Source organism: Pan paniscus, chromosome 19 (assembly GCF_029289425.2).
Source record: "Pan paniscus chromosome 19, NHGRI_mPanPan1-v2.0_pri, whole genome shotgun sequence".
Classification (NCBI taxonomy): domain Eukaryota; kingdom Metazoa; phylum Chordata; class Mammalia; order Primates; family Hominidae; genus Pan; species Pan paniscus.
The window spans coordinates 51,898,432-51,969,817 of NC_073268.2; the positions used below are offsets into that span (position 1 = coordinate 51,898,432).

General features: G+C 49.2%; 1 protein-coding gene and 1 pseudogene across 1 annotated transcript; one reads left to right on the top strand and one right to left on the bottom strand.

Annotated features, from left to right (window-relative positions):
• Positions 1-1,091: 1,091 nt before the first annotated feature.
• LOC100970497 (large ribosomal subunit protein eL13-like) lies at positions 1,092-1,839 on the bottom strand (annotated as a pseudogene).
• Positions 1,840-9,984: 8,145 nt separating this feature from the next.
• On the top strand, positions 9,985-41,694 carry LOC103784488 (E3 ubiquitin-protein ligase LNX). The gene is given in 7 exon segments (XM_063598609.1): positions 9,985-10,036; positions 11,878-12,051; positions 12,406-12,477; positions 17,844-17,940; positions 18,136-18,211; positions 40,100-40,181; positions 40,875-41,694. Coding segments are annotated over 7 exon segments (1,275 nt in total). The 3' UTR covers positions 41,597-41,694.
• Positions 41,695-71,386: the final 29,692 nt, after the last annotated feature.

A 71,386-nucleotide genomic window follows, 5' to 3' on the forward strand; every position in this document is an offset into this window, starting at 1 on the left:
CTGAGCTTTAGTTCTTCCTCTGTAAACTGAGAACAATGAGATCAGCCAGTTTACAGTTGTTAGGGGGAATTCCCCAAGAGGAAGGCTGTAGAAGCCCTGGCCAGAACTTGGTCTGCAGTGGATCATGGCTAACATGAGCCCCTCTCCCTACCTATTTGTCTTGCAAGGTCCAAGGTCTGATGTCGTCTCAGTGAAGCTTTTCCTGAAAATCTAGTTAAAAATGAAAAGTGCCAACACTCACAGGAGACTTTCCATGAACCGGCATGTCTCTGAGTGCTCTGCAAGTATTAGCTCATTTAATTCTTTCAACAAGCCCCCAAAATAGCTTTATTATCATCATATCTATTTTGTAGGCACAGAGAGATTCAATGATTTGCCTAAAGTCACACAGCAAGTTAAGTGATGAAGCTTGGTATGGCTGATCTCTGTGGATTTGCCTTTCCTGGACTTTTTTTTTTTTTTCTTTTTTTGAGACAGAGTCTTGCTCTGTTGCCCAGGCTGGAGTGCAGCAGCTCGATCTTGGCTCACTGCAGCATCTGCCTCCAAGGTTCAAGCAATTCTCATGCCTCAGCCTCCCAAGTAGCTGGGATTACAGGCACACACCATCATGCCTGGCTAATTTTGGTATTTTTAGTAGAGACAGGGTTTCACCATGTTACAGGCCAGGCTGGTCTCAAACTCCTGACCTCAAGTGATCCACCCGCCTCAGCCTCCCAAAGTGCTGGCATTACACGTGTGAGCCACCGTGCCCGGCCCCTTTTCCTGGACATTTTCTATCAATGGAATCTACCGACTTTTTTCACCATGCATTGTGTTTCCCAGATCCATCCATATGGTGCCCATGTTGTAGCATGTACCAGAACTTCCTTTTTTTGATTAATTAATGTTCCGTTGCCTAGATACACACCATTGTGTTTATCCCTTCGTCTTTTGATGGACATTGGGTTATTTCCACCTTTTAGTGAATGTGATTAATGCTGCTATGGACATCTGTGTGCAAGTTTTGGTTTGAATACCTGTCTTTAATTCTTCTGGGCATGTACTCAGAAGTAGGGCTGTTGGGCTAGACGGAAAGCTGTATGTAACCTCTTTTTTTTTTTTTTTTTTTTTTTTAATTCCAAGTCCCCAGGAGGGCTTTATTTTTTCTTTTCAACATCCTGTTCTGCGGCTTCCTTGGCTCTTTTTGCCCGTATGCCGAAGAGCCAGGCGTTGGCACGGGCCATACGGAGACTAGCGAAGGCTTTGAAATTCTTCTCTTCCTCAGTGATCACTCGAGCTTTCTCCTTCTTATAGACATTCCGGATGGGCATGACCGGTCCGGTCAGCTGGGTGGCCAGTTTCAGTTTTCAGCAGAACTGTCTCCCTTCTTGGGGGCCGAGGGCTTCCTGGGGAAGAGGATGAGTTTGGAGCGGTACTCCTTCAGCCGCTGCACGTCGGCCTGCAGGGACTCCGTGGACTTGTTCCGCCTCCTAGGATCCACAGAAATGCCGATGGTCCGGGCCACCTTCTTGTGAATGCCGGCCACCCTGAGCTCCTCCAGGCTGAAGCCGCGGCCGGCGCGCTCCTTCGTGTGGTACCGAACCGTGGGGGAGCGCACGATGGGCCGGATGGGCCCCGACGCGGGGCGCGGGGCGATGCGGCGCGCCTTGGCTTGCCGGGCCTTACGTCTGCGGATCTTCCGGGCCGGCTGGTTGAACCACGTGGCCACGCGCCGCTGCCAGTCCTTGTGGAAGTGGGGCTTCAAGACCATGCCATTCCGGCTGGGCGCCATGGCTGCCTACGGCCCTGCGGCTCCTGCGCAGGAAAACAGCCGAGCGGAAAGGCCTGTAACCTCTTGAGGAACTGCCACACTGTGGGTTGTTTTCGAGCACTCTTGGGGTTGTAGCTGAAGACATGGATGATTGAGTGGAAGATGGTTTTGCAACGCCCGTGGGTGTCTTAGAGAAACTAGAACAAGATAAAACCAGCGTCACTAAACTTTCACAGTCGCTCCCCTGCCAAGCCAAGCCTCCCTCCCACACCTGGTCATCTTCTTGGGGCTACCTGGGCTCTTTACTGAGCTTCCTTCTCCTTCATCCCTGACCTCCTGGGGCACCTTCCTCCAGCAGGGCAGTCCTCTGAGGTTGACCCTGCACGGTCCCTTCTGGGGACCGGGTTCCAGCACTCCTCCTGGCTGAATCCCACATGCAGCCAGGCTAGAGGGCTTTGCAAGTGGCAGGGGAACACCTCGATGCCCAGTTCTCGGGACCCTGCCTTACCTCCCATGCTAAGGGCATCAGGAGCCCGGGCAGCATCCATACCCCACCTCACCTCCCTCCCATGGTCCATGGGGTCACCAGGAAGGCCAGGCCTGGGAGCACCAGTGGGGAGGCACCCCTCGCAGTGAACCTGAAAGTTTATTATCCAGTCCACACACACCCAACCTTTGCTGTGGGCAAGGTACTGTTCACAGGCTGGGGACACAGTACTTGTCCTCATTGAGAAGGTCCCCAAGGCCCAGCTACATAATTTCCAGGGCCTGGTGCAGAATGACACTGTAGGGCCCCTTGTTCAAAAATGTAAAAGATTTTGAAGGTAGGGATAGCAGGGGTCCTTCTACCTGCACAGGTCCCAGCCCACGAAGCTGTGTGTGGGCACATTCTAGAACAGCACTAATGCCCTGTACATGGGGAGTGGGTCATTAGGCCTGAGCCACCCATGGGCCCTGGGTGAACTCAGGTGCAAGAAGTGACTTTGGAAAACATCCGTCCATTTCCCACTTTAGCACTGGAAACACCAGTGCCGAGAGAGGGGCTCTCAGCCTGCTCAGGGCTCAGGCAGGGCAGCGACCAGCACCCGCAACCTGCATCGGAGCCTGAGCGTTGCACTGTATCCCCTCCTCACCCTCCCTGCTTTGGAGAGGGTGCAGGCTGTGCAGGAGTGGAGGTCTGGATGAACTCAGGTGTGGACGTGTGTTGGGAAGACACTGCGAGGCCTGGCCCTGCCAGCAAGGTAAGGAAGAGAGGATGATGTGTGTCCCCACCCTGGGCCAGGAGGAGCCCCTGACAGTTAGCCTCACACATGGCTGAAAACCATTTAGAGAATTGACACTCTGACCTCAGCATCCTCTCAGTCCACAAAGATTGATTCCTGGGGACCATGCCGTTCTGTCTCTGGCTGGATTTTTCTTTTTTGAATTGAGGTAAAATACACGCCACATGAAATGTATCGTTTTAACCATCCCCCCTCTGCAGCCCCTGGCAACCGTCAATCTGCTTTTTGTCCCCACGGATTTGTCTATTCTGGACATTGCATCCAAATGGACTCCTATAGCATCTGGCTGGGTTTCAAATGATCCTGGCTTCCATTTGTTGAACGCTGATAATCCCTGTGTCAGCATATGCTGGGCGCTTCTATCTGCATTATCTCAGCTCATCCGCACAACAGCCTAACAGCTGGCACATCTCACAGAGGGGACAACTGCTCTCAGAGAAGCCATTCACACAGCAACTGGCAGTCCCCAAGCCCTCTGACCTCAAGGACCTCAAAGACTCTGGCGTGGCAGAGTCGAGCCGGCCGTGTCAGGGAAAGAGCCGGACTCATCTTTGTGTCCAAAATAATATGAGCAGTCACAGGGGAGCTCTGAGGGGCTCAACACCCTCATGTTCAGATGCGGAGAGGCCAAATGGTGGCAATGCCTAAGGCCTCGCCAGGAGGCAGTAGCAGAGCTGGGCAAGTAGGCGAAGAGTCTGGGGGGCTCCAGTCCCCCTCCAGCAGTCAGCCCCCAGTCTCTATCTCAGCACCCCCTGGGGAAGGCCCAGGGTAGAGCTGACTCTCCACCCACAGCCAAGGGAGGAGCCTGGCACCTCCTTCATTTCCTCTCCTTATTTAAAGAATTACCACCCCTGAGGGGTGTTTGCTTTTTGAGAGAGAGAGAGAGAGAGAGAGAGAGAGAAGAAAGAAGAGAGATTCATCTGCACAGCTTGCGTATCCCATGGATGGCAGGAGTTAATAAGAGAGTCTTCTCCGCAATTAATACCCTTGTTTGGTCACAGGATGGGAGCATCGCCGTCCTCTGTTGATCTGCCTGGAAGACCAAACTCACCACCCAAAGCGGAACTCCCCTGGGGACTTTTTGTTCCCAGCATTCCATGGCAGCTGCAGAAACGGAACACAGCTTGCTCCTCCAGGGACCCGGCCAAGTGCCTTGGGTGGACAGGCCCAGGGATGCGGCAGGACAGCCAGGCCTGGGGGTCTGTGCAGGGAGGGGCAGCAGCTGAGCCCAAGATGGTGCCATTCAGGGCCCAATAACAGGTAAAGTATTATTAGTGAGGGTGCCAGGAATGAGAGCACTCATTGTGGGTGGCATCGCAAAGTCAGAAAAGGATAAACCAGATGAATTCTCAGGTGCTCACTTGGCGTGGGAGGCCTGGGTTGAACTCACACACATAGGTGGATACAAAAACACATGTGTGGGTAGGTGGCTCTGCTCGCTGAGAGGGCCACAAGCAGCGTCCCCCCAGCAGCCATGAGCACAGTGTCCACCCAGATCTTGGCCTCTCATGCTGTCCTCCACCAGGCTCCTTGGAGGAAGCGTCTGGAATCCTGTGTTGCACCATGAAATCAGGTGGCCTCAAAGAAGGGTTGGGACGTGTCACAGATATCCAGAAGCCACCCTGAACTGGCAAAATTGGGATGCTGTGAGCATCAACATAAACAATCGTAATAACAGACTGTAATCCAAAGAAGGAATAGGAAAGCATAAGTCCTTGCAGATATAAGCAAATGAATGAATCAATTGAACATGTGGTGAGCAATGGAATAATGGCATAATCTCAAAAATACTTATTCATGACAAAGGGGAAAATAGTACCTTTGCACTGGAGAAGCCTGATAGACATCATCTAATCGAGTAAGCCCTCCCCTGGGTGCCATTTCCCTGGCAACACCTGTGCTCTCCCGCGCTGGGGCTTTGCTCACCTGTGCGTCACCTGACATGCCCTCCTCTCTGCTCTCGGCTATTAAAATCCTACCTATGATTCACACCTGGCTCCAAGGCCACACCCTCCCCAGCGCCTTCTCTGACCACTCCCACCAAAAGTGACTTTAGATCCTATTTCATTCATTCACTCAATGCTATTATGCTCCTACTGCATACTGAATGAGAGGATGCCACTGGGGATACAGCAAACACTGATCAGGGAGCTCCCCGGTCTGCAAGGGACAGTAGGCAGGTGACCCTCTCATGAAAGGGGCATCTTGTGTTTTATGGCTGGGCTGGAGCTAAGGCAAGGTGGGAGTGGGGATGTTTCAGGTAAAGGTGTTGCAAGACAGTGGGTATGAGTCATCCTCAAGTCCTGAGCTCAGCATGACTGGTCGGGTGGCAAGATGGAGAGGAGAGGAGAGTGGCACTGCTAGGAAGCCCCCTGTCAGGGAGTCAGAATTCCATCCAGGACTTACGTGTCACTAGCATTTTGCTACAAACCAAATGGTCCTTGGTTGGCGGGAAGCCCAGTCTGGACCCTGGGCCACTGTGTGGGTTTGGGAAACCCCCTAACCTCTCTGAGTTTCCAGTTCTTCGTCTGTGATATCAGGGGCTGGGTTGAACAGTGTGTGGGTAAGCTGGAATCCAAGAATTCTACCTCTGGAAGGCAGTGCAGCAGGGCGAATGGGGTTCATGGGTCTCAAGGTCAAAGGGCCAGCTGAGGGAGAGCTGGACTGTGCATGCTTGGACCGGCTGGCTCTGGGCTCCAGAAGAGACTGCCGTGTGAGAATGTGAGTTCCCTGGGAGGAAGTTGTTGCCCAAGCCCCGCTGGAAAGACAGACTGCCCTGCTCTCTGGGGGATTCTGGTGGGAGAGGGACCAGGCCCCTTGAGCTCCTGCTTGGCCTTAGCTGCTGTGTGTGAGCAGAGAGCAGCTCCAGGAGCAGGCTTGAGGCCTCTGGCTCTCGGCCTCCTTCGCAGCTGTCATTCAGACTCCGCAGCTTTCCTGTCTTGCTAGGAGCCTGCACTGCCTCTTCCCACTTGCGGGCTCCCTCCTGGCTGCGCACAGGCCTGGCACCCGCAGGTGTTCACCTGAAGGGTGAGCCCCTAGTGGCTGGCTGACGTCTGCGGGGATTGGCATGGTGACTTCTGCCCAATGGCCTTGGTACCTTATCCAGACATCCTCCACACCTCAGACTGGCCGGGCAGAGGCTGTCAGGGGAGCCCAGCAGTGTGTGTGGCCTCGGGACATGCGCACTCTTGGCCCTGGCTGCCCCCCTGCGCTTTCAGAGCACCTCCTTTGGACTGGAAGGTTTCGGGGCTTCTGGAATCCTCTGAGACCTGGCTGTACCTCAAGGCCTTTCACACCAGCCCCTTGGAACCGACATCAAGACCCTAAGGCCTCGGGGATTTAGGGGAGATGGCCAACGGAGTGGGGGCCATGAGACCCACAGGGGTATGGAAGGGCTGGAAGAAATCACAGCCTTAGGGGAGACAATGGCTTCCTGTGCTTCTTGGATTCTAACGGGGATCCTGGAGCCTTGCAGCCCACCCCCTGCCTGGTCTCTCCCGTCCCTCTCCTTCCTCCTCTGGCCTCGCTCCAGGGTCTGACAGCTGCAGGCTTGACTCCCAGCCCCACCACTCACTGTGTGCTCTCAGGGAAGTCACTTAACCTCCCAGAACCTCAGTTTCCTCATCTGTAGAATGGGTAGGAGAATAGCACATTTGAACCACAGAGATGTGAGTGGTTAAGGATGCCTTCCCGTGTCAGGCATGTCCCGTGGTGCCTGGCACGTGGTAAGTGGTCAGGTGAGTTCCACTCCTCCTGACGTTGCTGTGGTCACCCCGTCCTCCCCTGACGGCAGGCGCTGGGGAAGCAGCTGTGGGCCGCAGAGGCTCAGGCCCTGCTGATGGCCGCAGCCTTGTCTCAGCTCCAGCCAAGTGCTGCAGGAATGTGGCTTGCCATACCACAAACTGCTCTCTCGGGTGACCATGGGGATTCGGACTTCTCCTGTGAAAACTCCTGAATGTTAAGTGGAGGTAGTGCAGCATTGGCAGTCACTGCCCTGCCTGTGTCCCCACCACGAGGATTGCCAGATGAAATGCAGATCAAGTGAGCCATGATCCCACCACTGCACTCCAGCCTGGGCAACACAGCAAGACCCCAGCTAAAAAATACAGATTGTACAGGTTGCCAGTGAACTCTGATTAGGGATATTTATTAATTTACTTTCATAGATCACTGTAACCTCGTGCTCTTGGGCTCATGAGATCCTCTTGCACTGATCTCCCAAAGCACTGGGATTACAGGTGTGAGCCACGGCACCCAGCCTAAATTTGGATTTTTTTTAGTATAAATACATACTAAATATTGCATGGGACATGCTTATCTGAAAATTTTATTTATTGTTTATTCAATATTGAAATTTAATAATAAAATTAATAAATTATTAATTTATGAAGGCCCTGTGTGCCTGTGCGTGTGTGTGTGTGTGTTTATTTTCTCTCTTTATCTCTGGCAACCCTACCTGTGACTCTTCCCATTTCTGAGCATGCAAGCTCAGCTCCAACCGTATCTGCACTTTTTGGCCCACAGACCTGCTCTGACCACTGGCACCCACAGCCAGGAAGGGCTGGGGAATACTCTCCTGAAACAGTGACATGCCTGGCGTATTCCACACAGGGACAGATCATTTTTTAACACTTCCCTTCTCTACATGACAAAATTACATTCAATACTAATCATGAAACAAAAGGAATAATATTAATAACTAAAAAAGGAATGCAAGACCAGGTGCAGTGGCTCACGCCTGTAATCCAAGCACTTTGGGAGGCCAAGGCAGGTGGATCACTTGAGGTGAGGAGTTCAAGACCAGCCTGGACAACATGGTGAAACCCCGTGTCTACTAAAATTACAAAAATTAGCTGAGTGTGGTGGCGGGCGCCTGTAATCCCAGCTACTTGGGAGGCTGAGGCAGGAGAATTGCTTGAACGCAGGAGGCAGAGGTTGTAGTAGGCTGAGAGTGCGCCACTGCATTGCAGCCTGGGCAACAAGAGCAAAACTCTGTCTCCAAAAAAAAAAAGGAAATGCAGATGAGAATTTGCTTGCAATGACCTTTCTGTATGAAATCATGATGAGGAAAAATGGCATCAGAAAAGTGATAAAAACTTTCCTTCATGTTGATCAGTCACGATAATGGATAATGACATTATGGTTTCTATTTTCAGCTTTCTTTTCTGCAGTTGTGTCAAGTGATTTTGTCAACATTGGTCTTCCTCATGGACTTGTGTTGAATAGCCAGGCTTCAACACAGTGGGCTGAATAGTCAGCTCATATTCTCTCCTAGGGAATGGATGAGCATTGTTTATTAACTTCAATTTTGTAAAGTTTCTTTTTGATGAAGCAATGGGTACAAAATGTTAGAAAACGTCTTCAATGTAGGTATAACTTTAGTAGAGTTCTTTCTTTTTTCGAGACGGAGTTTCGCTCTTGTTGCCCAGGCTGGGGTACAGTGGTGCAATCTTGGTTCACCGCAACCTCTGCCTCCCGGGTTCAAGCGATTCTCCTGCCTCAGCCTCCCGAGTAGCTGGGATTACAAGCATGTACCACCACGCCTGGCTAATTTTGTATTTTTAGTAGAGACTAGGTTTCTCCATGTTGCTCAGGCTGGTCTCGAACTCTTGACCTCATGATCAGCCAGCCTCCGCCTCCCAAAGTGCTGGGATTACAGGCATGAGCCACTGCACCCGGCCTCACAGAGATTTTTAAAAATCCCATTTCACAGTACATTCCAGAATGGGCAACACTGTCGAGGTCTTTATTTCTCTGGGATCAGTTCTAGCAGTTTTTGATTGCCTTCACTGTAGAGAAATATTGAGTGAAAATGGAAACTCCAAGTGAAAACGAAAACTCTAAGTGCTGATGAAAGTAACTCAAGCTCTGTCTTTTCGCCCTCACAGCCTCTGGGCTGTAGCTGCTTATTCTGAGTATCCTGCTGGGACCTAAGAACATGAGACCCAGAGGTTTAGAGACGGAAACTGCACCTGAATGAGCTGGAGAGGTCCTGGAGCATTAGGAATTCACTCTCGAAACAGACGCTTGTAGCTAAATATGCATGTCAGGGCTGAACCGGGTGGGAGTTTGCAGAACTAACTTCTACATGTACAATATAAAGTTTATTAAAAAATGAATAATAAAAAGTGTGAACTTGGAGCTTCACATATATCATTAAAACTCAACAGTTAACTCTGGAAATATTCTGGAACTTGAATGAACAAAAGATCTAGGAACCTGGAAAATATCTCTGATGATGTTTAGAATTGTCTGTGCATGGTAATAATAAAAACACTCATTTATAGTTGGTCATATTGAGAGATGAAGCCGGTTGGGCTTCTGGGTGGAGTGGGGACTTGGAGAACTTTTCTGTCTAGCTAAAGGATTGTAAATGCACCAATCTGCGCTCTGTGTCTGGCTAAAGGTTTGTAAACACACTGATTAGCACTGTGTAAAATGGACCAATCAGCACTGTGTAAAATGGACCAATCAGCACCCTGTAAAATGGACCAATCAGCAGTATGTGGGCAGGGCCAAATAAGGGACTAAAAGCTGGCCACCATGTGCCGCCAGTGGCAACCTGTTCAGTATGCTTCTGTGTGATGCTTGTTTTTTTTATTTATTTATTTATTTTTTTTTTGCTCTTTGCAATCTTGTTGCTGTTGGCTGTTTGGGTCTGCCCTGATTGTAAGACACCCATGGCAAAGGTCTGCAGCTTCACACCTGGATGAAGTCAGCGAGACCATGAGTCCACCAGGAGGAGCGAACAACTCTGGACCCGCCACCTTTATAGAGCTGTAACACTCATCGCGGAGCTCTGCAGCTTCACTCCTGAAGCCAACGAAACCACGAACCCACCAGGAGGAACGAACAGGTCTGGACGTGCCATTTTTAAGAGCTATAATGCTCACTGTGAGGGTCTGCAGCTTCACTTCTGAAACCAGCGAGACCACGAACCCACCAGGAGGAATGAGCAACTTTGGTTGCGCTACCTTTAAGAGCCGGAACACTGACTGCGAAGGTTTGTGGCTTCACTCCTGAAGTCAGCGAGACCACGAACCCACCACAAGGAAGAAACTCCGAACACATCTGAACATCTGAAGGAACAAATTCCGGACACGCCATCTTTAGGAACCGTAACACTCACCGCGAGGGTCCGTGGCTTCATTCTGGAAGGTAGCGAGACCAAGAACCCACTGGAAGGAGCCAATTCCAGACCCAATATTGTTGTAGAATTCTCTCCAGGGTGTGGGTGTGGTGGCTCAGGCCTGTAATCTCAGAGCACTTTGGGAAGTCAAGTTGGAAGGATTGTTTAAGGCCAGGAGTTTGAGTCCAGTCTGGGCAACATAGTGAGACCCTGTCTCTGCAAAAAATTAAAAAATCCAGATGTGGTAATGTGTGCCTGTGTCCCAGCTTTTTTGGAGGCTGAGGTGGGAAAATGGCTTGAGACCAGGAGTTAAAAGCTATGAAGAGCTGTGATCATGTCATTGCACTCCATGCTAGGCAAGAGTGACGACCCCCAACTTTTAAAATATATATTGTTGAGGCAGAGTTTCACACTGTCCCCCAGGCTGGAATGCAGTGGCATGATCTTGGCTCACTGCAACCTCTTCCATCAGGTTCAAGCAATTCTCCTGCCCCAGCTTCCTGAGTAGCTGGGGTTACAGGCGCCTGGCTAATTTTTGTATTTTTAGTAGAGAAGTTTTCACCATGCTGACCAGGCTGGTCTCGAACTCCTGACCTCAGGTGATTCACCCACCTCGGCCTCCCAAAGTGCTGGGATTACAGGTGTGAGCCTGGCATAAATAAAATTTTTTAAAAGAATGAAACAATTATCTACAGACAACTTGTCCCTTCATGGCCTGCATAGGCAGGGCCCTGCCTTTGGCGTCGTCTGTCTGGGGCCAGCTATTCTTTGACGTGAGTTGGTGTAAGTGTGCCAGCTCCCTCGCTCCAGCACAGAGGGACTGATCTGAGCCCTGGCTTTCCTGGGCAGATGGAGCTCCAGCTGCCCCAGAGGTGTCTATGTCAGTAACTTGCCCCTCCTTGGTTGCTCCTCCCATCTCCCTTCCTCCCATACCAGTGTTTCCTGGACCACCTTATGAATCAAGTGCTTGCACTTACATCCTGTCTCAAGATCAGTTTTTGGGAGAATCCCAGTCAGGACAGTAGCTCATTCAAAAAATAAAAAATAAAAAAAAATTCAAAAAACACACAACAGGCCGGGCGCAGTGGCTCATGCCTGTAATCCAGCACTTTGGGAGGCTGAGGCAGGCAGATCAAGAGATCGAGACCAGCCCAGCCAACAGGGTGAAACCGTGTCTCTGCTAAAAATACAAAAATTAGCTGGGTGTGGTGACATGCGCCTGTAGTCCCACCTACTCAGGAGGCTGAGGCAGGAGAATTGCTTGAACCCAGGAGGTGGAGGTTGCAGTGAGCCGAGATCATGCCATTGGACTCCCGCCTAGCGATAAAGTGAGACTCCGTCTCAAAACAAAAAACAAATGAAAACAACAGTGACAACAAAACACACAAAAGACAAGCCAACAGAATAACATCACTGGTCCTCAGACAGGTGGATGATTGGATAGGCAGGTGATAGGGAGGTAGGTAAGCAGGGCTTACCTGAAGCTCATGGAGCGGAAGTTCAATGTCTTACTTTTCTAATTTTCCTCTTCTCTGAGTTCATGTCTCCTTCCAACTCTCCCTCCCCGCCAGCCTCCACAAAGGGAAAACGAAGCCCCCAGATCTTGTCTTTTAAGCCCTCAACCTGACGTCGGGGAAAGAACCCTGACCTGTCTTTCCTCCCTCTTTCTGGCGTGAGAGGGCCACACTTGGTAGGGGGTATCCTCCTTTTCACAGCTAATAACACAGAAACGAGCTCCTTGTGCCCGTTGGGCAAGGGCCACAGGGATGGGCCTCAGCCCCCGGCAGAAAAGGCTCCCCAGCTCCTGAGGGAAGTTTGGGAGCAGCCCGGGAGCTCCCATGGGCAGGCAGTAGGCGTGACGGAAAGAGAAAAATCACAGCTCACACCAAGTAAGGCCTGTTGCTGGGTGCGCTGAACCTTTGGACAAAACTTTGTTTCATTTAGCAAACCTCCATAACAATGCTTTGAGGAAGCGATTCCCACTTTCAGACAAGGAAACTGAGGCTCAGAAGGCAAAGTCACCTGCCTAAGTTTCATAGGGCTTCGGGGGTGGAGCACTTACCAGTAGGAATGCTGGCCAGAGCCCCTTCTCTGCTCAAACTCTGCCTGTGGCTCCCACGTCACTCCAGGTAGAAGCTGAAATCCTTTCCATGGCTCACATGGCTCTGCTTAATCAGTCCCCCACCCTCACCCGATTCCCCCTAAGCCTACCCCCAACCACACTGTCTCTTCTTGTTCCTCAGATAGCCCTGGATCCTCCCGCGTTGGGGCCGCCATCCCTGTATCTGACTGGAGCTGGCTTCCCATGGAAGTAGGTGACCCGCAGCCACCTCCCTGCAGCCACCAGGTCTCTCCCCACAGGCAGCTTTTCCTTTCGGCCTTCCCTGGCCTTCCTGTTGGAGATCGCAGCCCTCCCACCCACTGACCTCCTGCGGCCAGGACTCCCTGACGTATTCTCCATATATCTTACATGTTTATGTATTGGATATCTGCCTCTTTCCAGCAAAACATTGGCTCTGAAAGGGCAGAGACTTTTGCATGGTTTGTCCACTGTCATTTCCCCGGTGGCCAGAACATCACCTGGCACATAGTAGGTGCCCAATATGTGTTTAGTGGATGAATGAGTTGGGACCTGCACCCGGGTAGTTTGAACTAAAGTGAACTAACTAAAATGTACCCTGACAGAAACCAAACTTCACTGAATTGTAAATCAGACTTCAGTATTTAAAAAATTTATTTTTACTTTTTATCATGGAAATTTTGAATAAACACAAAGTAGCAAGAATAGTATAACATGTCACCCAGTTGCAACAATTGTCAACCCACGGGCAATCTTGCGTCATGTGCACCTTCTCCCACTTCCACCCTTCCTGTGTTATTTAGTTTAAAAAGTACCCCAACTTTTAGCATCTTAGTAGTTTAGCAAAATAACAGTTCCTGTGGATCAAGAATCTGGGCCCGTCTCATCTGATGGCTCAGCTGAGGGCAGAGCTGCTCCTGAGCTCATTCAGGCGGTTGTCAGTAGGACTCAGCTCCTCCCAGGCAGGGGGCCAGAGGCCTCCCTCAGTCCTTTGCCAGGTGGGTCTCTCCAGAGGGCAGCTTACAACACGGCAGTGGCTTTGCCAGAGTAAGTAAGGCGGTGCTGGGTGGGGGGAGTCCAACTGAGAGGGGAGTCACAATCATTTGTGAGCTAACCTCAGAAATGACATCCCAGCCCAGGGCAGTGGCTCAAGCCTATAATTCCAGCCCGTTTGGAAGCTGAGGCCAGAAGATTCTTAAGGCCAAGAGTTTGAGATCAGCCTGGGCAACTTAGCCAGACCCCATCTCTACCAAAAAAAAAAAAAGAAAAAAATTAGGGGGGTGTGGGTGCACATGCCTATAGTCCCAGCTACTCAGAAGGTTAAGGCAAAAGGATCACTTGATCCTGGGGGGTTGAGGCTGCAGTGAGCTGAGATTGCACACTGCACACCCGGCCTAAGCAACAGAGTGAGACTGTCTCAAAAAAAAAAAAAAAAGAAAAATGAAAAAAAAAGAGAAGACATCCCATGGCTTTTGTGGTATTCAGTTCATTTGAATCAAGTCCCTAGGTTTGGCCTACACACAAGGTGAGAGATTGCACAAGGGTGTGAATGCCAGGAGGGGCCCTAGCCCATGCCTCCTAGAGAAATGTGGGCTCCCGGACGCAGGGCCCTGTGCGCGAACGCTCACCACAGCATTGCCACAAGGCAGAGGCTTTGTGCACCACGGCGCATCCCCCCAGCCCTCCTGGCCCAGCAGTGCTGTGCTGCGGCACTGCCTCCACCCTGCCTGTGCTGTCCTCTGCTCTTCTGCCTCTGGACTTGCTCAGCCCCTGCAGGTACAGGCTGGGTTTGTGAGGGAGCTGATGTTCTTAGGGGCAATCTTGAACCGATGGGAATGTGAGTCTGTAGATGAGTCTCTGACCTCCATCCTATGCATTCTACGTAGTGCTTCATACAATCCTTGGTGGGGTCAAGCTGCCAGTGCCAACAGCAGTGAACACCTTTGCTGGGCACCCTGCGTTGTTTCTGGACTCTTCCCCTGTTGTGGCCAGCTTCTGAGATGACCTCTGATGAGCCTTACCTCCAGTCTTCATGCCCTGTGACGTCTGTGGTCTGTTTACCTACTGGAGTAAGGTGGAGGTGATGGTGTGTGACTCCCAAGGCCGGGTCACTGAAGGCATTGCAGTGCCCTCCTGCATCTTTTGGATTCTCGCCCTGGAGAATGCCAGCCAACGTGTTGTGAGGACATTCAAGCACCCTGTTGAGAGGAACTGAACCTCCAACTAACAGCCATGCAGATGAGCTTGGAGACAGATCTTCCAGCCCCAGGCGAACCTTCAGATGATGGCAGCCCTGGACAATGACTGACAGCAAACTCACAAAGAAAGCTGAGCTGGAACCACCCAGCCAAGACCCACAGAAGCTACAAGGGATAAATAAAAGATAACTGTTGCTTTAAGCCATCTGCTCGTGGGGTAATTTGGTGCATGGTAGTAGATAATAGTGAGACTTTTATTCTCCTACTTCCTCCGTCTTGCTTCCTGAGAGCACCTCCCAGACCAACTGCCTGCACCCAAGCCTTTGTCTCAGCTCTGCTTTCAGGGGAATTCAAACCAACACAGTCACAGTGAAAACTTAGGGTCAAGATAACGTCTATCCACAAGACACTTGATAAACTGTGGTATTGTTATTCGACTGACCCCAAACAGCAGTGAACATGAGTGACCAAGAACTACCTCAATCAGCTAGGGGAGGTCCCTAGCACCTAATGTGAAATGAAAAAAATCAAGAAGCAAGAAAAAAGAAGAATACCCACAGTGAAACTCTCAATAAAAAGTTTCCAAACACATAGTTCCATTATTCGCACTAATGCTTATGGGCACATATGTATGTAGTGGTAAAAGCACAAAAGCGTTTGTGAGATGAGCAAATGCCAGAATCAGAGTAATGGCCACTTCCGGGGATACAAAGAGAGGAGAGACTGGCTGGGAAAGGGACCCAGGAGCACCATGTATTGGAATCCTTGGTGGAGAATTGAAGCAGATCTGAAGATGAAGCTTGTTGGTGAGTGCAAAGCTGTGTGTTATATAATTTTCTATGCCTGGTTGCATATTCATTGTTGCATTTAATTTTTTTTTTTTTAGATGGATTCTTGCTCTGTCACCAGGCTGGAGTGCAGTGGTGCAATCTTGGCTCACTGCAATCTCTACCTCCCGGGTTCAAGAAATTCTCCTGCCTCAGCCACCCAAATAGTTGGGATTACAGGCATGTGCCACCACACCCAGCTAATTTTTGTATTTTTAGTAGAGACGGGGTTTCACCATGTTGACCAAGATGGTCTCGATCTCTTGACCTCGTGATCTGCCTGCCTCGGCCTCCCAAAGTGCTGGGATTACAGGCGTGAGCCACCACGCCTGGCCACATTTAATATTTTTTAAAATGAGGGATGAAACATACAAAGGGAACTTGGAGGTCTGATTCCATTTCAGCCGCTGGTTCCGTGGCCTTCCAGAGCACTTCCCAAAAGGTACCACTCATGGTCCTGCCTCAATGACTTTGCATTGGCTGTTCCATCCCCAGCGATACTTTTCCACCAGAGAGATGCCTGACCTCATTCTTGCCCTTGTGTTCAGAACCACAAAACACTGTATATTGTAAAAATGTCCCGTTTGCTTATGCCTGAGTGAATGGGTTTCTGCTGCTAACCCCCTGACCAGGCACAGAGCAGTGGTCTTTGCAAGGATGGGCCTGGGGCCTTTCGGTCATTCCTCCTGAGAAATGCTGCTCAGGCCTTTGACCAAGACACAGGAAAAAGGGAGCAGAGATGCAAACACAGATATGCAGCAACCACTCTGCCCAGATTCACCTCGGCTTCCCCCTTGGCACTTGCTATTTTCACAGCTCTCCAAGGCCATTAGTGACAACTGTGCCCTAAGTAGGTCACAGCGATTATCCCCCTTTTAGGGGCAATCATCATCATCATTGTGAGGCCGCAGGTTGGTGTTTAGTGTCCTGCTGTTCCACGAACTACTTGGACACTTGACAGGCCCCATCAGCACAAAGCCCTTCAGAGAGGCCAGGGGCAGCAATCTGCTCTTTCCTTTTTCCAGAAGGAACAGAGGTTGAGAGAGGGTAAATGAACCCCCTGCCCTGCCAAGAAGAGTGTCAAGTGGGCTTTGGGGAGGGGATGAGTCCCCCTCAGACACTGTGAAAGGATGGTGTCCTCTGTGCCCAGGATCTGGTGTTGGCACCACTGACCACCCCCTTCCTTCAGAGAACGTCTCCTCTGTCCCTCCATGTGGTCCTGGGGAGGCTGCCAGGCCAGCTCACTGCCACCCTCCCTGCAGTGGGGAGCAGCCGGTCCAAATGGGATCATGAGCCACAAAGCACACAGGAAGTTAGAAATCCAGTGGTGCAATCAGAAGCAGAAAAACAAAACCCCCAAATCCGAGTGTCTCAGTGGACCACAAGATAAATTCAAGTTGGCAAGATAAAAAGGAAGGTTTCGCTAAGTGTTATTTAAGAAAAACAAGCAGGCAGGGCTCAAATTGGGAACAGAATGTGTGGGGATAAGCAAAGCTCTTCTTCTTGTACATCCCACAGTTTCCAGAGAGGAGGACAACAAAAATGCCTTGAGCACTTGAGGTGAGGACCTGGAGGAAAGGTTCAAGAGACCAAAGGCTTGCAACCTGGAGCAGAGAAAAGCACAGCCTCGCTCTGAGGCCCGCCCTTAAATGCTGTGCCCTGGGCCCTGCCAGGCCCCACCCAGGTCTGGCCCTTGCTTCCCTCACTGTTACACACTTGCCTTAAATTAGAAGCAGAGCTGCACACAGCCACCCACCCGATCCTAGGGGCTGACACCATATTTTATCTGCCATTCTTTTATTTTTTTTTAGATAGGAAAATGGAGACCCAGGAAGATGCACAAACTTGCCCACAGGTCCCAAGGCTGGCTGGGACTCTGTGGGACTTGAAGCCCAATGCTGGAGCCCACGTCCCTCACTGCTACTCCCTGCTGCGGCCCTGACTCACCCCTTCCAGCCTGCCCACTACTCTCAGCCCTTCCAGGCTGCCCACTACCCCACCTGATGCTGGGTCCTAAGCCTGTGGGCTCCGGCCCAGCCCAGCTGTGCGTGGATCATGGAGTTGGATGGTGGCTCACTGGTCTCCCGCTCCCACCCCTGCCCCCACCCACACACTGCTAGTTTTCCTTCTAGCAGTCAGAGGGATGCTGTTGAAAGTCATCCTCCTTCCTCCCCACAAACCCTCCAGGGCTCCCACCTCCCTCAGGATGAGGCCAGAGTCCTCCCACTAGCCCCCGTGAGTGCTCTGGCCTGGTGGCATGCCTGCTCCCCTTGCTGCCTGCTCATTTCATTCTGGCCACTCACGGTACTGCCTCAGGGCCTTCGCATTGGCTGTACCCTCTCCTGCAATGCTTTTCCACACTACACAGACAGAACTTGCTCCCTCACCTCCTTCAGACTTTGTTCCACTGCAGCCTTCTCAGTAAGCCTTCCTCAAGCGCCTTGTGGTGGAGAGGTACAGAAATACCCTCTAGGGTGGGAAGAAAAGCAGCCAGCCTGGGGCCCCAGTCAGGGCCTCAAGATGTGCCCTTATGTTGCTCCGATCCTGCCCTGTCTCAGGGTGTGCCCTGCTCTCAGATGTGCCTGCCGCTGACGACCATTCCCACTCCGACAAGGAGGCTGCAAAGGCTGTAGCACCCAGGGATGAGGATGAAGCATTTTTATTCTTCCCACTGTAAGATGAAGTAGCATGCGTAAGAAGCCACGTTGGCTCATTTCTGCTTGAACCCCTGACTCTGTGACAACGTGCAGCTCTCTGGAAAGATGCTTTGAAGACAAAGCAGGATGAAGCGCACGGCCCTGCACGTCTCTTGCCTGAGTCACTTGATTCCTTAAAAGAGAAGAGCTCTAGTCCTTGCCTTTCTGACAGGCTTAATGACGATGTCTCTGCCATCTATAACCAGAGGTGCTCTTACACCCACACCTTGATGGGCTGCTGCTTCAACGTAACTTCTGAGCAAGTCCGATGTGATTTTGCACTTGCTGAACCTCCACCACCTGTATGTAAGCCGTGGGCTTCAACAGAACTGCCCCGAGGCAGTAGATGTGGTCTGGAGTCCTCAGACTCCTGAATGAAATGAACTTTAGTTCTTCGAAAGCTTGATTTTGTTTTCGTTGTCAACACTGGGAAATCGGGCTTAGAGGGGCTTCCAGGGGCCTCTTTGCCCTCCAGCTTTCCTTGCCTCCTCTTGTCTCCTGATTTGCTCTTATGTTTCTCTACCTTCCAGGATCCCGAGTTGCTAAGCTCCTAGCTCCAGCCTGTCCCACCAGCAGGGGCTCCAAGGGGCTCAGGCTTCCCAGAGTCCAGTGCCCACATGGCAGACAAACCCACATCGTGTGCCCGAGTCTCCTGGCCTGGTTTAGGCATGTGATTACACTCATGGGGTCTGTGTCTCTTGCTCGGATTTAACCACATACCCTCTCAACCCGCCAACTAGGTTTCAATGCAAGGGAAGGCCAGATCCCTGTGTGTCATGTCTAACCCACACACCCACGTGAGCGCATGTCTGTGCACATGGAACGTGTGTCTGGGGTCCCGATGGCAGTGTTTACACAGGAACCTCTGTCCAGTGAGCGGGCACACACGCATGTCCTGGGCATCTGGGGCTAGAACTCTCAGGAGTGAGAATGGGGTAAGGGGCAGAGGGTCCTTTACAGTGGGCCACCAGGGCACCCCCACTGGCAGCATGGACCCACCCCCTCAGGGGGCATGGAAAATATCTGGAGCCTAGGTCGAGGGTATGAACGTCCCCAGGGAGAAGGAAGGTCATCAGTGAATGTAGAGTGGGCAGAGTTGCCCCTTCCAGGGGAATGAGCAAGGGGCACATCCCGTCAGTGCTGGGTCCACTGAGAGCTTGGGGGGCTGCCATTAGCCCACGTGGTGCGTTGTGTGAAGGAAGAAAGCGCCCTCTAACGGTGGCTGCACTCCCAAGGGTTGCAGGGCTTGGCTAGCGGAGCATGGACTGCATGTCAATGAGCACTGCGCCTTTGGCAGGATGCCCTTGGGCAGTGCACAGCCTGTACCGCTGTACAGGGCATCCGTGGGGGAGGCGGGACTTGTGGAGACACATCAGACCAAGGTCAGCTCCAGTGTGAATGGGGGAATTGAGGGAACCAGAGGGCAGCAAGAGGTGGAGAGGCATCCAAGAAAGGCCCAGAGGATATGTAGGCTGGGTTCCCACCAGCAGTCACGTGAGTGCCTGGCAAGACCATGAGTCAACATCCCAGCACTTGGGGTGGGGTGGGGTCCACACACTCACTCCTCTGGTGCCACCACAGCTCAGGGGGCCTCTTGTCTGCACGCTGAGCCAGGACTGGCCACGATGGAGGGGGCCAAAGAACAAGAGAGCCCTGCTCTCTAGTTAAAGAGAAAATATGCACCCACACGGAACATGTTTAAAAATGTTCTTCACAAGTTAAACCTAGAGTCACCATATGGCCCAGCAATTCCACTCCGAGGTATCTACACAAAAGAACTGAAAACAGGTGGCCGGGCATGGTGGCTCACGCCTGTAATCCCAGCACTTTGGGAGGCCGAGGCAGGCAGATCACGAGGTCAGGAGATCGAGACCATCCTGGCTAACACGGTGAAACCCCGTCTCTACTAAAAATACAAAAAATTAGCCGGGCGTGGTGGCAGGCGCCTGTAGTCCCAGCTACTCAGGAGGCTGAGGCAGGAGAATGGCGTGAACCCAGGAGGTGGAGCTTGCAGTGAGCTGAGATCGCGCCACTGCACTCCAGCCTGGGCAACAGAGAAAGACTCCGTCTCAAAAAAAAAAAAAAAAAAAAGAAAACATGTATTTGAACAAAAACTTATACATAAGTGTTTACAGCAGCAGTATTCATAACAGCCAAAAGGTGAAAGCAGCCCAATCGTGCATCCACAGATGAGTGGTAACAACTGCAGATGTGGATCCAAGCTTGGACACTTCTTACCTTCCAGACCCTGGACAAGTTCTGCAGCCTCTCGGACCCTCAGTCTCTTCATCTAAAAAATGCAAACGACAGTGCCCAGTTCTTGGGTGGTTGGGAAAACTAAGCCTACATACATAAGGTGTCAGATGCCCTGTAGGTCCTCACGGAGGTACGATATACCTGTACGATGGGATATTATTCAGCCACAAAAAGTACAAGACAAGTGGACCTTGAAAACACTATGCAGAGGGAGGATGGCAGTCACAATAAATCACATACAATTCCACTTATATGAAATATCCAGAATAGGTAAACCAACAGAGACAGGAAGCAGACTGCTGGGTGCCAGGGGCCGGAGGAAGGGAGGAGTGGGGAGTGACAGCTCATGGGAATGGAGTTCCTGTCGGGGGATGAAAGTGCTCGGGAGCGAGATAGAGGTGATGACTGCACAGCACAGAGAATGTACTAAATGCTGTGAAATTGTTCACTCTAAAACTGTTAATTTTATAGTGTGTGGATTTTACTTCAATTTAAAGAAATCTCATGCCTGAAATCCCGACACTTTGGGAGGCCGAGGCGGGAGAATCACTTGATCCCAGGGGTTCAAGACGAGCCTAGGTAACACAGCAATATTCCATCTCCAAAAAAAATTTGAAAAATTAGCTGGGTGCGCTGTCATGCACCTGTAGTCCCAGCTACTGGGAGGCTGAGGCTGAGACAAAAGGATCACTTGAGCCTGGGAGGCTGAAGCTGCAGTGGGCTGTGACTGTGCCACTGCACTCTAGCCTGGGTAACAGAGAAAGACTTGCCTCTCTTAAAAAAGAAAAGAAAAGATCAAGAAAGCAGATGACCAACGGCCACAAAAATTTGCAGAGCTTCTTGCAGACTACGGAACACAAGGCTGGTGTTTAGAATAGTCACCAGCTGGCCTCATAGAGAACAGTCTGAGCCCACCTCTCCCTGATGGGTTGTGGGGAGGCCTGGGGTCCTGGAAGAAGGCCGTGTGGCTCAGGTTAGGGGCTTGGGCTATGAATCCCTAAGTATGAACATATCTGCAGACGCCCCCTCCCCCTCTGCCGCAGGCTCCCGAAGGAGGTCTGGACAGAGGGGAGGAGGGCCAAGGGTTGGTGGGTTTTGAGGGTCAAATAGCAAGCACTTGGGTCCGGCCAGGTCCAGGATGAAATGCCAGATTTTCCATCTGCCGTCTGCATGGACAGATCCTGCAGTTTCCCAAACCTCCAACTCCTCACCAGTGAAATGGAGCCAGTAATTCCCACCCAGCAGGAGGGTGAGGGAGAAAATGCATGGAGGAGCCTGGGTCTGCAGGCAGGTGTGGAGGGCAGGTGCCTGGCTGGTCTGGTGGCCGTCCTTTGATTACTTTTCAGAAGCAGCCGGAAAATAAGGCTCAAGTGCCCAGAATAGAAAGCCAGGCCGTCCAAACATAGGTTTAAAAAATATAACCGGGAAAAATCAACTTCCTTATGTTCACACTCGACCTCAGGTGTATTCATGGGGAAACGGCGAGAGGTCTGGAGGATGTTTGCAGCTGCTGTGGGTGGTGGTGGGCAGGAAGCCCTCCCCACCACCGCTCTGCCTGTGCGCCCGATCTGCCCGCCGTGGGGCCCAGACACACTTCCTCCTCTCCCTCTGCGCTCTGCTCCGAGGGCAATTTGGCATCTGCCGCCTTCAATTAACATTGCAGACTGGAAGTGGGGGCCTAGGGGAAGGAGGTGGGCGGCAGCGGAGAAAAACAAGCCCACTGTGTTGACAGCTGGGCACACCACCTGCTCCAGCGTGGCAGGGAAGTTGAGGACCGCAGAGCCAGGAGGGGGTGAGGGAAGGCTGTCGCACACACTGGGCCTCTGTGCCCCCCTCACCGGTTGCACCCCCAGATGCAGGCTCTGTCCCAGTCCCTGTGCCAGGACTGGCTTGAACAGACCCCTCAGCCCTCTGATGGGAGGAGGGAAGGCAGGATGCACCGAGGTGGGAGTGTTTCTCCAGCTCTCTCTCTGCCAGGCTGAGTCTTGCTGGTTTCCCTTGATGGTGCACACCAAGGCATCCTTCACTGAACTCCCTGCAGTTACCGTGGCAGGCAGGCTTTTTCCTGCTGCAACACTGGCTGCTACCCCAGATAGTGCCTGGGTGGGTGACTGTGTAAGGAGAGCGGCTACCTCCGGCCCTACTGCCAGGTTCAGCTGGGTGGCACTGGGCCTGCCTCTCATGAGGCACAGTCTTTGAGGACAGTGACCAATGACTAACCTCGACAATGACACTGGGGCCAGGGCTGATGTCTGTGTCTGGTACCTTATGTATGTGGGCTTATTTTCCCAACAACCTGAGAAGTGGGCACTGTCATCCCATTTTCTAGATGAAGAAACTGAAGGTCTGAGAGGCTGCAGAACTTGTCCAGGGTCTGGAAGATAAGAAACTTCAAAGCCAGGCCGGGGCCTGCATCTCAATCTCCTAATCCCAGCACCTTCTGGTTGTTGCCCAAGCTGCCCCTGGGGAAGTCCAGAGTTAAACACAGTGAAGGCAGAGTCATGGACCATGCGTCCAGGGACCTGGGCAGTGCCATAGTTTGAATACATCCCCCAGACTTCATGCGCCATCCCCAGAGCAGCAATACTGAAAGGTGGAGTCTTTAAGAGGTGATTGCCCTCTTGAATGTATTAATCCATTCATCAATTCATCATCAATCCAATTCAACAATTAATGGATTAATGGGTTATCACAGGAGGAGAGCTGGCAGCTTTATAAGGAGAGGAAGAGAGACCTGAGCTGGCGGGTGGGCACGCTCAGCCCCCTCGCCGTGTGATGCCCTGTGCAGCCTTGGGACTCCACAGAGTCCCCACCAGCAAGAAGGCCCTCACCAGATGTGCCCCCTGACTTGGGATGTCTCAGTCTCCAGAGTTATAAGAAGTAAATTTCATTTTGTGTAAATTACCCAGTTTCAGGTATTCTGTTGCAAGCAACAGAAAATGGACTAAGCCCAGCAGTGAGATGCTGTTGGCATCACAGGACTCTGTCATGAGCATCCACAAGCAGCCTAGGCTTTTCAAGCCTCAGTTTCCCAGCTAGAAGATGGGCCAGACAGAGCCCCTCATGGGGCTGTTGCAAGGATAACATGGAGACAATGGGTGCAGGGTGACTGCCTGGGATGTAGGGAAGGGTTCCATAAAGGATCAACCTCTTGCTTCCGCCGCCTCCTTTTTTTCAGGATCCATGAGACTCTGGACACAAAACGGCTTTGGGACTCAGTTAGCAGCATCCAGGGAATGGGAAGCATAGTAGGGATTCTGTCCAAGTCACTGAGTCAGAGGTGGTGGAAAATTAAGCCCCAGTAGGGCACTGTTTTATCCCGCATGTGCATGTGGGGAAGCAAATCAGGACCCAGGAGATCTCGATTCTGGAAAGATAAGACAAGGCACTGGAGGAGGTGCCAGTCTACTTCAGAGTGGCCCCAAGAGGCACTGTTGGGCTCCCTCAGACAGAGCCAGTTCCATTTAACCCGCCCCCTGACCTAGTTTGGTGTCTCTATGAGAGACACTCTGCAGAGTGCAAATTGCTCTGAACCAACTTCAGCTGGGCCAAGTCAAATGGGAATGAGATGCACATGGAGGGCCTTCCCCATGTGTGTCCACACGTACAGGTGGGAGAGCATGTACAACCCACGCACCCCACCTCCAGGCCCATCTTCTGGGCAAGCCATCCCCTCCCTGGGCTGCTTCCTCATTGAGTGAAGTGCTTGGATGGAAACTGAGTTGCTTGCATCCTTTCCCCCCAGAGCTGTCTTTTCAAACAATCTCCCATGGAATCTCAGCATAAAGAGAAAGTGGGAGCACAGATGGGGCGTGTGGGGCCCTGGCCTCCTTCACAGGCCAACTGGGACCCCACAGAGTGCAGCTGAGCCCCAGCAGAGGTGGATTTCCTGGGCCCCTTCCGGGCCTGGTGCTGTCTGATGGGTACCTACCTGTCCTGGTGATGTCACCCCAGTGCTGTCACCAGAGGTTTTGTGTCCAGCCCTGGCTCAGAGCTCAACCCATCCTGCATGCGTCTGGTGACCTTTGGCATCCGCAGGGACACGCTGTGCTGAGGCTGGGCTGGAGGGAGGATTACACGGCTCTTACGCTGTTGCCAAACACATCTTCGAGAAGAAGAGAGAAAGAGCAAAATAAACAGAGCCATGTTCACCTCCCTGGTGCCCGATGAAGAAAGCCTTTCCTGAAATAGCTTGGCCACAGATCCTTGTGGAAAATCCCAAAGTTGAGAGAGGGATGCACCCTCCTGTCTCCTGTAGAGTGCCCCCCATCTTCCATCCCCCCCAGATCTCTGGGCACTTAGGGAAATAACCTGTTTAGAAGTAGTTCTATTTTTCTAGCAATTGGGAGGGTCTTGCGTATAGAAGAAAGTGCAAGAAAATTAAGTCATCTGGACATATTGTCGAAAAAATCATGAAGGACATGGGGAATCAGCTCCACCCCTTTCTTCTTGCATGATTTTGGGCGATGTCACTTTAGCCACTGAGACTTGACCTGTGTGATCCGGTCCATGGGGTCCTGCAAATATCTATTAGGCTCCAACCACCGCATCTGGCTCATGGAGGAATCAGAACATTTCCTTTCTTCCTTCCGTAGGTTGCATCACAAGCAAGGGGCTAAGTGAGCCTCAGTTTCTGCATCTGTAAATGGGGGTGTGTGCTTCATGACCAAGGCCTCCAACAGCTAATATGACCCCAGTGTCACCCTGGGTGCTGTGGGCCACTGTGTGCACAGGAAGAAACAGACTGGGAGGGACTAAACAGGGAGGAGAAGAGATGTAAGACATATGGGGAGATAGGGAAAGGAATAGAGAGGGCCAGGGAGAGACAGACACACAGTGAAATATGGTGGAAGACAAACTGGGAAAGACAAGGAGAGAGACAGGGGCCCACCAGAGATTAGAGAGAGACACAGAGATAGAAAGAGACCAGAGAAATGGCAGTTACAGAGAGAGATGAGGAGAGACCAGGGAGACACAAAGACAGGGACAGACACAAAGACCAGAAGAGGCAGGAGAGAGAGGAAAGAGACACACAGAGAAACAGGGAGACACAGAGGCAGATACAAAGAAACGCAAAGAGATACACCGGGAGAAACACGCATTTACACAAAGCAACTGTTGTCCTGGTTTCAGGTTTGTGGGTCCAGGCTCCAGTGAAGTACGACTACGCCTGTACCCTCAGCTTCCAAGAACTTCCCCTTGTGCCCCTGAGTTGTCTGGAGTGGATTTCTGTTTCTTATAATCCAAGCATCTGGAGTCAGATGACCCCCTCTTCCAGCACCCAGCAGACTACCTTGGCCCACTTTGAGCCTGGCCTCTTCTGCTCACACATCCCTCCTGCCCAAACATCCTGGGCATTTTTTTGTTTCATTGAAGAAAGATTTTTGTTTTGAAATAATTTTGGATTTACCAAAGAGTTGCAAAGATAGTACAGAGAGTTTCCATGTACCTTTCACTCACTTTACTTAGTGTTTACATCTTACAGAACCATGGTACTATTCTCAAAACTAATAAGTTAACATTGTTAAAATACTATTCAATAAACTACAGACTTTATTAGGTTGCCACCAGTTTTTCACTAATACAAGAGTCAGAAAACTCTTTCTGTAAAGGACCAGATAGTAAATAGTTTCAGCTTTGCAAGCCATATGGCTACACAAAAGCAACCACTGAAAATACGTAAATACCAGCCTGGATAACATAGTGAGACCTTGTCTCTACCAAAAACAAAATTTTAAAAAATCAGCCGGGTGTGGTGGCATGCACCTGTGGTCCTAGTTACTTGTGACGCTGAGGCAGGAGGATCACTTGAGCCAGGGAGGTCAAGGCTACAGTGAGCTGTGATTGCACCAGTGTACTCCAGCCTAGGTGACAGAGTGAGGCTCTGTCAGAAAGAAAGAAAGAAAGGAAGGAAAGGAAAGAAAAAAGGAAGAAAAGAGAGAGAAAAAAAGAGAAAGATGAAAGAAAGAAAGAAAGAAAGAAGAAAGAGAAAGAAAGAAAGACAAATGAGCATGGCTGAATTCCAATAAAACTTTATTTACAAGAGCTGGCAGAGGGCCAGAGTTGGCCCATAGACTGTAGTTTGCTGATCCCTGATCAATGTTCTTTCTCATTCCCAGGTCTCACATTGCCTTTAGTCGTCAGTTCCTCGGCCTTTCTTTGTCTTTCATGACCTTGATATCTGTGAACAGTCCTGGTCAGGTATTGTGCAATATGTTGCTCAATTTGGGTCTGATATTTTCTCATAATTAGATTGAGGTTATGCATTATTGGAAAAACTACCCCAGGAGTGATGATGTGTCATTCTCAGTGCATCATATCAGGAAGTACATGATGTCAGTGTGGCTTATTACTGGTAACACTGACCTTGACCTATTGGTTACAGTGGTGTTTGCCAGCTTTCTCCATTATAAAGTTATTATTTTCCCCTTTGTAATTGATAGGTATTGGGGGAAATGCTTTGCATCTGTGCAACTCTTGTTTCTCCTTAAACTTTCTCCTACGAGTCCGAGCATCCATCGGTGGGTCTTGCCTGCAGCAGTTGTTCCTGTGGTGTTCAAATGGTGATTTGCTGTTTCCCTGGTTCCTTCCACTTTCATTAAAGGGAACTTCTCTCGAAGGAAAAATGGTCCCTTCTTCCCCGTTTACTTATGCAATCAGTTATTTATATCAGTATGGATTAATGGATATTTATTTTATTTGATGAGGTAAAACCCAATAGTATAATGTACCTGGATGTGTTGCTGGACTGTTCCAGTTTTGACTCCTGGGAGTTACTTCCAGCTGGCTCCCACATCTTCTCCACAGTCCCCTCTTTTTTGAGCACGTCCTGACTTTCTGGCCCTACTTGATGCTCCAGCCACATCTGGTACCTTCCCTGCCCCAGCCCTGGGCTCCGATGCTTCTCAGGAAGGTGCAGGCACTCTTGCCCTGACTCCTCCTTCTTTTTCTTTTTGAGATGGAGTCTTGCTCTGTTGCCAGGCTGGAGTGCAGTGGCATGATCTCGGCTCACTGCAACCTCCACCTCCCGGATTCAAGTGATTCTCCTGCTTCAGCCTCCCGAGTAGCTGGGACCACAGGCGTGCGCCACCACCCCAGCTAATTTTTTGTATTTTTTAGTAGAGACGGGGTTTCACCATGTTGGCCAGGATGGTCTCGATCTCTTGACCTCGTGATCCGCCTGCCTTGGCCTCCCAAAGTGCTGGGATTACAGGCCGGCCAACTCCTCCTTCTTCCTCCAGGGTACTCTTCCTCCCTCCCGGTGGCCACTTCCTCTTTGCTTCCTCCTCCAATGTGTAGACCTACCTCCTCCATGCAGCCTCCTCCCCTCCCGCCAGCCCTGGTCATGCCTGCTCTTCCTCCTGACCTATCATGGCTCCGGCTGCTTGCCTGGCTGGTCCCAGTTCAACGGCACCTGTCACCCACCTCATGGGTCTGTGGCTATCTCCAAGGGCTGCTTCTGAGGCCCCTGAGCTGACCACTGGGCTTCCCCTCAAACCTTGGGGACAGGCTGCTGCCCTCCTAGCCTGAGATGTCACCTCCAGGAAAGCATGGCTGAAAACCATGTAGCAACATCACTCATAGGTGCACACCACTGTGGTAGGCAGGAACTGAGAGGTGGCCGGGGCTGCAGCTCATGGATGGAGGTTGCCAGACAGTGGTGGTGTCGGCTTAGAGGTGAGCCTGCTGGCAGGAGCTCCCGGCCACACAGAGATTGAAACGACTTCAGAGCTCTCTTCACTCCTCCCTTCCTCTCTGGTCTCCATGCCAGTGTGGCTAAGGACCATTTCTTGTGCCTGAAGGACATTAGTCAAACTTGTTTTAGTTTGTTCACTCATTCATTCACCATTCATTCATTCGACAGGTACTGAAGCATCTACTATGTGTCACAGCTATTCTAGTTGGAGGCACAGCCATGAACAAAACAGGCAGAAATTGCTGCCAGTTCTAATAGGGAGAGACAAACAAAATAAAGTGTGCGTGTGTGTGTGTGTGTGCGTGTACACGCACGTGCATGCAGTGAGAGCTATTCCAGGCTTGTGATGTTGAGGGTCTACATTTTTGGTTAAAAGAGCATTCACAGCTTTCTCTCAGGTGCAATGGATCCAGCTGCTTGCTGAGGTTAAGTCAGCAGCAACTTAACACGGCTTTATTCAGCATGACGATTCTTCACTTGGGTCTGAGCAGCCCCGTGACACATTTTCATTTTCTCCCCTTTCAGCCCCTTTGAATGGAAGTGCTTAGTAAACCTGGCATGTCAGAAATACAGGAGGGGCCTTCAAGGACATCCAGCTGAGTGGTTCTCAAACCAGGGCCCTAGGAACCCCCTGGGTCCTTGGGTGGGTGGAGGGGGAGCACTGTGAAGGGAGAGTAACCACTCCTCAGCTTCCCTTCTACCAGAGAAACTCCTTTTCACAAACGGGGCTTCTGTTCGGGATTTTATTTGGAGAAAGGGATTCTGGTGCTAAAAAACAAAGTTGGGTAACCCCTCATTTTACTCTTGTGAGGTAAGGTGGCATCCGGGTAAGAGTCCACACCTGGCATCAGGCTGCCTGGGCTGGATCTTGGCTCTGCAACTTCCAACTTACTTAGCTCTCCAGATCTCAGCTTCCTCATTTGTAAAACGGGTTCGTAGCAATGACTGCTTCAACAGGGCTTTGGTGAGGGCTGGATAGCATAACCTGTAGCAGATGCTTACCAAGTCCTGATAAGTAGGCACTAAATCACTCCTATTTACAAATTTTAAATAAAAAAAGAGAAAGAAGTGATACCTGTTCTTAAGAACACTCAAACACAAGAGAATCCAAAAACCATTTTAGAAAATTTCAGCCGGGCATGGTGGCTCACGCCTGTAATCCCAACACTTTGGGAGGCCGAGGCGGGTGGATCACCTTGAGGTCAGGATTTCGAGACCAGCCTGGGCAACATGGTGAAACCCCATGTCTACTAAAAATACAAAAAAAAAAAAAAAAAAAAAAAAAAATTAGCCAGGAGTGGTGGCACATGCCTTTAGTCTCAGGCACTTGGGAGGCTGAGGCAGGAGAATCGCTTGAACCTGGGAAGCAGAGCTTGCAGTGAGCCAAGATCATGCCACGGCACTCCAGCCTGGGTGACAGAGTGAGACTCCATCTCCAAGTAAAAAAAAAAAAAAAAAAAGAAAAGAAAGAAAAAAAAAATTCCAGCCATACTCCCAAGAGTAACTACAGGTAAAACAGTTTGGTATATGTTCTTCCAGACTGTTCTTCTAGACATTTGCAAATTTGTAATATATATGTTCAGAAACACTTCTTGCAAAAGGATATTTCACTCTCCATTCTGCTTTGTAATTTGCTTTTTTTCCACTTAGTAATACATCATGGGCGAGTTTCTTCACCTGTTCCAGAGCCTGACCACATTCCTCTTCATGGCTGTATAGCATTCCATCCCAGGGACCGTCTGTCATTTTTAACCAGTCCCCAACTCAAACATATTTAGGTTGTTTCCAAGTTGTTGCTATCACAAACAGTGCTGTAATTAACACATTTGTACCTACTTCTTTGAATTCTTGACGTTTGCTGCAGGTTAAATTCATAGAAGTGGAATTGCTGAGTCAAAAGGTTTTCCCATTTAACATTTTTATAGGTACTGGCAAACTGCCCTCCAAATAGATTGTACCAATTTATACTCCCATCCATAAAGGAGGAGAGGGGCCTCTCTCCACACCCAGTCAATGTTGGGGATGACGTTCTCTCTGTTCCCTGCCCTGTGACAGATGAAAAATGTTGTGCTTTTTTTCTTTTCTTTCTTTCTTTTTTTTTTTTTTTTTTTTCCTGAGACAGGGTTTCACTCTGTCACCCAGGCTGGAGTACAGTGGCTCAACCACGGCTTGGCTCACTGCAGCCTCAACCTCCTGGGCTCAGGTGATCCTCCCACCTCAGCCTCCTCAGTTGCTGTGACCACAGGCACACACCTTCTGCCTAGCTAATTTTTGTATTTTTTTTTGTAGAGACAGGGTTTTACCATGTTGCCTAGGCTGGTCTCGAACTCCTGGACTTAAGTGATCTGCCTGCCTTAGCCTCTCAAACTGCTGGGATTACAGGCATAAGCCACCGTGCCTGGCCTGTTTTACATTCCTTCCTTCAATGATTCATGATGCTGTCTGCGTGTCCCAGTGTTTCCTGGCCATTCATAGTCTTCTCTTCTGTGAACTGCCTCATCACATCTTTTGTTTTTGAATGAGGAAGCTGAGGTCCAGAGAGGTGTGGAGGTTTATCCAAGTTTGTAAACTCCAGTTCTCCCCACTGTTCCTCTTGCCATCTGTCATGTTGGTGGCTCAGTCTCCATTCATTTCTCTCTTAATAAAACAGTACCTGTCCGGGGTTGGATTCCCCCACAGACAGACGCCGAGTCAAAGGTTCAAATTCTCCTGGAGGAGAAATCTCGTTAGAGAATGAAGGAAGCAGAACCAGGAGGGGGAAGAAGCTCTGGATGAGATTTTAGGGAAAGTCCTAGCTCAAGCCTGAACCTGGGCCAGCTCTCAGGTATGAATTCCACCTCGCCTGTCCTGCGTGGAGGCAAGGAAGCAGAGCGGTCCTGCTTCCTCACAGCTCAGGCTGGCACAGGTGGCCCCAGGGAGTGCAGAACAGGAACCTAGGCTCTGTGGGAGGGTCTTCTCTGAGGTGACCAGGGGCTCAGGAGTGAGGCACTAAAGTGCATAGTAGCTGGGCACAAGGACATGTTAAAAAGCGATGTGAGGAAGTCTGGGAAGGACACCAACATTGTCCTCTACTGTACCCCCATTTTCTTTGGGGATCCACTCCTCCCTTACCCCAGCCTAGCCTTTTGGGTTTCAGTGGAGCCTCAAGAGAGAGCCCTGCCTGGCTCAAGCAATTAGAACATTCTATCCCTCTGGCCATGACTGATTTAGGGTTGGATCCACAACACAATCTGTGCCAGTGGAAGTCAACCCAGCAACTGTCGGGGGAGAGCGGTACTTGGTTCATTTTTCACTGCTGTATAGCACTCCACTGTGTGACTAAGTCTGGCTTTATGTACCCCCTCACCTGCTGGTAAACATTTGGGTGATTTCCGGTCTTTCCATCTACGGAAAGTGCTGCTGAGAATTGCTAAGAACATTCTCGTATGCATTGCCCAAAGCATGTGTACACCTGGGAATGAAATTGAATGCAACATTCAACTTGGCAAGACAATGCTCCATTGTTCCCCAAAGTGCTTATAACAATTGACACATCCACCAACTGTGGGTGAGCTGTTTGGAGTTTTCGCCAAACCACGATAATGTCAGATTTCTTACCTTTTGCCAATTTACTGGGCGTAAGAAGATAGCTCACCCTGGTCTTCATTTGCATTTTCCTGATTAATATGTATATTCACCACTTACCACTCAGGTTTCCTGCAAAGTTATTTCTTCCCGATTCTTCTCCCACTGTCCTTTCTCACATAGAAGTCAGCCACTCTTCTTTGTTTAAGCTCTTCCTTCTGTCTGGAAATGCCCCAAGGAAACTTTCTGCCCACGCTTCCACACCTGGTCCTGATGGCACCTCCTCCAGGAAGCCTCCTTTGATTCCCCTGTAAGGGGCAACTCCTCCTCACGGTCCCCTAGGACCAGCACTGCGAGATCCCTGAGGACCGAGTCCTAAGTGTGTTTCCTCTCTCTCCTTCCCACCCCAGCCAGGCTGATCAGGTGACTCCTCAAAGAACAGGCTCAAAATGGTTTCTGTTTCCCTCCCTCCTACTTGGGGTTTACCCCATGCTCGTGACAACAGGACGGGCACAATTATGGATTACAATGTCAATGTGAACCAATAACCCAAAACATTGCCCCCACCCTCATCTCCACAGTGACTTGCCAGAGAAATCCGGGCAGGGCGTTTCACCCCTGCCACCTCCAAAGGAAAGCTGGTGCACACTCTGCTCACATTTTCTGTGCCTGTCGTAGAGAAGGATGAGCATGCCCATCCATCAGCTTGTCCTGGGAACACCCCAGTAGCGGGAGCGCCTCAGCTTTTCATCCCTGCTCATCTCCACCCTCCCAAGCTCACCCACAGCCTTAGAAACGGGCGACCGTTCCCTGGCTCTGACTCAGTGTGTGGTGTTTATCTGCCTGCGAAAAACCAGAAATTATAAAAACTCAGAGAAGGCTTCACCTCTGCCAAAAAAGATGATTCCACCTCGAGACACAGCTCTCCCTGGGGCTGTGGGGTTGGCAGCTGCTGTGTTCCCGAGGTTTCAATGAAACTGAATGCCCCAAAACAATGCTTGCTGATTTGCAAACCTCAGATGGAACCAAAATTTTCATTTCCCCCCCATGCACTACAAAACAAAAACAGAGATTTTGGCTCGGATTTTTGGCTCAGCTCCCAAACAGCACAGTGTGAACCAGAACCCAGGCGTCCCCACGGGGTCTGTGTGTCGGGCTCTGCTTCTCCCCCCGCTCTTCTGTCTCCAGGTCCTGCAGACTGTGGAGGGGACAGGCCATAGGAAAGGATTAAGTCTTCTCATCTGCCACTTTATTGTTGATCTAGAACTTTCTAGACCTTGAGGATTTTGACAAAATGTGAATCTCCAATTATTTTGTGCAGCAGACATTTCAGAGGCAGAATGGTGGGAGGCTGTTGAATGGAGGGTGCACTGGATACTTTAGGCAAATTACTCGATTGAGCATAGCCTGTTTCTCCTTTGTAAAGTAGAGAAGACAGTGCGTACTTTCTCCATTTCACTGTTTTCTTCTGTGGCTCAAAATGAGACAGCATTAAAGCACTCTGTGGTAGGGGTTGTTCCCAGTCTTAAGACTTCTTGGATCATGAAACATGACACAACATGGATGAAACTTGAAAATATGAAGCTAAGTGAAAGAAGCCAGGCACAAAAGACCACACGTTGCATGATTCCATTTATATGAAATGTCCAGAATAAACAAATTCATAGAGACAGAAAGTAGATTAGTGTTTGCCAGGGGCTGGTGAGAGTGTGGTTAGGGGGGATTGGTGAGTGACAGTTCATGGGTGTAGTGTTTCTTTCTGGAGTTGATGAAAATATTCTGAAAGTAGACAGCGGTGCTATATATAGTGGGGATAGGAGTGAATATATTAGAAACCATTGAATGTTACACCTTATTTTTGTTTCATTTATCATTATTATTTTTTTGAGACAGGGTCTCCCCTCTATCACCCAGGCTGGAGTGCAGTAGCATGATCATGGCTCACTGCAGCCTCAAACTCTTAGCTCAGGTGATCCTTCCACTTCAGCCTCCCAAGCAGCTGGGATCATGGGCATGCACCACTATACTCAGCTAATTTTTAAGTTATTTGTAGAGATGGAGTCTCCTTATGTTGCACAGGCTGGTCTTGAACTCCTGGACTCAAGTGTTCCTTGTGCCTCAGCCTCCCAAAGTGCTGGGATTACAGGTTTGAGCCACTGCACCTGGCCAATGGTACACTTTAAATCAGTGAATTGTATGGACTGTGAATTATATGTCAATAAAGCTGTTATAAAGAAGAAAAGAGCATATGCTCAGATCACTAGATATTTTGAGTTTTCAAGAGAAGCAGTGTTTCAGGATTAGGTTAGCTACCTATAACAGTAACTTCACCATTACAGTGGCTTAAGTAAGAAAGAAGTGCATTTTTACTTATGGAGAAGTCAGGAGGTAGGTAGTTCAGGGCTGGTTTTGTGGCTTCTTAGAGTCTACCGGGACTTAGGTTCTTCTCTCTCCTGTGCCATTCTCAGCCAGTGGCTTCCACTGTCAAGGCCAATTCAGAGTTCAAAATGGCCACTTGTTTTTATCCAGGCAGCAGGAAGAAGAAAGGAGGAAAGAATGAAAGCCACCCCCTAACCCTTGCGCCACCTTCTTCTTTCATCTCATTGGCCAAAACTGAGTCACATGGTCTCACTTTGCCACAAGGGAGGCTGGGAAATGTAGTATTTTAGTTGGGCACATTGCTGCGCTGTCTAAAAATCAGGATTTGTAATTAAAGAAGCAGGGAAAACATCAGCTTGGTAAACATCAGCATCTGCCACTGCTTTTAGGTGAAATTCTGGTTGGTAATTTGACCCCCCCTTTTTAAAAATACCTTGCAGAACAAACTGAACACACCTGCAGTCTGGACTCACTGCAGGTAGGCCTGCTGGATTGGCTGTGGCTCTGTGGGGAGACGGGAGTGGGAAACCTTGTCCACTATGGCTTTGCAGATGTCAGTGGTTTGAAAGCAGCTATAGTTAAAATAAGGACAGTGCTGAGTCACTGTGAGGTGGTGGAGAGAGGGAACACACAAGTGCTTGGCAAACACAGGGAGCACAAACACACGAAGTCACAGTGTGGCTCTGCCACCGCATGGTTCAGACAAAAGCTCTGGGCTCTGCACAAAGCCTCCACAGCATCCAGGCTGCTGGGCAGACAGGAAGGGGCACGGCAATCTGAGTCATGGCACCCTTCCTGTTGTGTTCTGCGTTTGCATTTTCTTTGAATATAAACCAAAAGCATTACAAACTATAGATGTAATTTGGACATGAAGGAACAAGGACAAAAAGTCAATAATTACTCACTCTGGACATGACCTTGTCACTGCCTCACCTTCACTTCCGGCAAGGCAAGAGCCATTCACGCTACTAATGACGTCTCCTGGGAAGATCGCATAATAAGCCTTGGTCAGAAAGCTGTATTTTTTGATAGGCAGGAAGCCGATGGACCTTTACTGCAATGTGTTCCGCAGGCTGCTCTAAGTTGCTGAGAAGGCCTCTTGGGGAGAGGAAGCGGGCCTTGGGTAGGGTGGCATGGCGCTGTCAGATGCATCATGCCTACTCCCCAGGTGCAGGAAGGCTCAGGTGTGCAAGCCCAGAGGGTCGAGGAGTGCTGGACCAGCCCAAGACAGGCCATAGAGGTTCCAGCATTGTCATGAGCTCGCAGAGTGACTTTCTTTTCTCATTTTCAAAAGATGAGGCTGTGCGAAACTTCTTTTTGGGGCATCTCCCTTGCTGTCAAACCAAGTCTCTCATCTTCTAGGAGTCAGTCTTTTCATGGTGACAGATCTTGGAGTTAGACAAGCCTGGCTCAATATAGAGCTCCAATTATTTATTGTATCCCAAAATGCAGTGGCTTGAAACAGCCCCATTTGATTAGATATGAATTTGGGTAGGTGGGCCTCCATCAGAAGATCTTTCGGTTCCACATGGCTGTGGTTGGGGCTCATTCAGGGGTACTTACCTAGCCACTGGTGTGGGTCTAGAGGGTACCTGGTGGCTTGGGTGTTGCCTGGAAGACTGGGCTCCTCTGGGGCTCTCCACATGGCCTTCTCAGCCCAGTAGCTGGACTTCTGACATGGCAGCTCAAAGCTCCAAGGGATGGGAAACGGACCCAGAGATGGATTCTTAGTCCACTGCTGTCTTACTCATCCTCAATTTAAAAGAAACACTGGAGGCAGTGTTAAAGATTCATACCCCCAAACAGCCCCAATTTTCCATCCCCAACCTGTATCCATTTCCTTTGAATGTCATATACAGTAGCCTTGACATAAGTAATTCCATCTTAGAAGAAGTCTGAATCTTACATTTCGCAAGGCTCTTTGCCAACAGGGAACAGATGTTTTGCCTGATCAATAAAGATTGCAACCGGCCAGATAAGGACATAACCAAACACACCCTGCCACTGTCAGTCCTCACCAGAGGACTCTGTGGCCATAAAAAGAGCTGGACTTCCACCGCTCATAACAGCTGTCTTGATAAGCGCCTGGCATCTGCCTCTAAAGACTCTGCCTACATCAAAGACTCTTCCTTGCAAAGCTGTGATGCTGCTGAGCTGCCCAAGCCAGACCAGAATATTCTTTTTGTTCACATCGCTCTCCCTGGACTGGCTTATTAACCCTTTTTCCTATCCCTTTTCTCATGCCATGTTACTTTGTTTGATGCGTAATTTTCAATCTATAATGTTTATATACTGATAAGTATGTTATGTATGGCTTGCAATACTGACTGATCTGTGAAGTGGCTTGAGCCTGTGTGAATGCCAAGTCCTAAAAATTGTCTCCTCCTCTTTGGAAACTCCATAGAGCTGGTGGCTTTTATGATCGAAGTAGCATTAAAAAAAAAAAAAGCCTGACATTGTGGAAAGATACAAACAAACATGTGGGAGACTTGCTTATCTCTGGCCTTGAACCACTCATGGTAAATGTGACTTTGCAATTCCTCCCACCAAAAGGTACAGTCTATTTCCCCACCATCTGACTCAGGCCTTATCTATGGCCCATAGAAAGTGCCAGAAGGGATGGTGTGTTAATTCCAAGCCTAGTCCTCAAGAGGCTCTTCAGCTTCCCTCTCTCCCTTTCCCCAACCTTCCCATACCCTGATCCCTGTGATTGGCATAAGGATATATGCCCAGGTTAGCCTGCTGGAGGACCAGGCTCCTAGAGGAGCCAGGGGCCGCTGACCTCAGCCAATGGCAGACATGTGAGTGAGCCTGTTGGACCACAACTGCCCAGTCAAGCCCAGGCCAGATCAGCAGAATCGCCCTGTCAAGCTGCCAGATGCCAGTGGCATTGTAACATTTTCATTTGAAAAGAGAAGCAGCCAGGTGTGGTGGCTCATGTCTCCAGCACTTTGGGAGGCTGAGGTGGGCAGATCATCTGAGGTCAGGAGTTTGAGACCAGCCTGCCAAACATGGTGAAACCCTGCCTCTACTGAAAATAAAAAAAAAAAAAAAATTAGCTGGTTGTGGTGACATGTGCCTGTAATCCCAGCCACTAGAGAAGCTGAGGCAGGAAAATCACTTGAACCCAGGAGGCAGAGGTTGCAGTGAGCCGAGATTGGGCCACTGTACTCCAGTCTGGGCAACAGAGTGAGACTTAGTCTCAAAAAAAAAAAAAAAAAAAAAAAGAGAACCATTAGGAACAAATTAAACTCCAAAGAGTGAGAACAGTGGGATTTGAAGCCTTGTGGCAACTAAATAAGAAGGTATTTTAGGGCAGGCAACCCCCATGGCCTGTTGGGAACCAGGCTGCACAGCAGGAGGTGAGCAGTGGGCAGGCAAGTATTTCTGCCTAAGCTCCACCTCCTGTTGGGTCAGCAGTGGCACTAGATTCTCACAGGAGCGTGAACCCTATTGTGGGTTGCACACTCTGTATGAGAATCTAATGCTTGATGATCTGAGGTGGGAGGGTTTTATCCCAAAACCATCCCCCTCCCACCCCCAGTCTGTGGAAAAATTGTCTTCCATGAAATCAGTTTCTGGTGCCAAAAAGGTTAGGGATCACTGTTTTAGAGGCAAGGGACCCCTCTCTGCCTCTGATCCCCAAATGCACTGACTCCTCTCAGGTCTGCAAACCTAAGGCTGCCTGGGTCCAAATACAGGTTCCCAACTAGAAGTGATTTTCAGATCCTTAGTAACTGGTATGGCACGGGCCATCAGCCATTGGAATACACCCAGCCAGGGCCCTCATCAAGTGCCTACTGTATGCCAAGTGCTGTTCTGTGTGCTGGGGATGTGCCAGTGGAAAAAAGTCCAAATCCTCACCACGAGAAGCTGTTGTTCTAGTGGAAAGGAGCAGATGATAAACAACTGATTAAATGAAATCCATGGCGGCAGATGGCAGTAAGAGTCATAGAGGAAATCAAAGCCGGGTAAGGGGAACCACAAGTGCTGGGCAACGGTGGCTGCACTTTGAGTAGGTGGTCATGGAAAAGCTCATGAAGGTGACATTTGAGCAAAGATGTGGAGAGAGTGGAGCCACCCAGACATCTGGGGGAACAGGGTTCCAGGCAGAGGGATGAGCATGTGCAAAGGTCCTGAGGCAGTGGTGTGCCAGGCACATTCCAAGAGTAGCAAGGGGCTGGGTGTGGCTACTGTGGAGGGAGAGAGGGACAGTGGGAGGAGATGAGAGGCAACAGGACACCATCTGGGTATGGCCTTTGGGAGACTGCGAGGACCTGGGCTTTGCTCCAGAGGACACAGGAAGTTGCTGGTGGGCTCTGAGCCAAGGAGGGACATGATCTGACCCTCCAGCTGCAGTGTGCAAGGAGGAAGCAGGGAGACCCCTGATGGTCCACAGAGTGGGAAGATGGCTTGGATCAGAGGAGAAGGGCAGAGGTGCTCAGATCCCGGATCTGTGTTGAAGACGGGATTTTGGTGATTGAACTTCTTTAATTCCCACAACAACCCTATAGGAAGTCACATTTATTGGATGCGAAAACAGCTCAGAGATGACAGAACTTCCTGAGGCTTGACGGGAGCAGAGAGTGGAGGGGCAGGGCCTGACCCCAGTTTCCAGATCCCTGTTGGTTCTTGTGGAGTCAACAGCCTGGTTTGGTGATGGCCATCGGGGCTCCCAGAGGAAGTGACATTGATGCTGAAACTTGGAGGACCTGGAGGCATGAGCCAAGCTGCAGCCCTGCTCCCTAGAGATCGCCGTCTTCAGAAACTCCCAGGCCCCTGCTCTTTCAACATCTTTCAGCCTGATGTGTGGCCAAAGCATGACAAACCTCCATGGGTGAGCACAAATGCAGGCGCCTCCCCTTTCGGGGCCAGGGTGGAGAAGAGGCAGGGCGTGTAGAGAAGCAGGAGGAATCTATCTTCATCCCCACGATTCCTTAGAATCAGCTGACACCGAGGCCTGGGCCTCCCTCTGCTGGAGTTAGGCTTGGGAGGGCCCCGAGGGGTGTGTAGGAGCCTGTCAGGCCAACAGAGCCTGGGCTGAGGGAGGTGTCCCAGGCAGAAGGAGTGAAGGTGTAGAGGAGGGCTGGGATGGGAGGTGGGGGCAGAGCAGGAAGGGGCTGCCCAGGATGTGGAGCTTATCTTAGAGGCCACTGGGTACCTGTGAAGTTGACTTTTCTTTCTTTAAGAGACAAGGTCTCGCTCCATTGCCGAGGCTGAAGTGTGGTGGCACAATCACGGTTCACTGCAGCCTCTACCTCCCAGACTCAAGCAATCCTCCCACCTCAGCCTCCCAGAGTGCTGGGATTAGAGGTGTGCACCACTGCACTTGGCCCCAGAAGTGGGCTATTTTTTAAAGTAAGTTTTTATTAAAGTCAAACACGCATACAGAGGACAGTACAGTCCTTTTTCAAGTTTTTTTGTTTTTAAATCTTTTATTTCTTTTTTCTCCTGGAGATCATGGAACACAGGATGTCCTCACACTGGATACACCTGTGCCTCCTGCACCTGGGTGAAGAAGCATCACAGCTAGGCCCCCAGGGCTCCTTGAGCCTCCTCTCAAGGTCACCACTCTCTGATCTGCTCCTATGTGGTGGTTTTGCCTGAGGTGGGCTGTTTTGGCATGTGCCCTTCGGGTCTCTCTTTGGGATTCTCCCAGTGGAGGGTCACTGAGCAGTATGCCACCGTCTGCTGGATCACAGGCCCTCTATTTGTTCCTCCATGATGGGACAAATAGGGTGACTCATTTGGGTTGTTGTCTGGATGGGGCTCTCATGAGTGGAGCTGCTCTGGCCCTTCTTGCATCCTGTCCCTTCTTGCACATCTGTCAGGTGTCTGCCTGCTCTGGAATGCCTGGGTCCTGGGGTAGATGTTTGTTCTGTGATGACCGATATTGCCAGACAGTTTTCCTACATGGTCGTACCAGTTCATGTGGAAGTGTTTTAACTGATGAGCAGCCATCATATTCTCTGTTCCCTGCACCCCAGTGCTGCTCTTTGCCATCACCATGGGCCTCTCCAGGACCCTGCCCACCACATGGTGGGTGGATCCACACACATGTGGTTGGCCACTTCCCTGACCGATGGGCGGCATATGACATTGGCCACTCTGGGCAGTGAGACCCTCCTCTCTGCTCCTGGGGCCTCACCCCCTCCTGGGTGCATTTCTGCTAGGGCCCATCAAGGCCTTGTACCCATTGCGAGCTCCTCAATTTGGGCCCTCTCTTTCTTACTTCCCACAGCCACGGGAGATCTTACTCACTCCCCGAGCTTCAGTCATGGCTGTGTCAATGCCTCCCTGTCATGGGACCTTCTTTTCTGAGGGTTAGCCCTCGCCACCCAGCCTCCACTAGACGTCCCTCCTGGCCACACCCTGAGCTCTCAGACTCCCTGCATCCAGAACAGGACCTGCCATCTGCCTCTCAACCTCGCCTTCCTCTGTGCCCACCTGGTGACCTCAGAGGGGCTGGTGGACCACCTCGCTGGGCTTGCCAGTCCTCCCTCTGTGGCTCAGCCAGTCCCTGGCCACATGATGTCCATTCTTTCTCTCTAATCTCACAAATATTTCCTCTTCTCTCTACCCCTGCAGCCACTCTGACTTCCCCGTTGAAAATTATCACTCCTCTCTCTGTGTCCCCTCAATGCCGTACATCGTCAGGAACTTCTACTCATCACAAAAGGACCTCCCACGATGGCCTGAAAAAAGACAGGAGGAGGGGCTCAGAAGATGGCTGATCAGACAGCTGTGTGAGCCTCACAGCCATGGCACCCTCCCCAGAGGTTTCTGCAGCTGCCACCACCTCCTTAGTGACAGACAAGCTTGGCCTAGACAACCTCGCCTGTGTGCCTGGCAGAGGACAGTCAGCCAGCAATCAGCCCAGGGAACTCTGGCCAGAGCAACCAAACTAGGGCACAGCCCTTTGAGCAATCCAGCAACGGTACAACCACGTAGGAAAGCTGTCCGGCAGCATCGGTCATCACAGAACAATTAGAAGCATCTTTCCAAAAATAATCGAGCTTTGAGTGTTCTTCGAAGGACGAAGAGTGGGAGTGCAGTTGCCAACCGAGCTAACCAGGGCAAGGAAAATTCTGAAAACATCACCACCCCTGAAGTCTTTCCAAGGTTGTACCACCTGATCCCAGATGGTGAAATTACCAGCATCAAGATCAATCAAGAGGATCCCAATGAAAGCCTCTCCATTATGCTGATGGGAGGCAGTGAAACCCCACTGGTCCGTATCATCCAACACATTTATCATGATGGGGTGAATGCCAGAGATGACCAGCTGCTACCAGGAGACATCATCCTAAACGTCAATGGGATGGACATTAGCAAAGTCTCTCACAACTACGCTCTGCATCTCCTGCGGCAGCCCTACCAGGTGTTGTGACTGACCATGATGCACAACCAGAAGTTCTGCAGCAGGAACAGTGGACAGGCCCTGGATGCCTACAGACCCCAGGATGACAGCTGCCATGTGACTTGCAACAAAAGTAGCCCCAAGGAACAGCTTGGAATAAAATTGGTGTGCAAGGTGGATGAGCCTGGGGTGTTTATCTTCAACGTGCTAGATGGTAGTGTGGCTGATTGACATGGTCAGCTGGAGGAGAATGATTGTGTGTTAGCCATCAATGGACATGACCTTCAATATGGCAGCCCAGAAAGTGGTGCTTATCTGATTCAGGTATTGCTGGCCCTCTTCACCACTGTATGGACTTATGCAATGCCAAGAAGGTAGAAAGCTGCACTATGATCCAGTGTCCAGCTCTGAAAAATGCTGCTCCTTGTGTGGTGGCATGTTTGACTCCTACCTCTCTGCTCTTGGAAGTTGCTGGCCTATGTTGCATCCTGATGGTACCAGCAGTTTTTATCAGCCATAACAATGGCAGCAGCGGGCTGTCTGGAGTAGCTGCTGCCATCACGCTGGCTACAGCAGGGAGGCACAGCTGGGACTGCACACTCCATGGAGCTGGTGGGAACCTGGGACAAGTGGAAGCCCCGCCCCTTCTGAGTTGGTGGGGCAGGAGTTCCCTGGGTGCAGCCACAACTGCCCAAACTGTGGCTGCAGACCTGGGCCTCCCAGGCCATGAAGCAGGCAGGGGCCCAACCCCACCAGGTGCAGCTGCAGTCCACCCCAACCACTGCTGTGGACCCAGGCATCCCTGCACTCTTAGGGGCCCAGGAAGGCTCCCTCTGCCCTAGCAGGCTTGGAAGTACCTGGCTTCCCCCTGCTGTTGGCACCCACTTTGATCTTGGAGCAAAGTTGGGGCCAAGCCCAGGCACTGTCAAGGCCTGGCCAGGTATACACACACTCAGTGCAATGCTGACATGCCAGTCCCCTGCTGCCTCAGCTGTCTCCAAACTTTGGACACCAGCAAGCATAAGAGAGAAGCCAATTGGGTGCAGATGGTAGCTCAGTGCTGGCCTGCAGGTGCCCCTTGGCACCTACAGCTTGGTCACCATGAATGGCAGCAGGAGGCAAATAGGTTCCTGGGTGGAAGAGGGTGGGTCTCTGGTGAGGCCCTACCTTCAGGCCAGAGAGGGCCTGAAGGCTAGGGGCCAAGCTACCAGTTCCATGGACCAAAGTGGGAACTTGTGGTGCTTTTTCCAGATCCACCCATGGCTGCCCATGGACCAATTGGCACTCACTTCCTCCCTCTGAGACCCATAAAACCCCCAGACTCAGCCAGAGCTGAGCAGATGTTGGGAAAACCAGCTGCAGAGAGGAGCTACCCACTCCAGGGTCTCCTCTCTGCTGAGAGCTTCAGAGAACGATGGGATGACCTGCCTGCAGAAGGAGCTACCCACTCCAGGGCCTCCTCTGAGCTAGTCTATCACTCAATAAAGCTCCTCTTCACCTTGCTCACTCTCCACTTGTCGACATACCTCATTCTTCCTGGATGTGGGACAAGAACTTGGGACCTGTTGAATGGCAGGTCTGAAAGGTCTATAACCCAAACAGAGCTGAAACATGCCCCTTGTTTGTGACATTGCAGGAGAGGAGCAGGAGAGAAGAGCTGTAATCCTTCAGAGATCCCAGACCTGGGAGCTCCCTGAGCCAGGGCTGTGCCTCCCTCTTTGGGACCCTGCAGTTCCTGGAGTCTCCAAGCTTCCAGGCACCACTGTGTCCCCCTGGCGGCAGCCATGGAAGCTACTTGCATTGCATCTAGTCCAGCTGCAGCCTCACAGAGAGCCTGTACCCATGCTGGCACCTGGAGTTGCCCGCCCTGCTGCAGCAGCTGGCGTGCCTGTGTGCAGTGACCAGACCCCATGCTCATTCACTCACACACCCCTCACCGCCCCATGCCTGGCTCACCCTTGCCAGGCATGGGATCCAGGCTAGTAACATAAGCCGGCACAGCCTGCCAGGCCAAGTGGGCAGAATGAGCCCAGAGGGTCCAAGCAAAACTCAGGCAAAAGGTACCACTGACCACAGAGGTTTCTGGCTAGAAAAGCAACACCTCAAGGATCCCATAACATTTTGGAGGGCTTGTCCAGGATCTGCAGAAGGGTGAGTAAAAGCAGATCTACTCTTTTTATTTTATTTTATTTTATTTTATTTTTATTATACTTTAAGTTTTAGGGTACATGTGTGCAGATCTACTCTTTCTGTCCTTTTTTCAAAGTCTCTAAACTCCACAATAGTCAAAATGAAAGAAAAATACCAGGCCTCTATCAGCCAGTTAAGAGCAACTAGTGTGGCTGCCAGACTTAGGACACGGAGGACAGGCTTGCTGGGGAGGACACTGTCAACCCTCCATTACCCTCAGATGTTGGGAATGTTGGCTTTGTTCCAAACCAGTTTTCTTTCACAGAGGTCTAGCCATTGTGTGGGACCAGAAGGAGGTCCTGAGGCAACTGAGGGTATCTGGCCAAGGTTACCCTTTGGCCTAATTCAAAGGCCCCTGGACTAACTCCAGTCCCTGACCACCTGTTACAGTGTCAGCACTAGGACCTCCAGTCTTTCCTAACATTCTTTCTTTCTTTCAGGATATCAAGGTTCCTATTTCTTCTTTATGTACCATGTTAAATGTTAAGGATGTTGCCAGGCACAGTGGCTTACGTCTGTGCCAGCACTTTGGAAGGCTGAGGTGGGTGGATCACCTGAGGTCAGGAGTTCGAGACCAGCCTGGCCAACATGGCAAAACCCTGTGTCTACTACAAATACAAAAAAATTAGCCCAGCGTGGTGGTGCCTGTAATCCCAGCTACTCAGGAGGCTGAGGCAGGAGAATCGCTTGAACCCGGGAGGCGAAGGTTGCAGTGAGCTGAGACTGTGGCACTGCACTCCAGCCCAGGTGACAGAGCAGGACTCTGTCTCAAAAAAAAAAACACAAATGTTAAGGATGTTGTTGCAAACCAGAGCTAGTACTGGATTGAATGAGCATTTGGCTTAGTCATCAAAAGTCTAAAATGGAAGGTTAAGAGTAGCACAGAAGCCAAGTGTGCCTTGGTATCTGTACATAAGTTTGTGGCAAAAATGTTCTTGTCATTTCCTTGGGTGATAACTTAGTGCCAAGCACCTTGAGGCACAGAAAAGAAGCACGGCCTCAGGAAGGAAGCCTTTCTGTAAATGCGGGGGCAAATGGTCCATGGTCCCATATGTGCAGGCCTTCTTTGCCTTGCAGGGTAGCCTGGACCTTTGCTGATGTTGGATTGATTCAGCCCTCCTACCGGCCATCTCAGGAGAGGCTGCAAGGGACAATACCAGGGAAGCAAACCCCAGAAGTACCTCCAGCAAGAGAATCAACCCCCTCTGCTCCTCCCTATCCAGGTTATCTCTCAAGCTTGCCCCAGCCTAGGAATCCTCGTTTTAGGCAGGTCCCAGTCTCAACTGCCCCTACAACAGATGCCTGGTGAATATGGCCCCATTAAGGTCCAGGTCCCCTTTTCTCTACTAGACTTAAGGCAAATTAAGGTGGATCTTGGCAAGTTTTCAGGAAGCCCTGACAGGGATATAGAGGCTTTCCAGAACTTAATCAAAATATTTGAGCTCTCCTGGAAGGATGTCATGTTACTTTTGAATCAATCCCTGACCACCACTGGAAAGCAGGCCACCCTGCAAGTAGTAGAGAATTTGGGGGATGAGCTTTGTATCTTATATAGGGCCAAGGAAGGGAATGAGACTTATATGATTGGAAAAATAGCAGCACCACTGGAGGACCCTAAATGGGACCCTAAGGATGAAATGGGAGAATGGAGGGGGAAACACATTCAGGTGTGCATACTGGAGGGCTTGTGAAGAACTAGGACTAAGCCTCTCAATTCCTCCAAGATCGCCATGATAGATCAGGGATTAGATGAGAATCCCACTGCCTTCTGGAAAGGCTAAGAGGGGCCTTGGTAAAGCACACCTCTCTAGCTCCTGATTCAGTCGAGGGACAGCTAATCCTAAAGGACAAGTTTATCACAAAGGTGGCCTCTGGATATCAGGAAGAAGCTACAGATACAGGCTATAGGACGAGATAGTACTTTAGAGAACCTCCTAAAAGTGGCCACCTCAGTCTTTTACAGTAGGGACCAGAAGGAAGTCCAAAAAAGAGAAAGGAAATACAAGAAAAAAGCAGAGCCTCTAAAAGCCACCTTGCAGGCTCACAAACCTCAGAGTCCCCAAGATGCATGACCGTGAGGGGCGTCTCAGGTCTTTCCTCCACCGTGTCAAGAGTCATGGTAAAAATCACTGTATTATCTGCCCCTCCATGAGTTCAAAAGCTAGAAGTATTGAAGTATTGGCCATTTGGTGTGGCTAAGGTCAGGTAATAAGAGATTTAAAAGGACTTCTTAAAGAGGAGCCCTATGGTTAAAAGTCAACTTTTGGGAGGCCAAGGTGGGCAGATCATGAGGTCAAGAGATTGAGACCATCCTGGCCAACATGCTGAAACCCAGTCTCTACTAAAAGTACAAAAATTAGCCAGGGATGGTGGCACACACCTGTAGTCCCAGCTACTCAGGAGGCTGAGGCAGGAGAATCGCTTGAACTCAGGAGGCAGAGTGAGCCGAGATCGCACCACTGTACTCCAGCCTGGATGACAGAGCAAGACTCTGTCTCAAAAAAAAAAAAAAAAAAAAAAAAAAGGTATCCAAGCTGCAAGCTATAGGTCAGGTTAATTAAAGATGGATGTCCATGCTATAGGTATATTTAAAAGGCTTTTGTTGTCTTTTCTCTTCATGGATCTTGTTTTTCTGGAAAAAGGTTTTTTTTTTCTCGGTCGACTGAATTATTTTTCTTCATTTTTGTCTTGCCACTCTTAATGCACACATGAGAGGCCCCACGAGAACTTCTGACGGCTGGGACTCCTTGGGAAAATGGAGGAGGCGCCACGGACCCTGTTTTGGGAAAAACCTATTTTCCTCACAGAACTCCAGGGATTAGAAGCAGATGCATCCCTCTCAAAATTTGTTTTTGTCTTCCAGCTAGGCCTACCTATTAGGGCTTAGAAACTGCACGTTTTCCTAGCCCTGGTTCTTGAAGGACTCCACCCCAAGGTCAGTAATCCAACTAGGAGACTGGCAATCCAATTAGGAGATTGGCAAGTGAAAAATTTTACAACTACTGGATCTTCTTCTGTCTGTTTGTGTAGTTATATATGTGTCAGGTGTGACACATTAAAAAAAAGCTCTAATTGATTGGCTTAAAGAAAAATAAGTGCCTAGGTCAAATATTTTGAAAGAAAGATAAAGCTGTAATGCCTTTTAGTTCACGTGACTTTCATCTTTGAAAAATAAAATATCTTCAACATGTAGACATATGGTCCAAATTATGCAGGTCAGATATTAGGTTTGCTAAATGCTTTAAAGGTTATAAACTGCTTCTTTCATTTTTGAAAATTCTTTAACTTTCCTGCTTTACAGTTTTGTAGGGCCTAGGGACATAGAGAGTTAACTACATCCATGCTGGAAAGAGTCAGACCTTATCTGCACCTAACACATAATTAAAATAACTTACCAGGTTTTACACCAAAATTAAAAATTGCCAAGAGTTACCATTATAACATGTAATTTGAGACCACTTAAAAGGAGACTTACATGTAAAATGTGTAAGGAAAGTAAAATGTGTCTTTAGTAAAAGAATATAAGAAGGCACGGGAATGTAAATTTTTGCCTAGTTCAGAGGGTTAAAGGATTGTTTTAAATTAGATAAGATAAAGCTAAAGGTTTAAACAAGTTATGGGAGGTTTTTAAAGATTAATCTTGAAAAAGAAATGCTGTGTGTGAACATATCGACTAAATTCACAAGGGCATTATTTGGTTTTTCTGTAAATTGAACATTGGAATAAAAGCACAAGAGTTTCTCAGAGCACTGACCTCCTCTTTAACAAAGATTTGTAAAGGGTTATAAAAGGATTAGGAGAATCTCAGCTCATGGTCAAACTGATTAAGATTTTCAGGTAATGTTAAAGGATGATGAAAGATTTTTGTTTGCCTTCCAAATAAACTACCGAAAGAAAAAGGGAAAAACAAGAGACAGATTGTTTAGAAAGCTAAGTCTTCTCTCTTAATGTGTAAAGGTTTTTACCTTCTTTTTTTGAGTCATCATTTTGGCTAAATAAGTGACTTATGGTAACCTGGAATTCTATTTCATAATGTCAAGTGTTTTAAACCTTTAACACATTTGATAGGCTCCCCAAAATCAAATTTCAGCTTCAAAATTGTCTTTTCTGACCCCTGGAGCATCCAAAGCAGAGGTAAACAGGATTATCTGACATGTTTAGTCACATGGAATTGTCAAAATAAAGTGGTGTTTGATCTTCTTCAGGTTACATTTTAGTGAATAATGTTAATATGTGTTTCAAAATGTATGGGATTTCTAAAATTCTGATGTCTGAGTATGTGTTTTCAATCATAATTAGGGTTATTGTGTTAGGTTATTGTTGACCACAGAGGTGATCAAATTTCTTTGCCAATCATGTTTTTGACTGTGACTACCTTAGGACACTGATATTCACAGGCAATTGCTGTCTTGTTTTAATCCTCTTCAAAAGATGGATTATAGTCCTCGAGTGCAGGTTTCTGATAACTTCGGAGATCGTGAACAAGAGTTGACTGGGTGGACTGAACTTATGGAAGACTGAAGTAATCTTTTTTGACTTTTTGCTTGGAACATTGCTGATCCTTTGTTTTGTTTTTCAGAATCAAGGAAGCTTTTCTTTTGAGTTATTTGTCACCTTTGACAATTATGGGGACAACCAGTGATTTCTGACTGCAGAGAGTGGGCAGAATGAGCCCAGTGGGTTTCAGCAAAACTCGGGCAAAAATGGCACCAGCCATAGATGTTTCCGGCCAGAAAAGTGACATCCCAAGTATCTCATTACAGTAGTGGATTTTGGAAAGAAAAGAGCCAATTACAGGCTGAACACAAAGCAAGATGCTTGCTCTGCAAGAAGTCACAGTGCAACGCTCCTGGTCTCCTCCTTCCAGCTATAAGAGATAGCCTTTGTTACTTAAAAATGGGTAAATATAAGGTATAAGGAAGGGATCCAGTTTCAGCTTCCTGCATATGGCCAGTCAGTTTTCCCAGTGCCATTTATTAAATAGGGAATCCTTTCCCCATTTCTTGTTTTTGTCAGGTTTGTCAAAGATCAGATGGTTGTAGATGTGTGGTATTATTTCTGAGGGCTCTGTTCTATTCCATTGGTCTATATCTCTGTTTTGGTACCAGTACCATGCTGTTTTGGTTACTGTAGCCTTGTAGTATAGTTTGAAGTCAGGTAGTGTGATGCCTCCAAACCACAATGAGATACCATCTCACACCAGTTAGAATGGCGATCATTAAAAAGTCAGGAAACAACAGGTGCTGGAGAGGATGTGGAGAAATAGGAACACTTTTACACTGTTGGTGGGACTGTAAACTAGTTCAACCATTGTGGAAGACAGTGTGGCGATTCCTCAAGGATCTAGAACTAGAAATACTATTTGACCCAGCCATCCCATTATGAGGTATATACCCAAAGGATTATAAATTATGCTGCTATAAAGACACATGCACCTGTATGTTTATTGTGGCATTATTCACAATAGCAAAGACTTGGAACCAACCCAAATGTCCATCAATGATAGACTGGATTAAGAAAATGTGGCACATATACACCATGGAATACTATGCAGCCATAAAAAATGATGAGTTCATGTCCTTTGTAGGGACATGGATGAAGCTGGAAACCATCATTCTCAGCAAACTATCGCAAGGACAAAAAACCAAACACTGCATGTTCCCACTCATAGGTGGGAATTGAACAACGAGAACACTTGGACACAGGAAGGGGAACATCACACACCATGGCCTGTTGTGGGGTGGGGGGAGGGGGGAGGGATAGCATTAGGAGATATACCTAATGTAAACGACAAGTTAATGGGTGCAGCACACCAACCTGGCACATGTATACATATGTAACAAACCTGCACATTGTGCACATGTACCCTAGAACTTAAAGTATAAAAAAAAAAGGGTAAATATAAATGAGGCTGCTGGACTGTGTTGTTTCCCTTCTTTGGTCTCTGCTTAGTTCCATCATATAGATATGATTGGCAGTTTTGAGTCAAATCTCAAAAGAACAAAGAAAAATAGTCATTAAACAAAATAACAGGGAAAAAAAGTGGCCCCTGCAGCCACTTCCTCAGGCCAGGAAGGGTGGCCCCTGCCCCCGAGTCCTGAGGATGAGGTGGAATCTGAGTTCTCCACGTGGTAGCGACAAGGGACCTTCTCAAATCCAAATATGCTCACACTCTTTTGCCAAAACCGTGAGGCCAGCTACGAGGGAAACCACAGATGGATCTCAGCACCATAAAGAGAGGTGCCAGACATCATGCACTCAGGGTGGAACCAGGAGGGGGTGCCTGGTGCCAGGTGCTCAGCGCTGTCCATGAAGTTGTCTTGCAAAAGAAGAAAGACAAAGCTGGGAACCTGGGGCTATGCCTCTGGATCTCCCAGTTTATGGAGAGCGTGTGGGACAAAAGAACACACAAAACACAGGGGACCAAAACCAAATTACCTGGCTTCTTCCTGGAGGAAAGAACGAAAGGACAAAGAGGGCGGGGAAACTGCAGACCCAAAGAGGCTTCAGGGCCAAGTCCACCAACCCCAAGGCGTGGGCCTGTTTGGGTCCTGAACTGGCCTGAACTGAACAAACCAACCAAGAAACACTCACTTAGGAGGCAATCGTGGAAATGCAAATACTGACTAGATACTTCACAATATTAATAAATTACTGGAATTTTTTCAGATGTGGTTATGGTTTTGAGATTATGTCTGAAAAAGAGCTCTTTCAGAGATACATGCAGAAAAATTTATAGATGAAATTATGTGGTGTCTGGAATTTACTTTAAAAAATTTCAGTTTTTTGTGGGGGGAGGGGAAGTGGAATAAATGAAGTAATATTGACCATTTGCAGATAATTGTTGAAGTTTGATGATGGGCATGTGGAGATTCATTATCGTATTATTTTTACTTCTGTGCATGTTTGCAATTTTCCTCAATAAGAAGTAAAACAAATAAATAAATAAAAGAGCATCCTGGTTCCCCAGCACTCTCTGTATAAAGGCCACGCTTGTAATGTTGGTGCGCCACTTTCTCCCTGCAGCTGTGCCAGCTCCCTCCACGCACCCCTGCTTCCTACTCTCCAGGTTTGATGAGAGCTTCTGGGCAGCTCCCTTCACTGCCTTGTGCTTTCTCCCTTTAACCTTTATTTATTATCTTTCCAATAGGCAAGCATTCATATGGTTCAGAACGCAGCACTGCACAGTAACTACTCTCCCTTCCTTCTCGTCCCCAACACGTAGTGTCTTAGTTTCTTGTTTCTCCTTCTAGAGATTTAATGCATATGCGGGCAAACAGAAATAGACCCTCATTCTCTGTCTCCCCCTCCCTTTTTACACAAAAAGTAACCTGATGACACGCTACTCAGCGCCTCACTTTCTCACTATATTCTGGAAAGCTTTCCGGATTTGTCCACTGTGAGCATCTTCTTATGCAGAGAAGATGAAACCTCTTATGTACAGATCTCCTAAGAGAGGTCTCTGTGAGACCTTGATATGGTTTGGCTGTGTCCCCACCCAAAATCTCATCTTGAATTGTAATCCCCACATGTCAAGGGTGGGACCAGGTGGAGGTAATCAGATCATGGGTGCAGTCTCCCCCATGCTGTTCTTGTGACAGTGAGTGAGTCTCACGAGGTCTGATGGTTTTTATAAGCATCTGGCATTTCCCCTACTGGCACTCATTCTCTCACCTACTGCCCTGTGAAGAGGTGCCTTCTGCCATTATTGTAAGTTTCCTGAGGCCTCCCCAGCCATGTGGAACTGTGAGTCAATTAAACCTCCTTTCTTTGTAAATTACCCAGTCTCGGGTATTTCTTCAGAGCAGTGTGAGAACAGACTGATACAGACCTCTTATGCAGTTGCACAACATTCCGTTGCGTGGCATTTACCCCCTCTCCTGTTGATGGGCAGTTAGGTCATGGCCAATCTTTCCTCTTTCCAACAGTGCTGTAAGGAACAACCACATGCTCACATCGTTTCTGGTGCTTTCTCTTTAACTTCCCCCACCTGCTGCCCCTCCCCCACCAGCTTTTGCCCCTCCAATTCCTGTTTACCCTTCAGCTCTTGAATTAGGTATCACTTTATCTGGGACACATTCTCAGATTGGAGACAGAGAGGTGGATGTTAAGAACAAAGGCTCTAGGCTGGGCGCAGTGGCTCACACCTATAATTTCAGCACTTTGGGAGGCCAAGGTGGGCAGATTGCTTGAGCCCAGGAGTTTGAGACCAACCTGGGCAACACAGTAGACCCTGGTCTCTACAAAAAATACAAAAATTAGCAGAGCATGGTACAAAAATTAGCTGGGCATGGTGGCACACACCTGTAGTCCCAGCTAGTCGGAAGGCTGAGGTGGGAAGATCACGTGAGCCCAGGAGATCCAGGCTGAGCCATGATTGCACCCTTGCACTCCAGGCTGGGTGACAAGCAAGACTCTGTCTCAAAATAAATAAATAAAGACTGCAGAGTCAGGGTGGAGCTTGACTCTTGCCTCTTCAACTTAAGAGGAAAGTTACTTCACTCTTCTGAAGCTATTTTCTCTCTGCAAAATGCACATGATAACATCTCTCCTGATGGGTTGCTTTGAGGATTATGTGAGATACTATATGTGTAGAGTCTTAGAACACCGCTGGGACCATAGTAGATGCCAAATAAATGATGCTATCATCATCATCATCATCATCATCATCATCTTCATCATTGTATTGATGAACTTTTCCTTTAGAATGCCTTCTCCAGCCTTCAAATTCAAGTCATTGTTAAGGCCTAAGTTACATGCTTCTCAACCCATTTCTCCCTAATCCATTCAACTGAAAATTAATTTCTCTCTTTTCCATACCCCTGCAGTATCCAAATGGAACAGCCAGGAATTTTTTGGCTGCAAGTGACAGAAAACCTGCCCAACAGTGGCTTCATAATATCTGGAGTTATTTCCCTCATATATTAAGAAGTTGGGAAATGGGCAGCTACAGGCGTTGATTCAACTACCCATGGAATCATTAAAGACCAGGCAAATCTTTTCTTCCTTCTCCTCCATTGTCCTCATAGTGTTGCTTATTGGTCTTTAAGAGTATTGCCTTTTAATTACAATGTGGCTGCTGCGCCTCCAGCCATTATTGTGCAACTTTCAAAGCCAGGAAGCAGGGATGGCTGCAGTAATGTCTTTCCCAAAAGCCCTCTCAGACATTTCCAGCATCCAGAACTGGATCTAAAGCCCACCCCAAGACTGGGACTTCCTTCTCTGAAATCTAGAGATATCAACTTCCTCCCTGAGTAGGATCAGGATTCTGAGTTCTGTCAATAGGAAGAGAAGAATGCCTGGGAAGGTCACTGTGGTGTCTGCCACATTCAGACACTCAAATTCAGGCTCCTGTACCTCTCTTTTGACAATGATAGCTTTCTACCTTTTATTATAGTTTTATCTCCTTTACTAAACTGTGGGCTTGGATCCATTTCCAAGTACGTCCATATGCCCCCAAGTGCCAAGCACAGCTTCTGTAGACAGTAAGAGCTCAGCCAGCATTTGTGGCTCTAGGGATGAATGGACAATCTCAAAGACACCATCTGATTCTAGCAGACAAGGATTCTGATTCAAGAAGCTGCCTGGGAAATCTGAGTTCTGTGTGTGCCAGTGACATGGCCCTAAGATGCCCACCTTATGCTCCCACCCCCAGGGGCTTTGAGTGTCTTCTTGTGGCTGTGACAGTGAAAACCAAACCTCTCCCTCACTCTCTCTCCCATTCCTCTTTCTTGTACTTATCTCCTATACCCTCCTAGGGAACCCTAGGATTTTGTCTCCATGCTTGTGTGTGTTTAGGTTAACTGGATCATGGAGGATGAGTCACCTGTCAGAAATACGTGGAGAAAAGGAAATTTTGCCTGCAAAGCTCTGATTGTATCATGAGCACACTGTCTGAAGATGAGAGAGACCAGGCTGTTTATTGCTTTTGGGAGGCATCAGAGTCCAATCGGCATGTGAGTCACTTTTCAGAGGCTGGATCAAAGGGCAGCCCCCTGGCTGCAGGAGCTGAGCCTGCCTCACCTCCCAAGAGTGCTGTTGGGCTGTGAGCTGGCGGTGAAGTTACTGCCTTGACCTCCAAAGTCCCAGCTGCTTAAGAAGCCTTTATCACATCAAATAGTGCTGCATCCCCTCAAGGTGGTAAATGAGGTGGCTGGTGGGGCGGCCAGGCTCAGCATTTGTGTCGCAGCTGCAAATGACGCTGGCCAGGGGACAATGAATGAGGTGAAGATACAGATGGAGGGATGAAGGGGTCCATCTGGCTGTGGTCCCCCTCCTACCCCCACTCCCCTTCATTCTTAAGAATCAGGAAGTGGGCAACAGTGGGTGATTCATTTTGGTGAGTGGAGTATCAGCTGGTGGCCACATTATAGTTGGCTAAAATTCAGGATATTAAAACAATAAAATACAATAAACACGCCAGTGCAGTGGCTCATGCCTGTAATCCCAGCCCTTTGGGAGGCCAAGGAGGGTGGATCACTTGGTCAGGAGGTCCAGACCAGCCTGGCCAACGTGGTGAAACCATGTCTCAACTAAAAATAAAAAAATTAGCTTGGCACGGTAGCAGCCACCTGTAATCCCAGCTACTCGGGAGGCTGAGGCAGGAGAATCACTTGAACCCGGAGGGGGTGGAGGTTGCAGTGAGCTGAGATCGTGCCATTGCACTCCAGCCTGGGCAACAGAGTGAGACTCGGCCTCAGAAACAAAAATAAAAAACAATAAACACTAAAACGAAATGGGATGCAGCCGGGGCTGCTTGTGGGGTGCTGGTTACTGGAGTTTTTTGTTGTTGTTGTTGTTGAGACAGAGTCTCCCTCCGTCGCCCAAGCTGGAGTGCAATGGCACAATCCAGGCTCACTGCAACCTCTGCCTCCCGGGTTCAAGTGATTCTCCTGCCTCAGCATCACAAGTAGCTGGGATTACAGACACCCGCCACCATGCCCAGTTAAGTTTTTTGTATTTTTAATAGAGACGGGGGTTTCACCAGGTTACCCAGGCTGGTCTCGAATTCCTGACCTCAGGTGATCCACCCGCCTCAGCCTCCCAAAGTGCTGGGATTACAGGCCTGAGCCACCATGCCCGGCCCGGTTACTGGAGTTTTGATGGCTGGAGTCTGGGAGAGTGGGAGTGAGCAGGGAGAGTGGTCTTCTTTCCTTCAGCATCACTGGACAGCTGGTGTGACTGTGTCTCACTTGAGTCCCAGAACAGTGAGCACTGGAGTCCTGGTTTCTGTCTGGCTCATTTTACGAACTGCTTTGTGTATGGGCCCATTTCACCCTCTGCCCTTGGCTAAGTCCAGCAAAACACTTTACCTGGCTGTAGAGGACCCCACTTTAGGACAGCTCAGCCACTCTCCTTCAGTGCCGACCCTTCCCTCTGTGGCCCAGTGATACCCGCCTGCCACACAGGTAAGCTAAGAGTGGTTTCTATAGACCTGACAGGACTGGGGCTTGTCAATGGAGCACTGCAGCTCAGGGTCATTCAGGGCTGCCTGCGACCCTGCCCACGGAGAAAGTTCTGGCACCATTAGGCAAGCAGCAGTGTCCTCTTGGGGCTTGGCATAAGTTCCCTCAAGGGTCTCTCTCAGGCCCCCAATTTTATCGCCCATCACTTCTCTCTGCCCTCTCACTCGGCTGGCATAGTCAGGTGGTCTGAGGAGGGTGGTCTCACTTAGGAATCGCCCTCTCCTCCCCCTAAAAGGCCAAGAGGCAATCAACTTGAGGCCCAGAGGGAAGGAAGCCCAGGCCAGTGGGAAAGAAAGGAACTCCTTTTTTTTTTGGAAACAGAGTTTCACTTTTGTTGCCCAGGTCGGAGTGCAGTGGTGCAATCTCAGCTCACTAAAGCCTCCGTCTCCCAGGTTTCAGTGATTCTCCTGCCTCAATCTGGCTAAGTTTTTTCTATTTAGTAGAGATGGGGTTTCACCATGAAGATCAGGCTGCTCGTGAACTCCTGACCTCAGGTGATCCACCCACCTTGGCCTCCTAAAATGCTGGGATTACAGGCATGAGCCACCACGCCCGGCCAAGAACTCCTTGTTGAGTCGCTTCTGATGTCTGGGCTCCATCCTTGTGGGAGACTCCCAGCTAAGCCCAGGGCTCATAGGGCCCTGCTGTTTTGTTCCAGCTGCAGATGGCAGCAGGGCTAGCTTTCTCGTGCCTTTAGAGTCCCACACATCTAGGGTTTGTCTGTCTATATTGTGGACTCCGTGGGGGCTCCGGGTCTCATCAGGCAACATGGCCGACGTGCAATACATATGTGTTGAATTGACATTAAATTCAGCCAGGTATAATGCCCAGAAAGACAAATACTGCATGTTCTCACTCCTATGTGGGGGCTCAGAAGGTGGATCTCACAGAGGAAGTGAATGGAGTGCCGGCTACCAGAGGCTGGGAAGGGCAGGAGGGAGAGGGGATGGAGAGGTTGGTTCATGGGTACAAGCATACAGTTAGATAGGAATAAGCTCTAGTGTTTGACAGCACAGTAGGTGACTATAGTTATCAATAATGCATTGTATATTTCACAATACCTAGAACAGAAGATTTGGAATGTCCTCAACACAAAGGAATGATATGTGTTTGAGGTGATGGAAATCCTAATTACCCTGACATGATCATTACACATTGTACGCATGTGTCAAAATATCACGTGGACCCCATAATATGATTATGTATCAATCAAAATTGTTAGCCAGGTATAGTATGGCAGTTCCTTAAAAAATTAAACATAGGCTGGGTGTTGTGGCTCATGCCTGTAATCCCAGCACTTTGGGAGGCCGAGGTGGGCGGATCACCTGAGGCCCGGAGTTCGAAACCAGCCTGACCAACATGGAGAAACCCCGTCTGTATAAAAATACAAAATTAGCCAGGCGTGGTGGTGCATGCCTGTAATCCCAGCTACTCCAGAGGCTAAGGCAGGAGAATGGCTTGAACCTGCGAGGCGGAGGTTGCTGTGAGCCAAGATTGTGCAATTGCACTCCAGCCTGGGCAAGAAGAGCAAAACTCCATCTCAAAAAAAAAAAAAAAAAAAATTAAACATAGAATCACAACATGACCCACAATTCCACGTCTGGGTATATGCCCAAAAGAATTGAAAGCAGGGACTTGAACAGACATTTGTTTATAGTTGTATTATTCAAAATAGCAAAAAGATGGGACAAGCCAAATGTTCATTAACAGATAAATATGTAAACAAGATGCAGTATATCCATAGAGAAACCAGGAATAAAATTCTAAGCCCCCCTAACCAACTGAATGGACCTCGTCTTGGCCAAGGGCATTCCAAAGTTAATCTGAGGCCAGGCACGGTGGCTCATGTCTGTAATCCAAGCACTTTGGGAGGCCAAGGCGGGTGGATCACCTGAGGTCAGGAGTTTGAGACCAGCCTGGCCAACGTGATAAAACCCCGTCTCTACTAAAAATACAAAAATTAGCCGGGCGTGGTGGCAGGCATCTGTAATCCCAGCTACTTGGGAGGCTGAGGCAGGAGAATTGCTTGAACCTGGGAGGCAGAGGTTGCAGTGAGCCGAGATTGTGCCACTGCACTCCAGCCTGGGCAACAGAGAGAGACTCTGTCTCAGAAAAAAAACAAAAATGAAAACAAAGTTTTTGTTTGGCGGTCCAGCCATGATGGGAATAAGGGGTCAGGCATGCCTCCTTATACCCTCCCTACTTTGAAATTCAGGCATAACTGACCAATATTAACATTAAAACAGAGACCTTAAGAGAATTTATTCTTTCTGAAGCCTGCTACCTCATCTGCATAATAAAATTCTTGGTCTCCACAACCCCTAATTTTAACCCATACACTCCCTTCTATTGATTCCAGGTCTTTAGATAAACTCTTTCAACCAACCGCCAATCAGAAAATCTTTGAATCCACCTATGACCTGGAAGCCTCCTGAGGCTGTGTCACGGGCATGTCCTTAACCTTGGCAAAATGGACTTTGAAACTAATTGAGACTTGTCTCAGGTACTTTGGGTTTACACATACAATGGAATATCATTCAACTTTAAAAAGGAAGAAATTTTTAAAGGAAGAAAAAAGAAAAAGGAAGAAAATTTTGACACATGCTACAACATGGCTGAACCTTAAGGATTTCATGCTAAGTGAAATAAGCCAGTCACAAAAGAACAAATAGTAAATGTGTAATTCCACTTATATGAGGTACCTAAAGTAGTCAGATTCATAGAGACAGAGAGTAAAACAGTAACTGTCAGGGGCTGGGGGAGGACGGGATAGGGAGTTACTGTTTAATGGGTACAGAGTTTCCGTTTGGGAAGATGAAAAACATTCTGGAGATGAATGGTGGTGATGGTCCCAAAACAGTGTTAATGCACTTAATGGCACTGAACTGTACACATAAAAAGGATTAAGATGGTAAATGTGTTATACATTTTTCACCACAATTGAAAGCATATATTATTTTAAATTAATTTTAGCCTGGTAATCTCTCAGTGTCACCTTGTTTTGGTGCTGCTCTATGTAGATTGTTCAACATAGTACAAAACACGACTGGAAAAGATCAATCTTGCTGACATTTACTCGGGCTTAAGATATGGCTCAAGGGCCTTGCTCTTTTGGTCTTGTGCAAACCGCCCCCAGTCCACCTGCTGGCTGGATGCCCTCATTGCAGGCAAAGCACCAGGATTTCTTATAATACCACCCATAGACCCAAGTAGGATGCCGGTGGCCTCGTGGTAAGCTGTGACAGGAATGCACAAGGATCTCCCGGCTTGTTGGCTGGCATCGCTGGCCCAGTGATGTGAGGTGAAGGGATTCTTTGCTCCGACTCAGCTCAATCCCCCTGTACAAAGGGACTAGGTGGGCTTGCTGTGCTTTTGGAAGGACCAGAAAAATCTGCTTCCTTCACTCACTGGGAGCCATATATTCTCTTTGACTTTTGTTCGCAGGAGCAAAATAAACAGATGCTTGGGGAAAACCAACCAAAAAAGGGGGAAGGGGAGGCTGGTGCTGGCTGGCAACCTTGACTCAGCGCTCGGCAGGAGGTCCATTCGGAACAGAAACCCTCACCCTGCACTTTCCTCACCCAGCCCTGAAATCACAAACAACCCCTTGGCCAGGGTCCTAATGAGCCTCTGACAAACACAGCCCGCCCTCCTGACACAGAAAAGACAATTAGACATGCACAAGTGGCCTGTGAAATGCCAGGCTGGGCACTTGAGCTCTCCATGAATGGCACCCCCTGTACCCTGGGCCTTCTCGGAAAAACATTGCTTGGGATCCTTACGGGTGGTAATGGCTAATAATGCAGAGAGAACACCGTGTTTTGGTTTCAGGCCTTTGGCCAGGGCGGTGAGAGAGGGGTGTGTGTGTGTGTTTAGTGATGGTAGTGGGGTGATATCTATTTTCATTTCTCCATCATAAAGGAATTGAAGTCCTATAGCATGTCAGCAATGTCAATGTTTCAGGGTGAAATAAACAAGTAAAAGGTGTTAGCATTCAGATGAGCTCCAGCAGCCTGTGACGTTAGGAAAATCACCAACTCCTGGGGCCTCAGTCTTCTCATCTGTAAAATGAGGATAATAATAGAAACCACCTCCACTCATGGTGATTGAGTGAGCCATCGCAGGTAAAACACTCAGCCCCAGGCCTGGAACATAGTTAGGACTCATTGAACATTGGCTATTAGTTTAAAAGCAAGCGTTATGCGTTTTAGTCTATTTAAGGAGCCACTTTTGAATATCTGCTTGTGAACTCCTATATGAAGTTGGCTGTGAAAACACAGAAAACACAGTCTTTATGCTCACAGAGCTTGAGGACAACCAGGGTGACAAGAAAACCATCCGGGCAGGGCCAGCTCAATGCTGGCGCGTTGGCACCAACCAGGAGACAGCTGTGGCTTGCTTTAGGTCTGTTTCTTCTAATTTGTGTTAGCTTTTTTCCTTTGGTGGTGGAGGAAGGGCGGTTTCTGTAGGCTGCAGACAGCAGGGTATGGATCATTGGTCTGGTCAGGCTTTAATTAAGTGAAAATCTGTTCTTCATTTGTTTGTTACTGCTACAAAGCACATGATTTTCAAGGGATAAGTTGTTAGGATGTTTTTAATTGTGATGATGAAATTCCAGCTCAAGTTAACTTAAGCAAAAGTAAACAAGCAAAATTCCAAAAAGGGAGTTTACTTTCTTACATAATTTCAGAGAACAAAGATGGGTGTCTTGCTAGCTTCAGTCATAGCTGGACCCAGGTGCTCAAATCTCTCTCTTTCTCTCTCTTCTTTCTTCATTGTCTGATAGCTTCAGGCATACACAGTAAACCCTCAGCTCATGATTTCAGAGTAAGAGAGAGCCTCCTCTTGGACCAACAACTCTAGACCGGGAAATGGGGCACCACAGTTGGCCAGACATGGGTTGCATTCCCCCAAAGCCAGGGGATAGGTTGACCAGCAGCTCCACAGGACCCACATGGGGCAGATGGGATGCAAGGCTGACAAACTATCAGTGAGACTCTGTGGATAGAAAGCATGAGTAGGCGCCAAACATTCCACGTAAGCAGCGAATATGCAGGCTTCCTCTTTGCATCTCACCCAACTGTGCTTAAAATGGCTTGTCTGGCACACTTTGAGGGGTCAGCCTACTTCCTTGCATTCAAAAGGTGAAGAGTTTCTAACTCTTTGTTCTTGAATCAAACCAAGTGACTGAAGACTAAGTGTTCCAGATGGGCCAACCACGCAGCAGCATGGTGGCAGCTCTGAGATGCTGCCCAGTGAGCCCCAGTAGTCACATCCTGGAGAGTCCCCTCTTCACTGAATAGGACCCATCTGGCAACCAGTAGGACTGCAGAAATGATGTCCAAGGCTAGGCCATAAAAGACATGGTTCCTGCCTTGCTCTCCTTGAATCACTTCCTCGGGAGCAGCCAACTGCCATGTTGTAAGGACACTTAAGCAGCTCTGTAGAGGAGTCCATGTGGTGGGAAACTGAGGCCTCCCACCAACAGCCAGCACCAACCTGCCAGGCATGTGGGTGCACCACCTCAGAGGTAAATCCTCCAGCCCCAGTTCAGCCTCTAATGACACAACCCCAGCTGATACCCTGACTGCAACCCCATGAAATCCCTGAGCCAGAACCACCCAGCTAAGCCACTCCTGAATTCCTGACCCACAGAAACTATGAAATAATAAATGTTCATTGTTGTTTCAAGCCACTAAGTTTTGGGGTCATTTGTTACACAGCAGTAGAAATCTGATACAGGCATATTGTGGTCCCTTCCTCCCTTCCCAGGGACAGAGTCACTTTGGAAAGCTTCCTTGGATCATTTCCAAAGCACTTCTCAATAACCATCTTAGTTCTTGTTACAAAGTTTCAGTTTCACAAATGGACTCACACGGATATCACAGGCTGCTCCAACCCTCAACAGTGAATTTGCCGATAAAACAAAATCAGGGACTAGGTGTGGTGGCTCATGCCTGTAATCCCAGCACTTTGGGAGGCCAAGGCGGATGGATCACCAGAGGTCAGGAGTTCGAGACCAGCCTGACCAACATGGAGAAACCTCATCTCTACTAAAAATACAAAATTAGCCGGGCATGGTGGCACATGCCTGTAATCCCAGCTACCTGGGAGGCTGAGGCAGGAGAATCGTTTGAACCCGGGAGGCGGAGGTTGCAGTGAGCCGAGATTGTGCCACTGCCCTCCAGCCTGGGGAACAGAGTGAAAAAAAAAAATTAGATTTCCACTGCATTTACTTCCCTCTCCTGTACTAGATATGGAGGTAGTTGAAATTCTAACAGGAAGGATGCCTTCAAAGTTCGGTCAGTCTCCCTCCTTGTTACTACATATGACGGGTGGTATCACACACTATCACAATACTGCAAAGTCATTGATAACATGTGGCAGGAGTGCCCTGGGTTCTGAAGCCCCATGAAGTCCTCCAGGCGGTCTTCTGGCTGAAGTAGTGCCTCCCTGGGAGATGAGCTAGAATTCAAGGAAGTCTGATCCTAGGCTGCTTGCATCAAGGGAGGACTCGGGGAAGAGGTGGATCCTGAGCACACCCTTCAATGCCCCCCTTCCCTGAGGTGACTGGGACATACCCCACACATACCCCACCTGGGTCCCCTGCTGTTGCAAAGCAGTTTCCCTCCCCCTCCCACAAGCCCTCAGTCACGTAGGTGCCAGCACCTGGGCCCCTCCCACAGACAGCCCCATGCTGAGCACCTCTCTGATCCTATGTCATTGCTGGCGTTTGCTTTTCCTCCCCTCTCAGGATCCAGATGTTATCATTCCCCAGGAGCTCAAACTACTCCATCTCCCTGGTCTCCCATCGTTGAACTCCAATCATGGAAAGAATGCCATACAAGTTAGTGCTCCTCAGTGTACCAGCCAGGACTCTGCAAGTGACAGAAAGCCCCGCACACAGGCTCCAACCCATCCTCAGGTCTCTGCCTCCTGCTCCGGCTCTGGCTTCCTCCGCATGTTGGATTCATATGGGTTGGTCCCCAGCTGCCCTGTGAGGCAAGGCAGGCCTTGATGTTCACTTGCCATATCAGGTCCCGCCTGCCTCTGCAGAAAAATTTTAGGCTCCTCAAGGTCAGGGTCCACTTCTACTCCTCCTATCAGAGTGTAAATAAAAACAGTCTCCTCATCCTGCCCCTGCTCATATAACCTCTGTGACAGGACGCTCACTACTTGCAGAAGTAACTCTTTTTGCGGAGCTGGTCTCCGCCCCTTCTGTGACTGCCACCCACTGGGCCAGTTCTGCCTAATAGCAAAGAACACTGCTCACCAATCTTCTTTCCTTTCCTTCCTTCCCTTTTGCCCATAAGTCACCGATGGATGGACTAGACCCATGGGCAACGTCTGTGGATGACGCTGTGTTTGTCCTTCCACAGGGCGTGGGGCTCCTCCACCCTGCATCAGGCACAAGCCTGCTTTTGGGGAAAGTCCCACCATCTCATTTTCCCTTGCCTAAAATAGCTACTTCCTTTCTGGGGAATGCAGCGTGGTGGGGAGCAATGAAAGGGATGAGGTAAGTCATCCACAGATGCCTGGTTTGGAATCATTCCTGAAAAGGTCAGCGTTTTCATCAGCCAAATAGGAGGCAGGGCACTTCCGGCTGGTCATTAACCAAGGCAAACAGCGTGGCGGGGAAAGTCAAAGCCATAGCCGACCACAAACAAACAAGTCATGTATCCTCTGTGGAGGTGACTTTCTTCTAAAGGAATGTGTGGTTGTTTGCAGATAATATCAAATCCATTTCACGTCAGATCAGGATGACAGACAGCCAGAGGCTATTGGGGTCTCACATTAAATGGCTCTTTTATGGTAATAAATTGTTTCCTTTTCACGGTTGCATGAGCAATCTCAAGTTTTATTTTGAGGTGTCAACTGCCCTCAGGGACACCTGCCACAGGTGGGATCTTGGGTCCTGGCCACCATATGTGAGAGAGCAGACCCTGGCTGAGTCACTCAGCTGTGGTTGCATCACCCCTGTCCCTGCCCCACTCCTCAGCCCCATGCAGGCCGGCAGGGGAGGCCTCCTCTCCCCCACGGGGTCTCCCTTTCTTCCTCTCACACTGATCATTGGAAAGAGTGGCTTGCATTTGCCACAGTGCTGAGGGCTGTCAGTCTTCACAGCTGAGGAAATGACATGATTTGTTGGGAGTCACTTGAAATAACCAGTTCCCCAGCTGGTCTCGCTGTCCCTGTGCTGGCAGCCCTTCTGACGTGGGGCCTGGCTAGAGGGAGGTGGGCCTTCTGTGCCCTCACCTGGGCCATCCCCACCATGCGGTGAGGTTGGGTTGCATCCAGCCAGGAGGCAGCTGGCAGAGCCCTGTGGCTTGTCTGAGGACCCAAGGGGGAACTTATCAGAGGGCAAGAGAGAAAGAGGGCTGAGGGGTGGTATGTAAGAGGGAGGGGGCTAGGAGAGTGTAGATGCTTCCTGAAAGGTCACGGATTCTATTGGAATTCCCAGCCAAACTTCAGGATTGGGAAACACCCTTCTTAGGAGGTGGCTAGGGGCTCAGGCTGGCTTGGCTCATTCCTGGCCTGCAGGCCTTGCTCCTGAGCACAGGGCAGGGGCTGCCGGCCCCGGTTCAGAATGGGATCTGAAAGCTGCCTGGAAAGAATGGGCCTCTGGATCAGGATCACCAGGGTGGGACCTGGATATTTCCCATAGTCACCAGATGTGTTGCTCAGAGGGAGGTTCCTGGCCAGCAGCTTTGTTGGCATCACCTGGGAGCTTGTTGGAAATGCAGAACCTTGAGCTCTGCCCAGACTTACTCCCTCAGAATCTGCATGGTAAATGATCTCTGCTGACCCGGGCACTGGGGTTCAAGGACCTCCGCCCTACCAAATCTGAAATCCAGAGCTAGGCCAAAGTACACTTGTAGAATCAGGATGCTGAATCTAAGTTAAATGCAGAAGCATCCTTTGAGCAAAGGTGGTGGAGTGGGCTGAATTATGACCCTCTCAAAAGATGTCCATGTCTCAGAAATGCAGAATGTGACCTTATTTGGAAACAGAGTCTTTGCAGATACAATTAAAATCTTGAGGTGAAATCACCCTGAATCATCCAAGTGGGTCCTAAATCCAATGACAAGTGTCCTTGTAAGAGAAGAGGAGAAGACACAGAGACACAGGCAAGAAGACCACGCAAAGACAGAGACAGAGATTGGAGTGATGTGGCCACAAGCCAAGAAACACCTGGAGCCGCCAGAAGCTGGAGGAGGTAGGAAAGATCCTCCCCTCAAGCTTTTAGAGCGCACACCCCTGCAGAAACCTTGGTTTTGGACTTCTGGCTTCCAGAACAGTGAGACATTACATTTGTGTTGTAATGATTACAGCAACCACAGGAAACTAAAGCAGGTAGCCTTTTCAGACTCTGCAGAGGAAAAAAAAGCATGGCCAAAGTTACCCAAGAAAGAGTTGATGACCCCACCAGTCCCCAGTCACAGCAGTCTTAGCTTTGTTCCCAGAATTAGCTGACCTCCTCCATCCCATTTCCTTACTCCTTTTTAATGCTCCACAAAACCCAAGGACAGTCGAGACCTGGTCCTGCGTGGCTGCCTGATCACCAGACCGTCAAAACCTGCCGGCTCCTTCATGCTCCCAAACATGACTATTTTATTTACTCTTAACTTCACCTTGTTTGGAAATTATTTAAAGCAGTTTCAATGGAGTCAAACTGAGTCATATTTTAACTGCTTAAGTACCACTTAAAAACAGACTTTATGAGTTCACTCGGATTAAGAAACAAAAAAGGAAATAATAAAAGAAAAATGAAATGAAATAAAATAAAATAAAAAAGAATAAAAACAGATGTCAACAAGTCCTTTGGCAAATGATCCCACAATGGCTTCATTTTCTGAGCTTAGGTGGCGCTAGATGAGGTTAATTTCAAACGAGGTATACTAGTACTAGATTCGAATGGACAGAAACTCTGAAAGTTCTGGGATTGTTTTCCTTTTAGAAAGTTTTCAGGATTCAAAGATAAAGATTCAGGGCAGTGGTTCTCAACTTTGACTCACACTAGAATCATGTGGGGAGCTTAAAAAGAACAGCCACGTTCCAGACTCTCCCCAGATCAGGTAAGTCAGAATCTTGGCGGGTAAAGCCCACCCTGGGGCTCCATGGAACCCCTGAGCCAGACCCTGCACCCAGCTTCGCACTGACCTCCACATGCTGCAGGGTGTAGTGTGGTCATGTGCCCAGGGCTGGCCAATCAGATGTGCTCACCCTGAGCTCAGCTGTGAAGGGGCAGGTACCATCCAGGATCCATTCTGCCAGGCATGATCACAGGCAGTGCCGGTGTGGACAGTGGTGGGATAAGCTGTGGGCTGGCACTCCATCGTACAGATGAGGACACAGCTCAGAGGGATCCAGAGACTTGTCCAAAGTCCCATAACTGAGGACTGGCAGAGCTGGGATTTGAACCAGCCCCTCTGGCTGCAATGCCTGCCACCTTTTCCTCCCTTGAAACAGCTCCATGCCTTAATTAGGGGCAGTGTTGGCCAGGCGCGGTGGCTCATGCCTGTAATCCCAGCACTTTGAGAGGCTGAAGCGGGCGGATCACCTGAGGTCAGGAGTTCGAGACCAGCCTGGCCAACATGGTGAAACCCTGTCTCTACCAAAAATACAAAAATTAGCTGGGTGTGATGGCAGGAGCCTGTAATCCCAGCTACTCAGGAAGCTGAGGCAGGAGAATTGCTTGAACCTGGGAGGTGGAAGGTGCGGTGAGCCGAGATGGTGCCACTGCACTCTAGCCTCGGTGACAAGAGCAAAACTCCATCTCAAAAAAAAAAAAAAAAAAAAAAAAAAAAAAAATTAGGGGCAGTGTTCTGGACTCTGGCTTTCAGGCCTAGCTCTCTGATTCTCCCAGCACATCCATGAGCAACCAAACATGCCTTCTGCTTTTTTTCAAAGTTAACTTTGTTATTGAAGTATCAGATACATACAGAAAAGATCATAGATCCTAAGTGTGCAGTTCAATGAAGTTTGACAAAGCAAACACACTCATGTAATCAGAACCCAGACCAAGAAATAGAACAGGGCCAGCACCTTAGAGACTCTCCCAGGGTCTCTCCTCCCAAACATAACCACCACCAGATTTCTAGATTGGTTCTGCTTGTTTTTGAGCTTTATAGAAACAGCATGATATAGTGCACACCCTTTTCATGTCTGGCTTCTTTGAGTTAGCGTGGGTGAGAGTCATCCATGCTGCTGTACGTAGCTGAGGTTTCTCCATCCTCCGTGCTGTCTGGTGTGAAGGGCCGTAGCCGGCTTACCCGTTCTATTGTGAATGGACATTTGATGTTTGAATGGTGCTGCTAGGAATATTCTATTCTTATGCCTGTCTTTTGGCACCAGTGTGTACCCAATACCCTCTTAAGAAATGCTTCTGCTAAAGTGAGCAGAGTTGTTCTATGTTGTTTACAGCCAAGCACCTTGGTTGATGCCATTTATAAGCACTACTATTGTCCCCACTTTACAGAGGAGGAAACTGAGGTTCAGAGAGAGGTTCAGCCACAGGCCAGGCACAGCTGCGGCCTTAGTTACAAGGCCATGTCACTAAAGAGTAGCAGAGCTGGGATTTGATCAGAGCTGTCCTCTTAACCACTAGTTAAGGGACACAAGTGCATCTCCGTCCCTTAGACCTGCCTGATGCCGCACAGCGGTTTAACAGATAATACCCACCCCCTTGATGGAAATGGCTGGGGCGGGGGACTGAGAGCTGCACTGATGGTGCTGTCCTGGGCAGGGCTTGGGATGTCGCCAGCGTGCAGGAGCCCTGAGAGGAGGATCAGTCCCTTCCAAGAGGGATATGAGGGAGGGGGAAGCCTCCTGGGCTGCCACTGCACCTGGCATCAGCCCTTCCAGAGGGAGGCTCCTCCCTGAGGGCAGGGGAGCTTCCTTTTGGAGGAGAGGGCAGGCTCCTTCGCTGGGCAGAGCAGTGGTCTGGGCATTGCTGAAGCGGCCAGTGGAGACAGGGATCCCAGCCTTGAGATTCACCCTCTGCCTCCCACGGGAATCATAAGTAAGAAAATGATGCTTCTGACTGACTGTCTGGCAGCCCCTGGTGAAGAGCTGTCCCTACCCACTCACCTCTGCAAATAGCAGAATGGCATATGGTGGCAGAAGGAAGGGTCCAGAAGGTAGTTCTTCTGCGGAATGACCCATGCGATGGGCTGCTCTGTGACGCATTGGAGTGGGGATCATTTCCTTGCAGTGGAGGAGTGGGTCAGAGGCCGGGCTTGTCACATGGAAGCCCCTCCTGGGGATGGGCCACTGCCAGATCCCTCTGTAAACAGCATTTGCATTAGATTCACTGCTCCAGAAAGTGGGGATCAGGGTCCCTGAAGCCAAGGAGCAGGCATAGAAGAGGCCAGAGGTGACTGGCAGCATATTTGACAGGATGCATAAATCTTGTTAAATGGGAGAGAAGCCAAACACGCTGGCTTTGTATGGGCAATTTAGACCTTCCTAGGTCATTCCCTGCAGGGACTACAGGCCTCAGTGTAGTCTCTGATCTGCAGCAGCTGCAACAGCATCTAGGAACTTGTTAGACTTACTGGTTTTCAGGTTGCTACTTAATCAGAAGTTCTTCAGGTGGGGCCCAGCACTCTGTGTTTTAACATGCCAAGGGGATTCTGACGCATGCTGAAGTTTGAAAGCCACCAGCATAGTGCAATATGAAGTAGGCATTATCATCAATCCCATCTCACAGCTGAGGGAACAGAAGGTCTGAGCCAGTTTTACCCCAAGTTACACAATTAATAGGAAAGACAACAAAATTAGGTGCAGCTGTGAATAACAAAAATCAAACTCCAGAGCACCACGAACTAAACAAAATTGTTTATTTTTCCTTCATGGTCCAAGATAGCTGCTGAAGCTCCAGCCATTGTGTCCATATTCTAGGCAGCAAAAAGGAGGGAAAGGGCCAGGCGCAGTAGCTCACGTCTGTAATCCCAACACTTTGGGAGGACAAGGCAGGTGGATCATTTGAGGTCAGGAGTTCGAGACCAGCCTGGCCAACACGGTGAAACCCCATCTCCACAAAAAATACAAAATTAGCCAGGCATGATGGCGTGCACCTGTAATCCCAGCTACTCGGGAGGCTGAGGCAGGAGAATTGCTTGAATGGGAGGTTGCAGTGTTGCAGTGAGCCAAGATCGCGCCACTGCATTCCAGCCTGGGTGACAGAGCGAGACTCCGTCTCAAAAAAAAAAAAAAAAAAAAATACCACTGTGCTCCAGCCTGGGTGACAGAGTGACACTTTGTCTCAAAACAAAAACAAACAAAACAAGTAAAGGGAGGAAGGTCCCACCCTGTCCCTGTAGGGGACACTTCCTAAAATTGTATATACGGCTTCAGCTTACATCTCATTGGCTGCAATTTAGTCAATTGCTTCACCTAGCAGAAAGAGAAGCTGGGAGAAGAGTCTGGGTCCTAAGTGACTATGCATGCAGGTAAAACTTGGGGTTCTGCTGCTATAGAAGAGCCTTGATAATGGGGGACAACTAGGCAGTCTCTGCCGCAAGAGTGTATCTGAGAATCAATCCAGGGCTTCTAATTTCACCATCTGAAGTTATGTTTTTGTTTAAATGTTGTCTTTATCTTCCCCTTTTAGAAGTCCCACCAAAAGCAAGCCTTCTTGGAAGTCTTCTCCGTTGCTGCTGTCTCCCCAATGCCTAGAACGATGCCTGGCTTGTAGTGGTGATCTTTGCTTGCTATTGAATATACTACTTTAAAAATTAAATTAAATACCTCATGTGAGAGAAGCTTGTTCAGGGTCTGGCACATGGAAGGTACTCAGAATGTGGTTGCTGCTATGTATTTAACGCAGTGCTTCCCAGCGAAGCCCAGCTGGCCCCTGGCAAGGTTTACCTCTTAGACTCTCAATCCCACCACCACCCACTGCCTGCATGTACAGACTTGCACACAAATCTTGGCCCTTTCATTGGACTTTAAGAATAATCAGTGCTGGTCAGGCGCAGTGGCTCACTCCTTTAATCTCAGCACTCTGGAGGGCTGAGGTGGGCGGATCACTTGAGGTCAGGAGTTTGAGACCAGCCTGGGCAACATGGTGAAACCCCATCTCCACCAAAAAAAAAAAAAAAAAAAAAAAAAATTAGCCAAGTGTGGTGGTGCATGCCTGTAGTCCCCAACTACTTAGGAGGCTGAGGCAAGTGAATTACTTGAACCTGGGAGGCAGAGGTTGCAGTGAGCCAAGTTCGAGCCACTGCACTCCAGCCTGGTCAACAGAGCAAGACTCTGTCTCAAAAAAAAAAAAAAAAATCAGTGCTGTTTGATTGGGTCTGGAGAATGCAAGCCACAGCCCAAGTAAGCAACTAGATTGGGAGAGAAAATTCATCTCGCCATTTCTTGTACAAGCCTGGAAGTAGGCCTTGAGAACAAAGCTGGGCTCAGGCTGCCGTGATGGGGTGTCTATTCTGGCGTTTGTCATTTGAGCTTTTCCTTCGTAGGTGCAGCCTTCTTGGGTTCCAGGGACTTGGTGCCCTTACTTACAGCCTATTGGGTGCCTGCCCCTTGTCGCCAGTGTTCAGGTTTGTGGTCGCCCCTGTGTTGCCTAACTGGGTCAGGCTGGATGGAGCTGGGAGGGCTGTTTGCGTTGGCTGCTTTTCCCTGTCGACTGTCACACACGAATGCAGCCTCCAAAATTCAATTTAACATAAATCTTGCCATTTGGACCAAGGCAAGTGGGCCTTATTCAAATCCGAACAGTCTATTGTTGAGCTCGGAAACAGACAATAGCTGATGCTGTGATGTTCAGTTGCAACTGCCCTAATTACAGACAAACACTAATTTCATAGAATTTTTTAGAGTGAAGCAAATCTTTCGAAAGAAGTGTCCTCATTTAAAAACTACAGATCGAGAGGGCTATGAGGGTTCATTTTATTTATTGATAATGTGGACTGCGTCAATTCCTGAATCTCATTTGTTCAAACTCCCAGGGCTGTTGTGAGGAGCAAAATGAAAATGAGGTAATGTTTGTGGAGGTCCCTAATGAAGAGCAAAGCAATCCAACAGCTATAGTAGTATTGTGCGTTCAACGCCCTGCACCTTGCAGCTGCGTCCCATTAACAATGACCTCTGAGCTGTGAGCTCCAGGGCCTCTCCCCTCACTCCGCGGGCCACTCTCCATGGGTCCTCTTTCCTTGAATGTGGCTTCTCAACATTTGGGCCATGACTCAAATGTCACCTCGTTGAGGAAAAGGTGTCCAATCAGTACTTACTGTGGTGCTCTGCCCTGTGTCTTTCCGAGTTCTTAGTCCCATGAGATAATCTGATGCATTGGTTGGCTTGTTTTTAATCTCTCTTCTCCATGGGAGCACCAGCTCCATAAGGGCAGAGACCTTGTCTGTCTTGTTCACACCTGCATCTCCTGTGTCCAGAACAGTGTCTTGCACCTAGTAGAGATGGATGTATATTGATTGGGAGTTTGGCTTGGGGAGGAAAGGAGAAAGTGAACTGTTAAGAAATTAGGGCATTTAGCATTATCTAAGAACCTGAAGCAGTACCTGGGGTCCCTGAGTACCTCGAACAGGTGTGTGGAGTGGTACCCAGAGTCCCTGGAATCTCTAAGTACCTGGAGCAAGTACATGGAGAGGTACCTGGAGTCCCAGAGTCCCTAAGTACCTGGAGTAGGTGGGTGGACCAGTACCCAGACTCCCTGGAATCCCTAAGTACCTGGAGCAGATGTGTGGAGTGGTATCTGGAGCAGGTGTGTGGCATGGTACCTGGAGTCCCTGGAATCACTAAGTACCTGGAGCAGGTGTGGGCATGGTACCTGGAGTTCCCTGGAATCTCTAAGTACCTGAAGCAGGTGTGTGGCATGTTACCTGGAGTCCCTGGAATCCCTAAGTACCTGGAGCAGGTGTGTGGCGTGGTACCTGAAGCAGGTGTGTGGAGTGGTACCTGGAGCAGGTGTGTGGCATGGTACCTGGAGTCCCTGGAATCTCTAAGTACCTGGAGCAGGTGTGTGGCATGGTACCTGGAGTCCCAGGATCCCTAAGTACCTGGAGCAGGTGTTATGTGAGAGATTTTGATACCCAAGAAGCTTACAGATTAATATAGTAATTTGCAGTATTCAAATAAGTGCCACTAATGTGTGAGGCGGCACGTGGTAGGAGCAGATGGTTATAAATACAGTAGGGGCTGCAGGGGACACACAGTTGTGGACACTGGAGCTATTCTTCTTGGAGAAGGGCATGGAGTTGCACCTCAGTCAGCAGTCTCCTCTGTCACCTCTGGCATTTTGCACCTGGCCTTCCACGGCTGCTGCCTGTCGCTGTTGGCTCTGGGCCCTTCCTTTGAGCAGCTGTTCCACAGTGGAGGCCCTGGTGCTGCCTCTACTCAGTCACACACTGTGTGTGGCCACAGCTGGCCAGGGTCCAGGCTGGACACAGCACCAACCAAGTGCTCTGTGAGGTCCGTCCTGCAAGACCAGAGCCATCAGTGGGCAGGAGGAGGCCATGCAGAGGTGGCACAGGTACTGCGCTTTCAT